Source organism: Brachypodium distachyon, chromosome 2 (assembly GCF_000005505.3).
Source record: "Brachypodium distachyon strain Bd21 chromosome 2, Brachypodium_distachyon_v3.0, whole genome shotgun sequence".
NCBI classification, from domain to species: domain Eukaryota; kingdom Viridiplantae; phylum Streptophyta; class Magnoliopsida; order Poales; family Poaceae; genus Brachypodium; species Brachypodium distachyon.
The window spans coordinates 44,588,229-44,656,286 of record NC_016132.3 but is presented as its reverse complement, the minus strand read 5'-3'; the positions used below and the strand labels follow the sequence as shown (position 1 = coordinate 44,656,286).

The 68,058-nt window shown below is 46.2% G+C and overlaps 7 protein-coding genes and 1 long non-coding RNA gene across 13 annotated transcripts; 1 reads left to right on the top strand and 7 right to left on the bottom strand.

Moving 5' to 3' along the window:
- Positions 1-4,182: 4,182 nt before the first annotated feature.
- LOC100830314 (glycerol-3-phosphate acyltransferase 1) lies at positions 4,183-10,598 on the bottom strand. The gene is made up of 2 exons (XM_010233755.3): positions 9,605-10,598; positions 4,183-5,310 (listed from the first exon to the last, which is right to left on the bottom strand). The coding sequence occupies exons 1-2, from the start codon at positions 10,358-10,360 to the stop codon at positions 4,408-4,410; spliced, it is 1,659 nt and encodes a 552-aa protein (XP_010232057.1). The 5' UTR covers positions 10,361-10,598; the 3' UTR covers positions 4,183-4,407.
- Positions 10,599-16,927: 6,329 nt separating this feature from the next.
- Positions 16,928-20,219, bottom strand: LOC100843265 (uroporphyrinogen-III C-methyltransferase). Of its 2 annotated transcripts, none has more exons than XM_024459435.1 (6): positions 19,461-20,219; positions 19,252-19,329; positions 18,483-18,552; positions 18,203-18,344; positions 17,559-17,766; positions 16,928-17,481 (listed from the first exon to the last, which is right to left on the bottom strand). In XM_024459435.1, exons 1-6 carry the CDS (start codon positions 20,037-20,039, stop codon positions 17,311-17,313), a joined length of 1,248 nt encoding a protein of 415 aa, XP_024315203.1. In that variant the 5' UTR covers positions 20,040-20,219; the 3' UTR covers positions 16,928-17,310. The 2 variants fall into 2 exon arrangements, with proteins under 2 accessions (XP_024315203.1, XP_003569409.1); XM_003569361.4 differs by having other exon boundaries at positions 18,203-18,272; positions 19,461-20,208.
- An 11,437-nt stretch (positions 20,220-31,656) lies between these two features.
- Positions 31,657-38,091, top strand: LOC100842446 (mitogen-activated protein kinase 10). 2 transcript variants are annotated; one of them, XM_010233752.3, is made up of 11 exons: positions 31,657-32,094; positions 33,110-33,518; positions 34,152-34,279; positions 34,383-34,442; positions 35,037-35,186; positions 35,282-35,437; positions 35,558-35,769; positions 36,037-36,135; positions 36,948-37,123; positions 37,205-37,599; positions 37,680-38,077. In XM_010233752.3, the coding sequence occupies exons 1-11, from the start codon at positions 32,071-32,073 to the stop codon at positions 37,686-37,688; spliced, it is 1,818 nt and encodes a 605-aa protein (XP_010232054.1). In that variant the 5' UTR covers positions 31,657-32,070; the 3' UTR covers positions 37,689-38,077. The 2 variants fall into 2 exon arrangements, with proteins under 2 accessions (XP_010232054.1, XP_010232053.1); XM_010233751.3 differs by having other exon boundaries at positions 31,658-32,094; positions 37,205-38,091.
- On the bottom strand, positions 32,530-35,595 carry LOC112270588. The gene is made up of 2 exons (XR_002962853.1): positions 35,530-35,595; positions 32,530-32,834 (listed from the first exon to the last, which is right to left on the bottom strand). It is a non-coding gene; the product is annotated as an uncharacterized LOC112270588 (long non-coding RNA).
- Positions 37,996-44,171, bottom strand: LOC100830008 (CTD small phosphatase-like protein 2). 4 transcript variants are annotated; one of them, XR_002962851.1, is made up of 8 exons: positions 43,976-44,136; positions 42,892-43,110; positions 42,126-42,256; positions 41,250-41,319; positions 40,527-41,033; positions 39,652-39,989; positions 39,153-39,405; positions 37,996-38,191 (listed from the first exon to the last, which is right to left on the bottom strand). XR_002962851.1 is itself a non-coding variant. In XM_010233753.3 (7 exons), exons 2-7 carry the CDS (start codon positions 43,052-43,054, stop codon positions 39,238-39,240), a joined length of 1,377 nt encoding a protein of 458 aa, XP_010232055.1. In that variant the 5' UTR covers positions 43,055-43,110; positions 43,976-44,136; the 3' UTR covers positions 38,977-39,237. The 4 variants fall into 4 exon arrangements, 2 of the variants coding, with proteins under 2 accessions (XP_010232055.1, XP_010232056.1); XR_002962852.1 differs by having other exon boundaries at positions 37,996-38,105; XM_010233753.3 differs by lacking the exon at positions 37,996-38,191 and having other exon boundaries at positions 38,977-39,405.
- A 994-nt stretch (positions 44,172-45,165) lies between these two features.
- LOC100842137 (cytochrome P450 72A14) lies at positions 45,166-47,659 on the bottom strand. The gene is made up of 5 exons (XM_003569358.3): positions 47,084-47,659; positions 46,733-46,956; positions 46,367-46,611; positions 45,893-46,280; positions 45,166-45,776 (listed from the first exon to the last, which is right to left on the bottom strand). Exons 1-5 carry the CDS (start codon positions 47,634-47,636, stop codon positions 45,351-45,353), a joined length of 1,836 nt encoding a protein of 611 aa, XP_003569406.2. The 5' UTR covers positions 47,637-47,659; the 3' UTR covers positions 45,166-45,350.
- LOC100842753 (cytochrome P450 72A13) lies at positions 47,636-51,014 on the bottom strand. Its single transcript, XM_003569360.4, has 5 exons — positions 50,538-51,014; positions 49,336-49,559; positions 49,006-49,250; positions 48,358-48,742; positions 47,636-48,261 (listed from the first exon to the last, which is right to left on the bottom strand). The coding sequence occupies exons 1-5, from the start codon at positions 50,833-50,835 to the stop codon at positions 47,836-47,838; spliced, it is 1,578 nt and encodes a 525-aa protein (XP_003569408.1). The 5' UTR covers positions 50,836-51,014; the 3' UTR covers positions 47,636-47,835.
- Positions 51,015-59,052: 8,038 nt separating this feature from the next.
- On the bottom strand, positions 59,053-62,184 carry LOC100829389 (cytochrome P450 72A15). The gene is made up of 5 exons (XM_003566869.4): positions 61,670-62,184; positions 60,557-60,777; positions 60,226-60,470; positions 59,745-60,132; positions 59,053-59,664 (listed from the first exon to the last, which is right to left on the bottom strand). Exons 1-5 carry the CDS (start codon positions 61,968-61,970, stop codon positions 59,236-59,238), a joined length of 1,584 nt encoding a protein of 527 aa, XP_003566917.1. The 5' UTR covers positions 61,971-62,184; the 3' UTR covers positions 59,053-59,235.
- Positions 62,185-68,058: the final 5,874 nt, after the last annotated feature.

Here is a 68,058-nt window from a genome sequence, read left to right as displayed (position 1 = left end):
AGAAATTTAACAAATAGATCACGGTTGACTTGACATCCTTCTTTAAAGTCTAGTGGAGTTACTGTCACGAGGCATACAAACTCGGTTTTTCTAGGTCGATTTTCTTTTACTCCTAGCTTTGCCTAGTTTTTACTAATATATACTCTCTCTGTTTCATAATTCTTGTTGAAATATTATATGTATCTAGACACTTTTTAGCAATAGATACATTCATTTTTTGGAAAATTTAAGACAAGAATTATGGAACGGAGGGAGTAGTTCTTTGCATCAAGCGATGCAGATATCCTTCTTTAAAAAACGATTACCATCATAATTGATTTTATCTAAACATATCATAACTATACCTAATAACAAGACTCGCTTAAATCAGCCTTTACTGTGATGTACGTGTAGTTTGCAGACTTCACTGTAGTTAGCGTATTTAAGACGGCCGGGGGTCTGTTTTTGGCCAAAAGGAAAAACACGGGGTTTGTTCTTTTAGAAATCATATCATTCCATTCCAGTTTTCCACATTCTACAACCAAACACAAGAATCATCTTTTTTTTTAACTGTTTCATTACATATATTCTACTTCATTACCTCAACCAAACACTACCTTAGTTAAAGCAGACACATTATACCAAAATCTAAGCATGTAGTACTAACTTAGATAGACGTACGTCGTAGATTCAGCAGGGCTCACTTGCATCGTATAGTGTGCTGTTGACCTGTTATGCTTGTATGTAGGCAGTAACGCAGAGGCTGGCCGTAGGCCGTAGAACTGATGGGGACGGTGAAGTGCCGAAACCTTTACCCCCGCTGCATTTGCTAATGCATGGCAGCTTTTTACTGTAACCATGGGGCACCAACTACACAATCCACAAAGTTTTTGTCACCTGGAGCAAGCTCTTCTCACTTCTGAACTAGTATCGGAGGTCAAGATATGTGTTTGCCTTTCTCCTTTTTGATATCCCTTCGCTGGCTGCACAGGACACGGCTAAAGCGCAGGGATTTGCTTCTTCTTTTTGGTCTTTCGAGCCCACGCCCAGGGCTGTGCGCCAATGAACGGCGGAGTTAGTGACTGGATGTAAAAACAGTGGGTATCGTCTGATTATCTATGCGAATCTATAAGCTAGTAGTACTCCGTAGTTAGCTATTCGTCAGTTTGGAATCTCCCTTTTTTTCTTCTCTTTACTCCGTATTAGCTTTCGACACCTTCGGGTGCTAGAATTCGTGTGGGGAATCGGGCGCGGTTTCCTAAATGGTGTCAAGAGATACCTTTGTTTTGAGCTGGCCAGATTTCTTGCCCAAGCGGTTCTCAAATTGGAGGCCCAGATCTTCATCTGAAGGTTGGGCCAAATCTCATAAATTTTATGAGTACCAACAATGTTTTTTCCGAGAAAAGGCTTTTGCACAGTTATTCTGCTGGGCTAACCCTCAATAAAAAAAAAGTTGATCTACATTCTGTTCTAGATCTATTGTACTCATATTGAAAAATGCATGTGGCTTTGCTAGTTGCGCAGCACAAGGTGCCTAAACCTAGCTGCCGCAGCCGGCCGACCCTCTCCCCTTCCCACTCGCCACCGCTGCTGCTGGCCTCGCTGCAGTGGCGGCGTCCCCCATCTGCCTCCAAAGGTGGTGGTTGGGGTTGTTCTGCGGGCGTCATTCTCGGCGGGCTGGGCGACGTCCTATTCGCCGAAGTGCCCTCTATGGCAGGCAGCGTGGCCATGAGGCGTGGCAGCGCTGCCGGAGTGCAATTGCCCGAGCTCTTGCTCGGTAGGTTATCGCAGGTGGTTGGGGTGGCATCTAGTGCGGCGGAGCACCCTCCATGCGTGGCGTCGGGTGTCATCAGGTGGTGGTTGGGGCGGTGTGGTTGTCCTTATCTGGATCTGGCAGTTGACGGCGGGATTCTGCGAGCCGGCTTGGTTGCCGGTACAAGAAGTGCCCGCTGTTGGTCTGCCTAATGGAGTGCAGCTGCAGGTGGAGGTTCTTCCGTTGGTGCAGGTGGCATCGGTGGAGGGTTTGTGGTCATCCGAGGTGGTGCAGAAGGCGCCACTGATCGGTTCTACTGGTGATGACGTGCCGGTGCGGTCTTAACTAGTCGAGACTGGGCTAGTGTGTTGTCCCTCTTCAGACTCAATGCGGTCTTCGGGTGGTGTTAATTTTTGACGGATCTGTAGACGGCTAGGGTGACACGGTGGTGTCGTTGCCTGTCTGGACTGTGGCTGCTCATGCTGATGCAAGTGCTTCCTTGGGTTTGCCGCCAGTGGATTTTCCTCCCGTTGATGTCGAGTCCTGTGGGTGGTGGAGCCCACTCGCCTATCACATACTTTTTCGGCTGTGCAGGAGGCCAAGGTTGGGGGTGTTGAATCGAGTGGGAGTCGCCGATCAAGTGTATCCGGCTTCTTCTTGCTTTAGTGCGCGCCTTGCGGCCAACGCGGACGTGATTGAGGCGAATTTTTGTGCAACCCGTTGAACACGATCGCGTGGGAATTTTTAGGCTAGAAGTTTGTTGTTTTGTTCTAGTTTATTTCTCATTTTGTGCTGCAAACGCTGAATTTTGTACGCTGACTGAATTTTTAATAATATAATCATTGAATTCTACAAAAAAAATCATTGTGTGCATCAATCAATCCAGAGGCTTGGTGTGTTTTCCTTCTTTAAAAAAAATTGTACTCTTGTTTGTCTGTACGCTATGCGGTTCGGGCAGTATCGAGTAAAATCATATTTTTTTCAAAATAAGTAATTTGAATTTGTATAAAAATCTTTTTGGACGGAGAGAGTATAATCTTACTGGACGGGGCCGTGACCACAGGCTGGAACGTTACTGATTTGAAGCCCAGAGGGTCACAACCCAACCACATGCGATTGACCTAATTAATTGAAGAAATGCTTTTTCCGTGAGATTGACCTGACCGTCTTTTTGCTTTCTCTTGTCGGCAATCATACGGTTTGATCCATAGATCCAATCATACACAAGGGTACAGTAGCTAGCGTGCTACTACTATGAGTACTAGCACAAGGTAAAATGTTACAGCAATATCCCAGTATAGGACACATAGGCTGTGCGGCTGTAAGAACGATGGTAAAAGCCTTGACGCATTTCGATAGAAATAGCTCCAAGTCTAACATTAAATTTATCCGGTTATAACTCATATAGGGGCACAGTCGCTACTAGGTTGGTTGGACACTTCTCTGTCGCAACGTTTCTATGGTGATCTTTGATCATGACCGCCCGTAACCCACTAAGGTTGGTAGCAAAATTTAGTTTTCCGTACATAATTCCCATCTTAGTCGATGAAACTGCAGGTGTTCTGCTGTCCATTTCAAGATTAATAAAGCTGATTGCCCACATGAAAAAAAGTTGACTGCTTATTAAGTGTCTCGATCAGGTTTATGGCTTTTTTTAGAGGATCAGGTTTATGGCTGAAAAAGAAGAGATTCCAGAAAAAAAATGTTTTTCTTTAGGATCCGGACAATATGTAACGACTACCTAGATGCAGCAAAGAGAAATCCCAGACTCACGTGCAATAATTAATACTACTAACTGAAATGCCGCGGTCGATCTAGACTCACGGCCCAACAGGCCAGCTGTCAGAAAATCTCATACGGCCACCCGGACCGGTACATTTCAACTTTCACTAGGAAATTCCAAAACTAAGAAGACTCTCATAGAATTGCCGGATAACTTACGTGGTATTTAGATGGTAACTTTTAATCTTGGAAGAAGTAGCCTGAACAAGTCCAGATATATCTAGTATCAAACCAATCTAAGGCCGGTAACTTTGAAGCCCTAAAAATCTCGTCCAAATACCCCTAGTAAGTATAATTTCAAGCCGATAACTAACCGTGAATGGGTCTGGTAACTCATGTGTTCATGGTTGGTAACTTTTTAGGTCTACTAAAAAGTCATCATAACATATCTAACCAGACCTCTCGTCGATACGAAGTCAACGGTGAAAACGGATTGTAGATCGGATATACGATTTCAGCTGCACAACAGTTTCCCTTTCCATTTTAACATTTAATGCGCTCCTGTTGTACGACCTCTCTCTCAATTCATTTGCATGCAGGCATCGATTCTTTTGGTGTGCGCTTGATCTCACAGGGAAAAAACGGTTCGTGCTCGCCTCGCGCGCTCGGTCTCGCGGGGAAAAAGCAGGGGTGGACGTACGGTAGCTATCCGTACGGCAGTTACATAGTTCAGTTCAAAAGTCACATAGTGATAAAGTAATCATTGATTAAAGTTTCATAACAAAGCCTAATGCCTCATAAGAGAGTACTTCCTTACGGATACATAAACTAATTTTGGCACATCTAGTCACCAGGCGGCGCGTATACGTACAGATAGGAGATGCATGATCGATACATAAAAAAAAACGGAAACACCAAATTAACTACTGCGCGCGTCCGTGTGCTGGATCGATCTACTTGGCGACCACACCGTCGTTGCCGGCGAGCATCATGTACTTGTCGCGGCGACTAAACCCGGTGCACTCGAACCCGAGCGCGTCGCCGAGCCTCCTCTGCACCCAATTGGCCACCTCGGCGCTAGTCCTCCCCCCGGCGCGCGTGTGTTCCCTGGGCACGGCGCCCAGGAACTCCACCCGGTACGCGGGCACCGGGTTGGCGAAGAATGCGACGGGGTCGAGCCACTTGTGCCCGCTGGCCGTGGTGCCGTAGATCCACGTCGACTGCGCGTCCAGCGCCACGGGCTCCATGTCGTCCGCCAGCTCCGCGAACAACGGGCTGAACCGCAGCAGGTACGGCTCGCGGCACGTGGTGCCCTCGGGGCACACCGCCAGGTCCCCCTTCGACAGGAGCCGCGCCATTGTCTCGGCGTCGCGGCGCCGGTCCCGGGTCAGCCGCACCGTCTTGATGGGCGCGATGAGCTCCGAGAGCCGGCTCAGGCTGTACGTCACGGCCGGCACCGGTTTCTGCAGCGCCGTCGTCAGCATGATCGGGTCCACCAGCGTCCGGTGCGTGCACACGAACAGGACGCCCCTGTTTTTCGGCTTGCTGCTGCTGCTGTTGTTGTTGTTGGCGGCGCGGGCTCCTGGCATTGGGGCGCCGCCGCGGCCGGAGGTGCGGAAGCGGATCCCGAAGAGCGCGCCGGCCACGAAGTTGATCTCGTAGGGCAGGACGATGCCGATGGAGATGCGGATGACGGAGAGGATGAAGCCCAGCGGCAGGAAGAGGAAGAAGGCGAGCGTCGCGGGGGCCGTGGGGAGGAAGGCCAGCCGTCCGTCGTGGAAGATGAGCGGCTTTGGATACATCTCCCGTGGTAGCCGGGATGTGCTGGCGCTCTCCCTGCTCACCACGTAAAGTTCCTGCGTGAACTCTATTGTCAGTCAAATTAAGCTCCCGGTCTAACGCTAGATATTACTCAAACCTGGTGAAAATATGATCAGACTGATGAAAATACTGCTTTCTACGTCTACCAAAAGATATTTCAAGTTTGTCAAAATTTGGATGTATCTAGACATGACTAAGTGTATTGATGCATTCAAATTTAAGTCAAAGTTAAGACATCCTTTATTTAACGGAGGAAATATGTATTTTTACGGGCTTCAAACGCCATGTATTTCTGAACAGAGGAGCACGTTCTTATCTTTTTCTTCCCAAACACTTGCATATATAAACCCTCGTAAGAAGCATGTAAAATCCTCCCCATAAATAAAAAAATCTCACCAAACAAAATTATAGGTGTCAGACACCACATGACAACCTGAGTTCCATTAAAGAAAATGACAACCTCAGTTACGTACTATGCAGCTCAAATGACATAGAACTGGGTCAGACTCTACGGAGTGATCGGACATGTTAAAAAAGATATATTGGTTTCATAATTTTTGTCGAAATATTGCATATATGTAAACGCATTTTAAAAATAGATACATCCATATTTGAAACGAGGTTAGCAATTCTTTCAAACAAAAATTTGGGATGAGATAAGAATGCACTTCGGATCCTCCTGCACCATCGAGCGTACCACGATCGTCCATAAGACCAGTACACACAGGCCATTCACACCAGTTCATTTTACAAAAAATCCTTTACTTTCCACTTCTTTGTTAACACGCGGTTCTCGTCTTTACTCCTGATTTCAACTTTCAGCCGAACCATGTGGAGTACTATAGATCCCACCATTTACGAACTGTAATAATGCATGTCGGACGAACAACAATGCCAGACGGCCGACACCCTACATAAATGGTGCTCGCAGGAGTAAAAAAAAAAACCATCTGTACTTGATTGAAATTGAAAATTAACAAGCCGGTAGGCCCGGTACTAGTACATGCGATGCTCCTAGGCTCCTAGCCTCTTTACATGAAACCTCTATTGACCGTGCACGGATAGAAAGCGGGTGAGAAATGAAGGTCCCAAATTAAAGACCTGAAAACCCGGCCGGTGCTGCGGTCGATCTCCACTCTCCAGGCTGCGGGCAATCGGGCGTGGCAAGTTACTCCCAAAACAGGTGGAAGCCCCAGTCAGGCCCGAAAGGCAGCCGCGTGCAGAGGAGAACTCACAATTCGCAACACAGTGTCTCCGGGAAAGCGAAGGACACGTCCAATGGTGCTCATGCTTGCCGCTGTGTATGAGCAAATGCGTGAAACGACATCGCGTAAATGCAATTGTAGATCCACCAGCCAAAAGTGGCCATGCATGTACTACTCCTACTCCACTACACAGACACCCAGTCCAGTATCCACGGATTGGACAATCTCAGCCATCTTTCAGCGTCTCTGTTTTATGCCTTCATGTGTATCTTCTACTCCGTATATTTCGACTAGTGCAATTGTTGATCCAGGGTGCCCTGCCAAACAGGATCTGGCCGTGCTATCCCTTGGCTCGTGACTGCACTTCTCTGTTTTTTTGTTTTTGGCTAACCGTGCCTCGCTTCCTGCATGCAGAGGCTATAGCCAGAGGCTAGCTGTGGGTTGATATGGGGACACTCATCTACTCCTTCCGGTTTAAATTAATTGTCGCAAGCTTGTCTAAATACGCATCTATATAGACATGTTTTAATATGCATACATGCATATTTAAAGTGACAATTTATTTAGATTGCAGGAAGTAGTAAAAACAAGACTCTGTTATATAAAAAAAACTTTGGTGCTGCAGCATTGTACCGTTTAGAGTTCAAACGTCTTGGCCATTTTGTTTCTGATCAAACAATAAATTCTTTTTGAAAAACACCTAATACAACATAGAACTACATGCACGTCACGTGCTGCCTACTGATGACCGGAGTAGCAGAGCCATCAATAAAGTTAAAAGTAGCATCTCGCTAACGACGGGTATGTCTTCCATCACTGAAATGATAACCCGCTCGGTGAGACACATATATATCAAATCTACCGTTTATCGTTAATGTGTTGTAGGTAAAACCACCCCTCTACCACCCAAGCTGAGTTTTTCTCCATCAAACACTTACTGATCCATCTCCACCCCTGAACTAGTCCTTTTTGTTTTTATGTGTGTATATGCAAACAGTTTATTGACCCACCTAGAAATACGTCGTGTGGTTGGTACAACACATCTTCCACCCTAGCAATGGAGCATGCATTTTCAAACTAAAACTCCTTGACTTCGATGTGATGCGTTTGAACTCAGGAAATTTCAAAGGTTCTGAGTTTATCCATGAAAGAAAAAAAAAAGTTTGTATCTCCGAATTCTTCCTTTTTTTACATCGAACCATCAAAGATTATTTCTAAATATCGTTCTTCTTGTTTCCTCCAATTTTGTGCATTAAACCACAACTTACCCCATTTAACAAATTTTCCCCGTCACCTCAGCCCTCAGGCCCGTTCGTTAGCAGTTAGCTCGGACATCACGTAGTGTGACCATGTCACAACACATTAAAAAAAAACAATTAGAAAACAATCATATCTTCTCAATAATATTTACTCAAAACTAAATGATACTTGTTCCAAAGTTCTATAAAATTAAAATCTAAATTATAATCATTTTATTTCCAAAGTTGCATTTTAAGTGAATATGAAAATTTAAACAAATTTGATGCTAATCCAAAACGTCCAAATAATATTCTACTTTATACCATCTTTAAATTTCAGGATTTTAAAATTTCGTTGAGCTGAACGAAAATATAAACTTAGAAATAAATAAATATAAATACCGTGCTAATTAAAGTGAGAACGGTGGCGCTTTTAATTTTTCTTGCGTGTGTACGAGACGTGCACCGTGTGCGTGCGTGTGTGTTTACGGTGTGAGTGTGATGTGAATGAGTTGTGTTCCTCTTCTTTGTACTCCTGACTGAGTGATAATGGTTATCACAGGCAGGTCCAAGTTGATGATAAGACCCCTTTCATAAATTTTCTTTACGCTCCGCCACTACCCTGCTGCTCCGTATGCGGCAGGGAGTTGTACCGCGCCTGGTAAGCCACTGTTTTCTCCGCCGAACGTGATAAGCCGAAAGTGATGTAAAAAAAGGTCTCTCGATTCTTAAGTACTCCACGTCATCTTTAATTTCTTTAAAGCGGAGAAATGTCTTTCTCTCATTAATTATATCTTGGATGCGTCAATAAACCAGCAGGAGAGCTTGTTGATAGCGGGCTGCGGGACCAAATTAAAACGATGATGACGAGCCTCGTTGATTGCTTTGGAGAGTCTCAAGTAGATTACCGGACGCATTTCAAAGTGCGTCAATTTGGCTTCAAAGTGCGACAAATTTGTATTTGTGGCATTTTAAAAATATTGAATATACTCGTGTCGTGTTGGCAAAAATATTTGACGTATTTTTATTAGCAAAATCTGCGATCGAAATGCTAAAAATGCGGTTAAAAATCAAAATTAACTACATTTAAACAAAGTACGACTAGCATAATGCGGACAAATGTACCGTGACATAGTGACTCTCAGGTACGTACTAGTCCTACGGAGTTGGGAAAAGTACCGTGACACAGTGACTCCAACGAAGGAAGAGGATCATCGAGTTGTTTCTCTATTTACGTACTTTCACAACTTTTTTCATCTTAGCAGCATTGCATACTGGCACTGATGCATGCCCAATCGCTAAGGTGGGGTAATTACATGCATGCCTTGCTTAGTTGCTGGAGTTGGTAGGGGCTGCATGGAGTAATTGCATGCGGAGATGAAAAGAACTCGGGGTGATTAATTAGTCTAAGGAGTATACGGTGGATTTTTTTTTACTACTATTACTTGTTTCAAATTTGCGCAAATATGATGTATTTATGTTTAAAAAGCGTCTAGATACATCTAATATTTTGACAAGTAATATGGGCCAGAGGAAATACCACACTTGCATCGTTTTTTAATACTCGATCCTTGAATTTTTATATACTTTTCATCGGCAGACAACAATGATCTCTCCTTATACGAAGTGGTATATTAGTGACGGCATGTTATGGATTTGACCTGATCGGAATACCAAATTAACTGAGTTTATTTATTTATTTATTTATTTTGGCCAAAATAAAATGAGGGCTAAAAACAAAAGTGATGCCAATTAGACAGGCTGACGTGGAAATTGATATATCTGAAAACAACAACTGCATCGTTTAAACTTAATTAATTAATTTTTAAGCGGGTGATTATAAACCCAAGGGAATCACGATGAATGTTAAGCACGCACGTACGCACCTTGCAGCAGGGGATGAAGGGGTGGTCGAGTGGGTTGGAGCTCCTGACGACGGCAACGTCGGCCATGGCGCCGTCCGCTCCGAACACCTCCCCGAGGGCCTTCTGCCTCATGCCGGGCCCAGCCGGCCCAGGCCCGCACATCAGCCCGGTGAAGTACCAGGCGCGCCCGACCCTAACCATCTGGAGCTCAGACCCCACGACCACGTCGGCGGCCATGTACTCCTTGAGGAACCACTCCACGACCACCCTGGGCGCGCTCGTGACGGCCACCTTCCTCCTGGCCGGCACCCACAGGCGGCCGTACACCTGGGCGTTGAGCCGCTCCATGTAGAACTTGGGCAGGATGGCGCGGGCCACGAGGTCGGCGTCCCGCGGCCTGAGCCCGGAGAAGGCGACGAACGTCATGACCCTGACGCCGGCGTCGGAGCGCTCGCCCAGGAGGCGCACGAGGGGGTAAGCGCAGAGCAGGAGCAGCGCCCGGAGCAGGCCGCCGCCTTCGCAGGCGACGAGCATGAAGTACGGGAAGAGCGCCGTGGACGCCAGGAGCCCGCCGTGGAAGTCGCACACCACAGTCTTGTCGGCGCCGGACGGGATGAACGGTGTAGTGGTGCCCTTTGGGTTGGTGGTGGACGGCTTGGTGGTGGAGTTGCGATTGTAGTAGTATTGGAAGGCATTGCTGCGGAGCTTCCTGGCCGCGCGGTACAGGTTGAAGAGCCAGTGGACGGCGATCTTGGGGAGGATGGTGTGGAAGACCATCTCCTTCGATCAATTCCTTATACGCGTCAGAACTCTCACAAACGGTACTTGTGCAAGCTTCTCACCAGGGGGCTAGCAACAACCTTGTCTAGCTTGCTCATACGAATGGCGAAGTACTGTTCGTGGTAGAGAGACAATGTGGGTATGAAAAAGCCAGTCGTGGCAGCCGCCGTGCGGGGGAAGGGGCGCGCGGGTTTGTGTTTATATAGAGATATGGATATATGTGGGGATATCGTCAAAAAAAAATGATATATGCGTGGGAGGAGAGGGAGTATTTGAAGGGGAATTCTCTTGGTGGTGGGTAGGAGAAATTAAGGAGGGGAAGGACCTCTAGGAGAACCATCATTGATTTAGAAGGTGCCACGAAACTTTGTTCTCCGGTTAAAAAAAATAAATCAAGTTTCAATCCTGTTTCAAACAGCTGCGTATTTGAATTATCGTGTCCTCTACATGGTTGTAAATTTGTTTTTAATAGAAAACTAGTCATTTCCAACCTATGAAAAAAAAATCAAGGTAGCTAAAAAATTGCAGCTATTAATTGTATCTAAATAACATATAAGACGACATATTCACTGCAAACCTCCGGTCGAATCAAATTTGCAAACTTTCCACGTGGGTCATTGGATTTAGAACGTGCGGTGCGGATGAGGTGTGAATCAAAACAGTCACTTAGATATGTTTTAATTTTGACATAACTTTATAGATCTGATGATCCACGTAGAAAGTTTGTAGAGGAAGGAGCTTTGCACTTGATACGTCGCCAATATATAAAGAAGCCGAACATCGATCTTGCATGCTATGAATTTCTCTCAGTGTCATTGCAAGTGTGAGATGCGCGCACATGTAGAAGAAGTAGGTTTCAAACTTTTGGTGAAGTTTAAGGCATTTTTAGGTTTGTTAGTTTACAAGGATGGCAGCCATCACACCACCACATTTTGACTAATATGTACTCTCTAGTACAACTTTGTACTAAATCAACACACTTAGGAGTATTATGGATCAGAGGGGTAGTATTTGACCCCAACGAATAGCCCATGTGGTCCAGTGTAGCTTTGTTATGGAACCACTGCTTGAAGTTGAACCTTGAATATGAAAACCTATGATTTATTTTCTCAGTTATTCAAAAATAGGTGGAATTTGGGACAAGTTCCAAACTGTACTGACCAATAGACGTTGTTTTCCAAAATACTGTATGAAACCTTGACAGGAAGTTATGGTTTCTGACCGCGGCGCTAGCTAGCCTAGACTAGACTTGTACTCCTCTGGTGCGCACTTCTCTGGAGGAGTAGCATTCATGAGCCACGGCCCATAGGCCACACAACCAGGCCGAGCGTGACATGGAGCAGGCAAAGGGCACACACCTCCTATGAGCCACGTGGGCTTAAACAGGCCGGCTGGATGCCTCCCAGAACCGTCGCCGTCGATGAAGCACGTCTACCAGCAGCAAGCATGCATGGGCAGACGGGTAGTGTCGTCTTAGCTCAACGTACGTAGAAGTAGAACCTTTGAGGTAAGGTTGGCTGACAACTAAACTGCTGAAGCGATCCACATGCACCGAGACCGCCAACGAGAAGCCTCTTCAACAGGCAGTGACGAAAGACAACAAAAACAGCTGCACGGGGAACATACCGTGGCCGACATATATCACAGGCTCACGGCTGGAACAGTGGCATTGCTCCATTCTTACTCCACCGTGTAATTAGTGACCTGCTGGTACAGCCCGCTATATATGCGCGTAGAGTGGCCCAAGAGAGATTAATAAGCATTTTAGGGGCCTGGACGCGTGGTGCAGGCCACCGAGACGGCCCCGGCAGACGGTGCCACAAACAGTTGAGTTCTTCCTGCAAACGTACGTACGTGCCAAATTAAAACCTCTCTAGGAATGGCACTGACGCAGTGTGCTTGTACATGTCTGTGTTTGTCACTGTCTTTGGCAACTCTTTCCGTAGCTAGCGACTTTTACTAGCGAGCTTATAGGCACTGTCGCACTGGGTGACCATCCGGCAGGGAGATTAAGGAACGAACTCTAGTGGCTCCTCGGCATCACCCTAGCTAGCCGCTCGCGTACACCTCACCACTATATAAAAATGCTAGAACGTACAGCTAGGCCAAGTAGGGCGGCCGGCCGAGGTTGCGTGTTCATAGAGCTAAGCCATGCACGTTTCAAAGCTGTACGTACAGAAGTTAATTGATTTAATGGCATGTCACCGCTGTCCAGAACAGAACTGCAGCACGATAAAATCAATCAGTTGATCGATCGAAACTGGCTAGCTAACCCCCACGTAACGTACGTCCGCACCAGGAGCTAGTAGGCCCCATGCATTCACCGAAATCAAGCCTGACAACCCCGTACAGACCGGTCGATCTATCCAAGTCATCTCTGATCGAACTTTAACTGTATGCGCTGTGTATATGATGGATGATCAGTAAACATTCTGACAGGAACTGAAGCACATGAATACCGTACGTACCCGCACGTAACTCCCATCAAGGATCAGTATTTTGAAACGCGGGTGACCGACGCAACACTAGCGTTCGTTTGACGTTTGCTGGGGGGCCGCCGCCCGGCCGGGACGGTGTGGTACGTACAAGGATGACAGCCCCATCGACATTGATTCCGCTCGGGTCCGATATATATGCTTCGTCACTTCGTGACTTCGTCGCGTCGCGCCTGAAACGGGCACCGCACGGATGTGCATTTGCATGAGCTAGTGTGCATCCAGCGGACAGCGATAGCACGGACGTGTTACCAGACAGGAAAGCACGTAACTGCACTTCTCGGAAAAGATCCCAACGGGTGGAAGCATCGATCACATGCTGACCAGCTGCATCATGTGAAAACACAGACATGCATGCACGCACGCAGTCAGTGTAGTCGTTTTGCTACTTAATGCACGCGGGAGTGTGATTATTTTACATCGCAGCATTCAATACACGTCTCTAGTTCTGAAAAATGAAAAAGAAAATAAACAGGCTAGCGGACTCTGTTGTCTCTTTGTGGTCCAACTTCGTTTTCTCCTTGTCCAGCATGTTTCCAAACACATCCTTAGTTGTAAGGGCCTTTTTTATCCACACAATTCTAAAAACACAGGAGTAAATTAAAGAGCATGATACAACGCAGCTGCAAAACAGAGGATTGGAAAACACAATTTGTTTTATATATTTGGTCATTTGATTCGCAGGAATAGGGAAAACATAGGAGTCTCTTTTGATAAAATGGTCAAATTAAGTCAAACTAAATGCAAAAATAAAATTCTAATATTAATTTATTAAACACTCTTTGCTTGTTTATCATGCCAAGGATTCTAAAAAAGAGGTCCAAGTGGATTGTAAAAATCTAACATTTTTCCTTTGCAACTAAGGTTATAGAAAAAATTCCTGTATTTTTTCTTTGCTGCATTCCTTCGAATCAAACAGATGAATAGTGTCACCAAAGGAAAATTTCCTATTCATATGTTTTTCCTACACTCTTCCCACAAATCAGAGAGGGCCGAAGAATTTCAATTCCCACCGCAGAGAAAACTTACTGAATGTCATTGCTCCTGACAGCGGGCTTGCCTGTCTGGTGAATGCTTTATGCCACGCGGGTTTTCAAAGTTATTCATTGGTCGTCTTTATTTTAGTTTCTTCGATCTGTTGTGATGTCTTTACTCAATCAATAAAATCAAATCATCGGTCTAATTAAAAAATCAACAGAATTCAGTAGAAGCCAAACTCTAATTAATGACTTTTGTTAGTCACTTGATCAAAATCCAACCATCCTCTTTCACACCCCACTTATAAAAAAAACCCTTGGATTATGTATTACTTCTGCCTAAAACAATTAACTCCTCAGCCTGGATTGACGGCCTAAGGCTTTGGTTAAGACTTAGAGCGGCAGAACAAGCCATGAGAAGCTAATTAACCCTAGCTCTATATATAAAATGCAAATTCCGACGATAACTAACAGGCTAATGAACAACAAAAACAAAACTAACTATCTTTTTTTCGAGAGGAACAAAACTAACAGTCTAATACAATGGAGATTAGCTCTTACAAGTTTTAAGAGAAGATAGTTAATATCCTCCTTATTGACTCAACCAATAAATGTAGCATGTTTCAGCCCTGCTTGCAAACTACCAATCCAGCTATCTTCTACCCCAGTCTAATTCATGAATTTTAACTTGAAATGATGTTTGTACGTCGTATGCCCCTCAGCCTCGGGAGGCATATGTATGAACCACCTAGCTCACTTAGCACATGTCACTTCAGTAGCAGTTTCTGGTTAGCTCGCTCAGACTTCAGCAGGAGCTGATGGGCTGGATACCAGCAATCACGACAACCCTGGATAAAGCTGTTTTTTGCAACGAAGAAAAGAAAAGAAAAACTTGCCTAACATGAAATTTGACTTTCTTCTGGCAATGCATACAAGAGCATTAATTAGTTCTCAGTTTCTCATCCCGCCCACTACAGTAGGCGTACTACTCATCACAGAAGTCCAAATCTGCGCTTCCTCTGGATGACTAGGAATACACGAGATAACTGAGGCAGAAAATGTACTCCCTCCGTTCCATATCAAGTGACTTTTTATTACATGTATCTAGACGTTTTTTAGACATAGATACATCCATATTTTGACAAATTTGACTCACTTAATATGCGACAGAGGAAGTAGCTAGTTTCATGTAAGTCAACTCTCCACTAATCTTGTTATTTGTTCATTTTCCATTAATACACCAACACAATAGATATCACATATATAATATTAGACACAAAAATGTATCAGCATCTAGAATATCGAATAAGTATACTATGAAAATATATATCATGATAGAATTAATAAAACTAATTTAGAGTTGTAGATGCCGGTAGATTTTTCTATGAACTCAATTGGTCAAAGTTTAAGAAGTTCGACTTAGGACAAAGTCAGGGGCGGAGCCAGAAAAATCTGCCAATAGGTTCGTCCAAGATTTGGGCATAAACTAACTATATTATTGTCCTCGAATTTTTGCTGGAAGAACATGCATCGGTGTACTTGGATACTCTTATTGCTACTGCCTCCTGGTATTTGTGGTGGGAGCGCCGCCAAGGCCTCCGTAGCGAGGCTGTGCAAATCCCACGACACTCGGCATTGTCGATTCGAGTGGCAGCAGAGAACTTTGCCCGTGCTCATGGCAAGAATGCACGCATTAGGAGACATGGTTGGGAGAAAACCACCACATAGCATCATTAAGCTCAATGTGGATGTAGCACTAGATGAGGATAGACTTGATGGGGCAATTGGAGCTGTCCCGCCAGACCACAAGGGCGAATTTGTCGCAGCAGCAAATCAAAAATTTACTAGGTGGCCGACTGTCCCTGTTGCTGAAGTGATGACCTTGCGCCTAAGTTTGGAACTTGCTCATACTGCAGGATGTAGTCGGTTGCTGGTTACCTTAGATAGCATGGATGTCGTTGATGCTATTAATAGGGGGGGAAATCAGCTGCTCTCGGTGCGGCGGTACTTGATGATTGCCTTCAGATTGTTCTAGGATCACTTTTGTTCATTGTGGCTCATGAGTTAGCTCAGCTAGCTAAATTCTCTCATCCGCTAGTTTGGTTGGATAATCCTTCTGATAGTATCGTGCCTCCTCTTTTGAAGGATGTAACAATTATTGAAATGAATAAAGAGGTGTTTTACTTGGTAAAAGAAAGGAGGCGGAATCCTAATCGTTCTTCACCTCTCTTGGACGTCCCCACCTGCCTTCCCCTTCCCTTCTACTCTGTATATAATACCACCAGCCCGTTGCTTGTTCTTTGACTAGCCAAAGGCACACGTGTTGCTACGGAAGTAAAAGTATATATTACATGCATGAGTTGTTTTAAATACTTGCGTGCTCATATTTTTCCAATTTTATGCTAAATAAGAATTCTCTCAAGATATTTATTTGAGAAAAAATATCTCAAAAGTATACATCAAACCAAATCAACTACAATAAAAGATCTTGATACATATTTAAATCACATTGAATGAGTGACAATCGAGGGATTATCTAACAAGCTAGGGTGTAGTCTCCATAGATGAATTGACAACAACCAACTCAAATCTTTATAAATGTAAAGAAAAGATATAACTTTTAGGGATTAGAGTTTCGTGTTTAGATTTACCGTGTTTCCAACGGCAATATTGACATTGGTTTACTGAGACGGCATCATCTTGTATGCAGTGTTGTCGGAGCGTCAAGGTAGTCTCCACCAAATTATTGTGTATTTCTCATCTATAGATTGGGGCACCTGATACACCAGCGACACTTTTCACGTGGAGAGTGATACCTATTTTTGTTTTAGCAAAACCGTGCAGGCCCATAAAGTAGTTCAGCACAAAAGCAATAGGCCGGCCCAATATGCACCGAGCACCGGTGCACGCCCCGGGAGGCCGGGACGCGAGGCGCTAAAAAATGGAGGGTCCCTTTGGGATTAAGCTATTACTCCTATATGACAGGGCCATATAACAGGTTGAACAATACGGTCAACAAAAAGTGGGCGCAGGGCTATTTAAGGAGAAGTGTTTGGAATGACAGTGCAATAGTTGTAGCTAGTTTGGAGATATAGTGGAAAGACGTGAAATCTAGCATGAATCTTATTCAAAAACTTGTGATCAAATCGAACAAATGAGCTTTAAGGAAAATGCTGACATACAGCGGCTAACAGCCTAACAGACAGCGTATCAGACAGTTAGGCTGTAAATATTGGTATTGGCCAAACTCAACTAGGCTGAAGCCTGAAGAATGAAGATTTGTCGCAGCTGTAGATTCGGCCAAATCACGACTCTCAGCACCAGTTCAAGTGTAACCCTGTTCTCTGAGGTTGTTATGTACGTCTTCTGTAATATTCATACTCCCTGTATCCTGCTGTCTTCAGGGAACTGGAAAGGTTCATATCCGAAAGATGATGTTGCTCGGGATCACTCAGTATTTGGTTCAGGAGTACTGCTATCTTGTGGTCTCAGCTGCGTAAGAGTTCTCAATCTTCAGCGCATCCTGTTCAGACGATTCAACCCAAAAGGGTGACAAGGCCACCACCTTTCCTATGATTATCAGAGTTGGAGAAACAAGCTCTGCCGATTTGACTTCATCCACAAGATCTTTTAACATTGAAAATACCTACAGGAAAGGAAATATTCAGTAGAGGAAGCTATGGTTCAAACACATATTAGACGTGAGGCTCCATGGCTCAGTACCATTCTCTGTTGAGGGGTAGTCCCACGCTCTACTGCAACAGCAGGAGTATCTGGTGGAAGGCCATGCTTCATTAGCTTCGGAGCAAGAGATGGCAGTGTTGACAAACCCATATACACAACCAAAGTTGTGTCCGGGTCAGCTGCATTCTCTGCCACAAATAGAGGATCTGTCCCACCATTTCTAGAGTGACCAGTTAAAAACCTGACACTGCAGACACGATTTGTGTAAGAAATATATTAGTCAGCATTCATAAACACTTTCCCATTGCGTAATGCAGCATAACAAATGAACCCGTGGCTGTTGTCTGTTTGTTTTGCATGATAAAGAATAATAGAGTATAGCCAACCATCTTATGTTCCTTTAGGGTTTAGGGGCAACATGTATGACACATATACATGTACGATCAGTGGTGGTGCCAGGACTCTAACCCTGTGATGTCAAATGCGTTATCATGTAAAAGATTTATCTAGTTTTCTATTTTTCCACATGAATTTGCAATTATATTTTATGGTTTTGCCAAAAAGCTGTATGGTCAACTGACCACACAGCCTCAAATGTGACTTTGCCACTGTGTACAACCTGGAACAGAAATCAGTCGGAAACATCGCGAGTATGATAGAAGAGCGAGTGTTGCTAATTTTACCTGGTGGCAACACCTCGATGGGTTAGTGGAATACCAAGGTCAGCTGCAATTCCCGAAGCAGAAGTGATTCCTGCAGATTTTTGGACACAAGTAAATAAGTACTCCCTCCGATCCAAAATTATTGTCGAAATATTACATGTATCTAGACGTTTTTTAAGAAAAGATACATCCATATTTGGGCAAATTTGAGTCAAGAATTTAGGATCAGAGGGAGTAATTAGTAACTGTTTCGCAACTAACGGTAGAAATTATCCAAGCTGCCATCACAGCTTTGTTATACCTGGTATAACTTCAACTCTAATTCCTTGCTGTTGTAGGAAATCCATCTCTTCTCCACCCCTTCCAAAGACCTGAAGAGAAAGGCCATTAATATACTCCCTCCAGTGTAATGGTACATATAACTTATCACGAGTTTTTGCTGGAGTGTATGTTTGACAAAACTTAAACTTGAACAAGCATCCAAATAATGGCATTTTTCTCATTTAAATAAATGTTGGCATCTTGCAGTAACATCCTTGACAAGTCCCCTAAAAAAACATCCTTGAAAAGGGAGGTTGCTCATAGCCAGATAATCTTCTTGTTAGCATTTTATGCTACAATGCATTTGCATATTTTGTTCTCTACCACCGCTGAACTTCTGAAGGATTTAAGAATGCGCATGCAAAATTATAGATCATGCTTTGCTGGCTAACGTTATACAGTTCCAGCAAAGGAGAACATTCATTGTTCCACTCAGTTTATGTGAACAAGGTTTGCCATTTAACATCAATGCGCGTATGTTCCCCTAGAGAGCATAATCGATTAATGGCACTATTTCCAAATCAGTATCTGCTTTATAAATCCATCAGTTGGAAATGTCCACAACTAACCAAATACGTTAACAAGATGAATTATCATTTCCACCAACAAAATTAATCTGGGAGATGAAACGTAACACAACCAATAAGCGAAATTTCAAAACATATTTAATTCAGCTAGTTTAACAACTGGCACTGACAAGAATCATCAGGTACTACAAGTCTACTAGTATATAAGCAGCATAGTATTACCAGAGGATCGCCTCCTTTCAACCGCACCACACTGGCACCAGCCTCCGCAAAACTGAGGAGCAACTCATGAATCTCTTCCTGCATTACAACAGCCAACAAGCTTACAAATTGCAAACATGAAACATATCATTGGCATTCCGAACTACACATAAACCTCAAATCGCCCGAATTGGAATTTGAACACCGAATGAAGGATCCTTGTGACTGACCTGGGTGCGGCTGTGGTATCCGGCCGTCTTGCCGACGTAGAGTAGCCTGGCGCTGTCCCCAACCAAATCGAGCACTTCGTTGGACACGAGCCGATCGTACAGCACCAGGTCCGCCGCCTCGATGGCCTGCACCGCCTTGAGCGTGAGGAGCTCCGAGTCCCCAGGCCCCGTCCCCACCAGCGCCACCCTCCCTGGCCCGCTGGCGCCGCCCTCCTCTTCCAGTCCTTTCCCTCTGGAAGCCCTCAGGACCTCCAGGAGCCTCCGCAGCTCCGGTAGCTGCAGCGCGATCTCGTCGTCCCGGCGCCCCGAAGCCGCCGCCGCCGCCACCGCTGCTGCAGCGGCGGACGAGGAAGTGGAGGAGGGGGAGGAGGAGTCTTCGGCGGTGTAGGACCAGGCGTCGCGGCGGTACCGCGAGGATGAAGTGGCCTCGGTGAACGGCGAGGAGGCGGCGGCGCAGATGGCGGCGGCGGGAGTGGAGGAAGGCCTCGCGGAAGTGGCGAAAGAGGTGGAGGAGGTGGTTGCCACGGAAATGGAAGCGGAGAGCGGCTGGAAGCGGGGAGGTCGGAGGGCGAGAGCCATGGGAACACAGGGGCAGGGGGGAGTGGACCGTGCACGGAAGGGGATGCTCAGGTGGTGTGGCTATTATATACTGGGTCTGGGACTGAGGTGAGGTGAGAAGCAGAGTAGAGGAGAGCTGGAGCCGGGTGGTTCGTTACTCTGGTGTGGTTTTGGGTGGGCGAAGGGGTGGAGGGAGGGAAAGGGGGAGCGGACCATCTCAGACGAGGGAGGAGGGGACGATGGCCTTTTCCCTTGGATGATGATTAAAAAATGTGGCTTTGCAAGCGTCGAAGGGCCAGGTTCAATGAACCGCTTACCTGGGGCCCGGGGCTGGTTCGAGGAGGTAGCCAAGTGGGACTGGGAGTGCGTCTCGCCCCTCGGAGTGTTGATTTTGGCTGCGCCCGGGGGCTGCGGCCTGCGCCGGGATCGTGTAGGTGGCTCGGTGGTGATGGCGTCACGTCTTATGTCACCCGTGCACAATTTCCGTTTCACGTGAAAATTGCAGAAACCTGAGGCTACCTGAGGCTGGCTGCCCAAAACACAAACTATTCGTAATTTTTTTCACAAAACAGATATTATTTGTCTAATCCGTTGGACATAAGTCCTAACTTGAGTTTTAGCGCGTTAACGACGTTTCTGACCGATAGGCCCACAAGTCAGTGCCAACGTAGCATCTCGGTCTTGTCAGCATCGGACGAGGTGCGCGCCTCCACCGGCGTCAAGGAGACCGTGCTCGGGAAGGCGTCGTCGAGTCCCTCGTAACGCATCCCTGGTCCCCGGCGCTGGCGGAGGCGCGCACCTCGTTCGTCTGCGACATGTGCGGGTCTAGCGTGACCGTGCCGCCCGTCCACCCGCCCGCGCCGTCCTAAGGTCTTCTTTGGCCGGCCCGATCCACACTGGCAAGGCCGAGATGCCACGTTGGCACTGACTTGTGGATCCCATCGGTCAGAAACATGCTAAAACTCGGATTAAAACTTATGTGCAACATATTAGATGAATAGAAGGTTTTTTTTAAAAAAAATACGAATAGTGATTGTTTTGCGCAACTCCTCTCCGTTCCCCCTGTGTGCTGCCTCTCGCTGAAATGACCACAGAGGAGTACGCAGAACGAGGAATTAGCGGAAGAGGAGGAGGCGGCGGCGATTGAGGGTGAGGGTGACAAACGTGCAGCCATCGTGGAGGCCTTTTTTAGCACGTGGGCTGCAATGCTAGATGCAGTCCAAAAAACCAAACAGTGCATGGCAGATGCAGGCCCAGTGCGAGGCGGCAAACAAACACGTCCTAAGAAAACGCTTCACCTTATTCTCAAGAAAAAGAAAAGGCTTCAGATTCTCCCAAAAAAAAGGTTCAGCTCGTGTGGAAAACGCAAGAAACCCAGACGCGCGCGGGCCATGACATCTCCAACAGCATATCCATATTTTGGATACCCAAAATCCATTATGGATAGAAGAGAGAGAAAATAGGGGTATCCAAATTGGCTCTAACTTTTTCAGCAAACCCAAAACTGGATACCCAAATCCACCAATTCATAACGGTCCCACCTGTCATTGAGCCAAGCTTCTTCTTCCCCAAGTCAGTCCCAAATCGATCCCACATCAAGCACAAAATCGAACCCCAATCGTGGAGCAACGACGAGGAGGACCTAGGCGGAGGAGGCAGTGGCGGCGCGTCGCAGCGACGCCGCGAGCAGAGCTCGGGCCGGAGCCGCTGCACCTCGTCGGGCTGGCCGAGGGGCGTCCTGGGGGGCGTGCAGGGAGGAAGATGCGGGCGGGGAGGTGCGCGGCGGCGAGGTGAAGTGGCCGGAGGCGCGGCAGGTGAGGGGAAGGGAGCACGGACGGGTGGGGAGGAGCAAGAGGCAATGCGGGAGGCCTCAGGACGGCGGACAGAGGTCGCGGCGGGGCCGGCGACGCCGCGCGAGACGGCCGCGGCGACTGCCGGCGGGGTTAGGGGAGCGCGCGCGAGGGGAGGGAGAGGCCGGATTTGGAGCCGTCGACCGGAATCGCGAGGTCGGGCGGGAGTACGGGCCGAGCTTCCACCTACTGCAGTCGGGGGAGTGGAGGTGGCGCGGAGGAGCTTCGAGGGGCAGGAGGTGGCGCGGGGGAGCGTAGAGGAGCCGGCCGGAGGCTGCGGAGGGGGCGGCGACGCCACCCGCGACGGCAGCCCGCGGCGGTTTGACCTAGGCGCCCGCCGGCGAGGCCGGGGAGTGCGCCCCAGGACAGGGAAAGAGGCCGGGGAGGTGCGCGGGGCTGGGGAGGTCCGGCCGGCGGCGCGGGGGCGGCGGCGACGCGGTCCGGCGGCTGGAATCGGCGCCGGCGCCGGCAGGTCGGGAGGTGGGGCGGCGATGAAATTTCCCCTTTTTCTGGCAGTTGGCTTCGCGCATGACTTTTGGGTGGTTTGGGTATTCTAGCGGGAGTACCCATATTTAGGCATCGGGGTGCAAAATATGGGTAGCTACCCAAAAAATTATGGGTATCTTAGAAATATTGGTATGTCCGGGCTGAGTTTTTTTTTTTAATGTCCTGGCTGAGTTTTTTTGTTTGAGAATATGTCCTGGCTGAGCTGGGCAGTAACGAAATTGCCCTCAATAGATACGAAGGCCTGTCCGACCGTCATCCTTTGCCTTGTTGGGCCCTATCCGGCCTGTCTGATCTGGTAAAAAATACTTCCTGCAAATAACTCAGTTCTTTTGTGACTACATGTGCTCTTCTTTATTTTTAGACTCTTTTTTTTATGGGAACTCCCTGTGCTCGTGATAGCAGCGCCCCACAGGCCATTCCGAGCGTCACCCTTTGCCCAGTTGGGCCATAACCGCCTGTCTGAGCTGGGCCTGACGGAAACAAAGCTCGGTTCTTTTGCTTATAAAAATAGCTCGATTCTTATAGGCAGGGAGTTGTCAGGCCCGACAACAACGTTTTTTTAATAAAACATTCAAAAACAAATCCCACATTCCCAATGCCTATAAATAGCTCGATTCTTTTGCTTATTGTCAAAAAAACAAAAGCTCGGTTCTTTTGCAACTCCCTGTGCTGTGTTTGTTTGCGCGGCAGCTGCATCACTGTCGCTGTCCTCCTACCAAACCACCACGTGCACCACATCTCACGCCATCCCTCCCTCCCTCCCCTGCGCCCTCTCCAAATCTCGCGACGGCACTAGCCGGCACCACCGTATTGGCACGTATAAAAAAATGAAGCTTATAGCATAGGTGCACCAGCTGACCGGTACCATGCTCAGTCGATCCCAGACGCGGTGGCCGGTGGGTCATCAGTGCGGCGGCGACTAGCCAACCGATTTGACCAGACTACCAACCAAGCTGAGTAGTACTACAAGTAGAACCAGAACGAAAGAAAATCCAGTAGCACGGATGACTGCACGTTGGCACTGCCGACGATCAACGTGCCAATGTAAGTGATGACTTCGGCAATCTCAAGATGATCGGTCACCGGCTCAGTCTCTCGAAGGTGTTCATAAGGGTAGGGTGTGCGTGCGTGCGTTCATAGAGATGAGTTTACGTGCGTGTGTGTGAGTGCTTTGCGTCTGTACTGTGTTTTCCCGGGAAAAAAAATGTAGATACCTCTCCCTTGTGCTATTTTCTGTTGAGTACTGCTCGATCCGGCCAGAGCCTATATATGTACTGATCTCCCCCGGCCGCGATCATCACGTAGGCTGTCGGTCACGGGAATATACGGTAGTTAGGAGATCCTTCTGTGCGATCTGCCGTGGCACCGCTCGAACCACTGACCGGCTTTTCTTTATTTCGCCAAGAGCCATTGAACAGATGATAGCTAGGCAGCTAGCTATCGCATTTATTTATAGATGAAAACCGATGCGAGTGGCTGTTTTGTCTGATTTTGCATGTTTCACGTTATTTTTCGAGTATATACATACCTAGCTAGATAGGCAGGATCATGAGATAGATTAGCATACGTGTAATGACGTGTGTATGGACAAGCATATGTGATATGACTTTGCTTCGTACTCTTTCGGATACATAAATGTCTCATATTTATTGGGCATTGGAATTCCATTATTTGGCTGTCCATCATTTGGAATTGGAATTCTAGAGTGCATTTTCGATTTCAGTAACCAACTTGTTTGTTTGGCACTTTAAAATTGGGTATAGGAATTCAATCTGAATTTCTAAAAGACTTGATTTTTCTGGATGTGTCTCTCATTCCACAAATCCATGTGACATACAAACATGATTTTTGAATTCAAAATTCAAATTCCACACATGAAATCCTAACCATTTTTTTTTCATTTTATCTCCATTAAATGAAATAAAATGAGGGCTCCGAACGAGCTGTTAAGGGCTCACGGATAAACGTACCCGTCCTCGGCTTCATGGACCAACGTACATAATTAACAGATGTATTTTATCGTACTTCTAAAAAACAAAACATGCAGACGTGTGGTGGGACCCAGTTGGCGGATCAAGAATTGGACTGTCACATGCCAAATTCCACCATTTTGTCGTATCATCGAAATCATTTCGCGTACGATGCTTTCACGTCCAAATTGGTACGACAAGACGATGGATGGTTGTAGCTAGCCAAGCTGATGTGATGAATGGCTAATACTCTTTGTCGTACGAAAATCGTACGCAAAAAGTGTCGTATGCATAGCAGTGTACTCTTGGACTGATCTACAACTGGATGCATATATAGATCATATGTGTGCTCAAACAACGTTCGGACCTTTTGAACCCACCGACGAAAATGTGGGGAAGCTAAGCTAAGTAGGGATGGCACCCGCAAGGTATGGGTACGGGTTGAGCCTTCCCATATCTTTACCCGTCCTCTTTGAGCTTACCCGTTACCCGTACCCATATCCGGCAACGGGTACAATTTTTTCCCATACCCGTCACCCGTTAGGATAGCTGGGTACCCACGGGTAAAAATACCCATGATAAAATTTGATCAACAAGAACATGTTCCTTAGAAACGGCATCATATTTCTCAAAACCACAACAATTTTGTCATCAACAATACTATATTAACACATTATAAATAACAACAACACATAAAAAGATAATACTATATCGTTTAAAACTGTAAACGGCAACACATCGCACATGTATGAGTTTATTATACGGGTAAAAGGATAAGGGTTATGCATTCCCATACCCATACCCGCTCTACCCGATGGGTATGAAGTATTTTCCATTTGCGTACCCGCAGGTTAAAATTCTGTCCCAAACCCGTACCCTAATGGGGATTTACCCGCCAGGTACGCGGGTAATGTGTACCCATTGTCATCCCTAAAGCTAAGGCAACGAACGTTGCAATTATAAGCCAATGAGTGGCTGTTTAACGTTTCTTTTATAAGATGTAGGACGCGTTTTTTTCCTTTGAACTCACGCATGACAAAAGATGTGAAGGCACGGTTTCATTTAATTAAGTCGACGGGGCAGTTATACAAAGCTGAGAGAGAAATGGGCAGGGACAGCTAGCTTTACTGCTTAGTTTCGAACAAAAAAAAGATACTCCTTTAGATTCCTTAGAGATAATACGGTAGTACTATTATCTGTTTTTGTCACGTGTAAGATGACAGCTAGTAAGCCATGAACTGGCCGACACTTTCAGAAATTTTGGGTTAGTCTGTGTGCATCTTCCTCGTGTGTTTTCTTGCCTTTATCTTTGTAGCTGGTTCATTACAGTTGAACTTGAGCCAGAGTTTGTTTGATGACTGTTCTAGCTAGTAATTACTAACATGTATAACTGGACTTCTGTTGCAAAATGTCTTTACGACGAAAAGTGATTCAAAGTCAGAATCAAATCATATGATTTTTCTTAGAGCTTCTACACTACTTTTTTTTGGGATGTAGAGTAACTAACCTCTTTCTGGGTTGACATGATCAAGTATGGCATGAGAATCAATAGTCATTCTACACCACGTGCATTGGCGAATCCACCGTGAGGGCACCACGGGCACGAGCCTGGGCTTCCCGACGGCGTGCCCGTGGGCTTCCCGACGGCGCATCCAAGTAGAAGCGGCAGGTCACATAAATCGTGAACCAATGCAAAACCGTGGCGATATCTTGTTATAAATATATTAATGTTGATTTTATCACAATTGGTAATGCCATGCGTGCCAGCCTCCACAGTCCACATAACTGTGAGAAAAAAATGTAATATATTGTGATGATTAACATGTCCTCAGTTTACGTGCAAAATACTCGATGTGTAACACTGCCAATTGTTACCTAAAAAAACACTGCCAATTGTTGCCATGTTTTATCTATTATTAAATAAATAACGTTAAAACTGCTACTCCCTCAAATCCATATTAATTGTCGAAATATTACATGTATCTAGATGCTTAGACATAGATACATCCATATTTGGAAAAATTTGAGACAATTAATATGAATTGGGGGGAGTAATTATTTTAACATAAATCAAAGGACAAAAGAACCCTGAGGAAAACGAGTTTATTCCACTTTAAATCATATGTGGAACATCTTGTCATTTTAAGGAAAATAATAAGATCGAGTGAAAACTATCACAAAGACAGAACTAAACATCAAAACAATAAAAAAAATACATATAAAGGAAAGCAGTCTGAAAGTTACAAGATACTAAAAACTGAAATTACTCAGAAATATATAACAAGCCTAGCATGCATCAAAAGGATGTATTCACTCCGATCCATAATAATAGTCTCATATTTTGTATTAACTTAATACAAAGTTGTATCAAGTCTAAGACACTTATTATGGATCGGAGGACACCAAAGGCCTCTGCCTCCCTCTCTATCTATCCAAGAGATGTAAGGACGGTATAACCACATGTATGTTTATGGAAGTGTCTATTTCTTAGTCGACTTATAAATAGTTATTTTTCAATCAACGGTCATAGCCATCCAATAAGTCATCATTTTACTTTTACATGAATCTTACACAAATCTCAATGATTGGATCGTATGGTTGTTAGCATCGGATTAAAAATAGTTATTTCTGGGTCGCCCGATGTTTACTCGAGCAGGCATTTCTTCGTCCAAAAATTCTTCAATTTCTTTTCGTGAATTGCAATATACTAATATACTACTCAAGTAAGTACGACGTATGCTGCCATGCCAGGCGTCCACATGCAAAGTAAAAAGGACATATACTGACCAAAATGCAAGCAAGGCATCTTAGGTCAGGTGTTTGCTGCCGTAGCTGCAAAGAATTAAGCGATGCAGGTAGACGTACGGGCCAGTGGTGACAACGAGACGAGAGGAAGGAAACGTTTGATCGTGGCCGGTGATTTGATTGATCCACGCTACTCCCTCCCCCATGTAACGCAACACCTTCCCGGTCTTCGAGAGAGGAGGAAAAGAACGCAACCTTCACTGAAAAAGAGAACGAAAGGATAGCATGCGTGCCTCGTGCGTACGAAACCTTCCATCTCAGCTCCCTGACGATGTTATCTGAAGGAACAGTCAACTAACGCTAATTCCAGCCATAGGGCTGGCGACACAACCCGCGTTGAATGTGGTGGCGACCGACACATCACGCGCCAGTAGCCCGTGCGCGCCAACTATCCATCCAGCACCGACGCTAGCTCACGGGGCCGCCGGGGGCCAGCGCGCGGGCGGTTCAGGTGTACCGAACGGTCATGAGCGGCTTCAGAAGAACTCCGCCGGATGGTGTAAAAAGGGGCATTTTGCCAAACGGTAGACCAGACGTATGGCGGGCGGCGTAATGACGTGCAGGGAGATGGAGTCCATCTTACCCTTCGCGTTCATCCGAAGCTTAACTTTAACCAGTAATATAGGATTCTCATATTACAAAATTATGTCATCGATTCATATTTGAAAAAAACTTTCCAGTGTTATAAAATTCCTAACACGTGATCCGCAAATCATTTGAAAAAACTTTCCAATTGTTTGGTCAAAACTAAACCTCGAAAGGTGTGGCCGTTATTTTTTGGCTGTGACTATATCTGAGTTGATTGATTTTTAAGGAAAAAAAACTTAAATCTAAGTTGATATATAAATCAGAACCGCTGGATTAGTATCTGGATCTCATTTTATTCTTTTTTTTTCATCATCGTTTCAAATCTTGAAGTACAAATCATATCCGACGGTTGAGAAATCAACCTATCTCTAACTAAAAATTAACCAATTTAGATATAGCAAAACTATTATTTTTTAAAGAAACGGAGAAAAGGTATTAAACAGAAGTTGATGGTAAACAGTAGTGTCGCACCTCTTCTCCCAGCACGTAATGTGTTGTTATGATGAAAAGCAACATAAAAAGATGATGGTATCGATGGAACGTTCGTCGGAAACGAATGATGCGATGCTACCGAATGTCAGGTTGCTTGGAAGTGACGAGAGGCGTGTACCACGACTGCATGATGAGTCATTGCATGCTTCTAACAATTCAGACAACGATGTTTGGTAACCAGGTTCGGCCACAAGTCCACGACTGACGAGCAGAAGGGCGCAATCTCGTTCAGGGGTGTGGCCTCAAGCGTGGTCGATGGCTTGGTATTCGACATGCTCTTAGGTCTTTCCCATTGCATTCATGGGTTGACTGACCTTGGTCCATTTTCGGTTGGAGGCGAGAGCTGTGTGCTCGGCAAGGAGCTAGGAGATCCGGTGCAACCAAACCGCGAAGAGCACATGACATGAACAAATGGTTCAGGCGTTGAACCTCTGATTCTGGTTCTCTCTGACTACTCAATTTTCTTTATTTATTTTAGGCAAAATTTCCATTTCCTTAATTGTATATTGCAACACATCTATCGACTACTTATTTGGTTGTGGGGCGTGCAGGCCATGTTTATTTCATTTTTGGTTTGCCTTTATTTTCAAGGAAGATGAAGACTCATGGCCAACAGAGATACTTCAAGAATATTCAACGTGTCTTTGTAACTTCATAGAGAGATCAAGGCATATTATTGGAGAAAATGTCAGTCTTTTTTTTTTGCAGGCGAGATAATGATTAAAAGTCTGTCAAAAGCTTCTAGGCGAAAATAATTTTGTAGAACTCGAATGAATGTTACTCCTGCTTCTAGAGCCATGCATGTATAGCCTAGAAGTTCCTCAGCGCGCATATGTTAAGTGGATGTGAACTGAAAGCTGATGGATGTTACGTTGTTTATTTTCGATCGAGCTATTAAATTTGACAGAATGACATGTTGTAGCCATCTCTAGGTGACAATATGGGGCGTGACACATTTTCTGAAAAGCCAAACTACCATACTGGTTTTTTTTTCTCATTCAACCATTTATATGGCGGGAGTCCAACATATCTAGACCCGACAGAAATTCAAAGTTAAAATGCTCCAGGTTCTGGAACGCACTCAGGGCATCTTCAACAATTGTTACTACACGGGTATCAAAAAATACTAGACCAATGAGAACAAAACTTGAATAAAATAAATAGGTAGCGATTACTTGAAAAATTAACAGCCTCTACGCGGGTACCAAGAAAAAGAAGAGGATGACATGTGGGTCCATCAAGAAAGAGAAGAGAATAAAAATTAAAAATATATACTTAAGAAGAAAGAGAAGAGAATTAGTAACAATCACCATTGGAGGTGCCCTTACAGGCTGCTACTGCAAGAACATACCACAGTAAGAGCTACTCCACACCATACCGTATATATATTCCTAATTCCAATTCAAGGCTACTGAAGTTTTCGAGACAACAATGTCGTCTCGTGTACCTTCGGGATGCAACTTAAAGGGCACACTAATCAATTAGTTGAAATCTCAATTCCATCACAAATGCCTGCCACCTAATTCCCACGCACCGGCTAAAGCTCCACTAACCTGTAGCCTAGTGCAAGTGTCATGGCCAAGGCACAGATACATACTACGTGCATACATGGAAATTAAAGGCAGAGGACTAGTGGGTGTAGTCATCTAGCGCAGATACGCAATCGGGAAAACAAGGGCGGCACGTTGGTTCTCTACCACGTTGTTTGGCCAGATGGAGGCTAAACGATCGGTCGAATACGATAGCAAAAGCTAAGAACCAAAATCCAAAGGGGAAAGGAAAGATGGGGTTGAAAAGAAAAGATGAGAGACCAATGAAAGCTAAGACGGAGAGAAAGTTGATTTTGTTTGCAACGGTAGGGAGAGGAAGATTCCGACGGGGGCCATGCCGTCACAGGAGAAGCCTGGCAGGCACGCAAAGCGGCAGCCTGATCCTCTGACCCTAGCTCCCAGCGCTGCCGTTTCTCGGCTCCGGGAACGCACCACAAAGGCAGCGGGCAGTACGGAGTAGCAGTAGTAGTAACTTGAAACGGCTCGACGGGCAAATGGTTAATTAAAGGCCTCCTTTTTATTCCTTTCGATAACTTGGAGGATAGTGTGGGGCTACTTGGCTTTATCCAATGTGGATAAGCATCTGGTATAAACAGACGAGGATGACAATTTTAACGACATTTTAAGGCCTGCGATGAGATTGATGGTATTTAGAAAAGGATAGAGAAGAGTATAACGACACGAGGTAAATGATACTACAACTTTATAATAAGTCCAAGAAATTTATTATGACCGAATGGAGTAGCATTTTGGATTGTTATTTTTTCCAATGGTTAAATCCTTTTGTTCATTAATTTGGATGATTAGGAGGATTGTGTGTTGGCTATTCAATGTGGATAAGCATCTGGTATCAACAGATTAGGATGCCAATTATAACGCCCAATCTGGAAGCCTGTCGTGGGGATTAATGACATCTAAAAAAAGAGAGGACTGACACAAGATAAAGGATAACATGTCGGATTGCTATGTTTTCCTATTGTGTATTAGCACTCCATGCTTTGTCCGTTCCAAAATGTAGGGCGAAAAACTTTTGTCGATTGTCTTTGCAAACTTTGACCAACCATATAACAAAAATAACAACATCTACAATACCAAATGAGTAAAGTTTGATACATTGCGAAATATATTTTCATACTATCTTAGTTTGACGTTGTCGTTGTATATGTTGATATATTTTACATAACTTTGGTGATTTTTTTTGACAATCAACAAAAGTTATCCGCCATATATTTTGGAACGGCGGAGTATTTTTTTTATGTTTGTTCGTTTGGAAAAAAAGAAGGAGAGCAGTTGAACTTATTTATAACTTGCTGTAAAAGATAAGGCATGAATAAATTAAAAAAAAGATAGTTCAAGGATATCTCAAATAAAGTTAGACAAACAAAATTATCATAATTCACCGCGGTGCCAAAAACAACCATAATTTATTTACTTTCTAAGTATCAAATTATATATGGCAAAGCAATAAATGCCAAGATACGAAATATGAAATTACTGCAAATTAAGGATAATACTCTCCCCATAATACCCATGCATCACAGTGAAAATACGTTTTACTAAAAATAGACCGAAACCAAAACCGACGGGCAAAAAAAAAGGAAGGGGCTTGACCGGCCGAAAACCAGATTTTTGACGTCACGACCGACTGGCCACCGGTAAAGGAGCGCCTATTACATGATGCATCGGCGGCATTAAGTGATGGTCAGACGAGGAAGAGGAAACCTGAAGCGAAATGGAAAGATGCGGATCGGACGGCGCCCAACCCCACCGCACGCGACACACGACAGGCGGCCTACCGGAGGGGCAATCTCGTCCAAGCACGGAAATCAAAGCACCCCGCTGGATTCATGGCAGCAACAAAAAGAAGCCCACACACTTGCTTCCTCCCTCTCCATCCGTCGTCCCCTCTCTCTCTCTCTCCCCACCGTTCTTCTCTCTCTCTTATTCCCCTCCCTGAGCGCGAGCGCAGACCCGCCAGAGGAGGAGGAAGAGGAGAGAGAGCGCGCGCGGGAGCCCTAGCCCTTCCCCAGCGCCGCGCGCGTCGCTAGGGTTAGGGTCTCCCTCCCCGCCTTCCGCCATCCATCTCCGTCGTCTCACGATCCACCCGCCGGTGTGCGGGGGCGCCCTGCGGCGTGTGCGCTTCCGGCCTCGGCGGCGCGGCGCGAGCAAATGCTGTGTGACTGACCGTTGATTTCACGAGGGCGGGGTTCGTGTTGTTGTTGCCGCCTGTGGAGGGGCAGAGGCGCGGTCTTGTTCCGGATATTTGGTGCTAGATCCGGTGACCGGCGAGATGCAGCAGGATCAGCGCAAGAAGGTGGGCTCGGCTCCAGAGATCCCTGTTTTTATTTTTTGTTCGTGTGAATTCGGCCATTGTCCAGCTTTGTTTCGTGGAGCTGTGCTGCTCCTGTGCTTGCTTTGCCTTGATTTGGGTATCTGTCCGTAGAATGTTCGTTTTCCTTTTCTGTTTGGCACAATTTCTTGTTTCCGTTGAATTTTCTCGTATCGTTCCGATAGATTTGACGTTCTGGTGTGTTGCTCTTCTCATTTAGTGCCGTGTCAATTCGGAAGTTTGAATTTTTGTTGTTATTCCCAGAAAGGTTGGTATTTTCGGCCTGGTTTTTTTTACGTTGCCAATTTATTTCTCCACAACTTTGAATCTTCAACACGATCATGTTTCTCGCCTTCATCTTCTTGTGGAGTTGTGGATTCTTTTTGTTCCATGCATTTTCTGCATTGCCATCGCATCGCATTTGCGTTCTGCTGTCTCCCTTCTATATTTGGGAAAAAAGGGGAAATTTGGTGCTCCTTACCAGTATAAAGCCCGTAATTAACATGCAAAAGTTGACCGAATTCTGTGGCCTCGAGACGCCGCCCGCGCAAAGACTTAGTGGCCGTTGCTCTTCTTTGTCGGTGGGCAAAGCTGTTGCCTTTTCTTGTGGGGTTCTCCCGATCTGTGCACGAGCATTTGACTTCACTAATGTTGCGTGGGAGGATTTCAGTTTTCGCAACGAATGCTTCAAAGATCTTGCTCCTAAAGATATACTCTTGATCTACCTGCAAAACAGTTGAATTTTGCGTCTGTTCGTTAATGCTGGACGTCAGCTCCCAATGATCAGTCATTTTCCATTTCGTCCATTAAAAGTATCTGGAGATCTGCCAACGGATTTGTGACCCACCAACTATTGCCCCATTGACAGCTTGGCACTAATTGTTCGCACATGATTGCAAGAACTGATGGTCCATTGACACTGAAGCTCGTTTGTCGTTTGGGAGCTTCTAACGACAGATATGTGAATGCTTTCTAATACAATATTTGTAAATGTTTCCAGAGTTCGGCGGAGGCAGAGTTTTTCACGGAGTATGGCGACGCAAGTCGGTACAAGATTCAGGAAATCGTTGGCAAGGGCAGCTACGGTGTGGTGTGCTCAGCAATAGATGTCCACACTGGTGAGAAAGTGGCAATAAAAAAGATACATGATATCTTTGAGCACATATCTGATGCTGCACGGATTCTCCGTGAGATTAAGCTTCTGAGGCTCCTAAGGCATCCTGACATTGTTGAAATAAAGCATATCATGTTACCTCCATCAAGAAGAGACTTCAAGGATATTTATGTTGTCTTTGAGCTTATGGAGTCTGATCTCCACCAAGTTATTAAGGCTAATGATGACTTAACGAAGGAACATTACCAGTTCTTTCTTTACCAATTACTCCGGGCTCTGAAGTACATTCACACTGGTAGGTAACATGTTATACTTATTATTTTTTGCTCAAAAGATCTTAGGTTACACTAACAAACAACACATGTGCTCTCTAGTGAACTTGCATCTTGTCACAACCTTCCAGTTAAATAGACTAGTAGTTGTCCATCCCTCTGTCTATAGTTGGTGTAGTATGTAAGATATTGCTAGCATTCAATCATTTCCCTTATAGCATATGTTTGATTAGCTAAATCCTCATATTTATAGTGAATTTCGTTTGTATCAACTAGTGCCATACTGGGTGAGTTGGGGGAGAGGGATGATAAATATATGCCCCTCACTGAATTCAATATGCGCTCAGAAGCCGCTAATTAATTTTTTCAGCTGTGGTTAGGATGTAGGGAATGAACACCAGATCAGGTTTTCTTACATAGATGATGTATTGTTTACTCATTATTTTTCGAGTTTATAGTAGTATGTAATTTTAATAACTTTGCACATTTGATGGTTCAAATGGTATACTGATGTGCAGTGCTGTAGGCTTCTCAACATCTATAAATGACTATCTTCTTGACAGTTCCTTCCATCTACAAAATATGCATAAATATCACGTGTATATCCACTTTCGCCGCCTGCAGTCTTAGCTGATGCTCAGACCATGTAACTGCAGCTAATGTTTATCACCGGGACTTGAAGCCGAAGAATATATTGGCGAATTCCAACTGCAAACTGAAAATTTGTGACTTTGGGTTGGCACGAGTTGCATTCAACGATACCCCAACAACAATCTTTTGGACGGTATATTCAAGGAATACATATATTCAACTTCTTAGTTTTCTGTCGTCCTTTTGTTGCATGTGAGCTGACTATCATGTTGTCTCTTTGCTCAATTCCACTCCAGGATTATGTTGCAACAAGATGGTATAGAGCTCCAGAGCTCTGTGGATCCTTCTTTTCAAAGGTAAGCTTTCTTGCATTGTACCATCTCTTAGTCGGATTTTTGTTCAAGCATTGAGCTGACACAAGGAAAGATCACTGGCGCTATACTGTTATGCATATTTGATTACCATTAAGCAACCTATTAATATGACTCGTTGTTTTTCAGTGATTGGTCCGTTATTTTGGTACAAGCTTATTTGTGTTGTGGCCTTGTGGGCATAATACTTAGCTATGAAAAGCTAACTTAATCTGTAAACTAAATCACCTTTATCCATTGTTATAGTGCTACATTTTTGTATTCTTGTCCTTTTCATTGTTGGTCATGTGACCTATGTTCAAACATAAAGTTGGTCCGATTTTCTGTTGTTCTCTGCTACATAGAAATCTGAATTCGTTTTATTCACGGTAGGAGCTGTTAAAAATCGTATGTGTAGCATTTGTGTTAGGACCTGCGAAAGCACCTCAGGCGTCATTATAGTGATCATTTTTAAAGAACATTATCAGGATATTAATACATATAAACAGTAAATGACTCTGTTACTCATATGCCCTTAACTGTTCCATGTATGGGGTTTCTGTTGATGCAAATGATCTGTTATTCCCAACAAAATTGCAGTATACACCAGCAATTGACGTCTGGAGTATCGGATGCATTTTTGCGGAGGTTTTGACAGGAAAGCCTTTGTTTCCTGGTAAAAATGTTGTACATCAGTTAGATTTGATGACCGATCTTCTGGGCACACCATCCATGGATACAATATCTCGGGTATGGTACTTGTTTTATTGGGGAACCCTTCTCTAGTTTATCTAGTGGTTGTTACCTGACCCACCGAAGGTTGATATTAATATAATTTTTTTCAGGTCCGGAATGAGAAAGCAAGGAGGTACCTGAGCAGCATGAGAAAGAAAGAGCCAATCCCATTTTCGCAGAAGTTCCCTAATGCGGATCCTTTGGCCTTGGACCTTTTGCAAAGGCTTTTAGCATTCGACCCAAAGGATCGCCCAACCGCTGGAGAGGTAACTACGTTGTTATTATTCTACAGTTCTATTTATCTCGACAGCATGGTGTCTTTCATTTCTGAGTTACCGAGGGACGTAAAGTGACATACATATATGGAAACTCATGTTGTATTTCAGGCATTGTCTCATCCATACTTCAAAGGGCTTGCCAAGGTTGAGAGAGAACCATCCTGCCAACCAATCACAAAAATGGAGTTTGAGTTTGAGCGTAGAAGAGCGACAAAGGAAGATATAAGGGAACTTATATTTCGCGAGATCCTGGAATACCATCCTCAATTGCTCAAAGATTACATCAATGGCACTGAGAGGACAACCTTTCTATACCCAAGGTTTTAGCAATAATATCTTTCGAAATACTCCCTCCGTCCCATATTAAGTGACTTTCTATTACATATATCTAGATGCTTTTTAGGCATAGATACATCCCTATCTGGACAAATTTGAGTCACTTAATATGGGACGGAGGGAGTATATGGTGCTTTTGCACATGCACTTGTCTACATCTGTTTTCATTATATCTTTGCACAGACATGTTATTGTTCTTATTAGTGTATCAACCTTCTGACTACAACACTTGTCTACCTCTGTTTATGCAGTGCCGTCGATCAATTTAGGAAGCAGTTTGCTCATCTCGAAGAAAATAGTGAAAGCGGCCCTGTAGTTCCAATGGATAGAAAGCACACCTCTCTTCCTCGGTAATCTTTAACTGTTCCGTGCTGTTTATTTTCTCCATCTTTTACTATATTAGTGGCAGCAGTTCAAAATTGCTTGTAAGCACATAGCAGAGGCTTAGTAGAATGATCAGGGTTCCTTCCCGTGGCCTATGTTACTGCCCTGTTTGTTTAGGCTTAAACGTGGCTTTTGATTTTTGGCTTATAAGCCTCAATAGCACCTATTTAGGTGCTTTCGGCTTTGGCTTTTGGTTTTTGGCTTGATATTGCTAGGTGATGGTATAAGCAAAAAGCCAAAGCCGAAAGCACCATCGTGAGATTTCAATGAAGGGAAGGCCACAGTTTTAAACACCGACATTGGCCATACTTCAGTTCATCCTATGAGTAATGGCAAGGTTGTCTCAAACTTTGCTTTCACAAGACGGTGGAATGGGCTTATGGCATGATAAAATGAAGGACATTTTGGACTTTAGTGTCTCTAGCTAGGATTTCTAGATGATTGTGCGTATTGCTGAGATCCAAATGATCGCTTGGGTTTCATAAAGTGTGCATATGGATACTAGAACTATGATGTTACTGTAGTCTGGTCAGCCAAATTGAGTGTCTGGAGCTGAGACGTACCTCACAATTACCCGCTACCAAATAGCCAGTATATTCTAGAGGAGAGAGCATTATAGGCTACAAGCTCATATTTGGATTCTCACATCCTGATCACAGAATTGTACACATTCAAGCAGGATGATTATACATGAATCCTCCTTTTGTAGTTTCCTGTCTACCTTTGCCATTTAGTTCTTGTGAATGAAATCATGAATCACTGCACAACATTTTTGCAGGTCTACTATTGTTCACTCAGCTCCAATTCATGCCAAGGAACAACCCCGTATTGGCCCATCAAGGGATAGACCTTTGACTGATGAGTCATATAAAAACCCTCGAGACTCGGAAAAATATTCTGGCAATGTCCCGAGGAGCTCACACCATTCACAGGCTCCACAAAGAGTGCCAACAGGTGCTTTTCAGTTCATGCCTGACATTCATGGTTGGCTGATACTAGTTTAATCTAATCACCCAATGCTTCTCAATTTTACAGCAAGACCAGGAAGGGTAGTTGGTCCGGTACTGCCTTATGAAAATGTTGGCACCAGTCATCCGTATGACCCACGAAGAGTGGCAATGAACTCAGGATATCCTCCCCAACAGCAAATCCCACAAACATACGGTTATTATCAGACAACCGGAAAGTCAGCTTGCTCTGAGCCATCCCAGGCTGAAAGGTATACGCTGCACCAGCAGGCCTATGCTTGCGCAAACAGTTCAACTGCGCCTGATGTTGCCCTGGACATGAGAGCACCCCCTTTCCATCAATCAGCAGGGCCAAAAAGTGGTTCTTCTGATAGGTTAACAGCAGAAACGAACCTATACACAAGATCCCTTAATGGCATTGTTGCAACTACATCCGGAGTGGCAGCAAGTGCTCACAGAAAGGTCAGCGTTGTTCCCTACGGCATGTCACAGATGTACTAGTGGCCAATCACAAATTTTACAACACATCTGGCATGTCACAGATGTACTAGAGAAACAGGAGCGCTGCTGCTGGCTGGTGAGAAACATTGAGAAACGAAGGGGCGGATCAAGCTATGGTGGATGCCGCCGAAGTTGACAGCCCTCAGGCAGCCTGAGGTTCATGATATTTGCAGTGGCTCATCTTTCCTGTTTGATCCAGAAACACGGCAAAACACATCAGCCCCTTCGTGCTCTTTGGGCCACCAGTTTGTATCTGCCTGTGTGCCCTTTAGCACTGGAAGGGGGTAGTCCAGTGGCTTGTAATCTGAGCTATTTAGGCGCCAATTACTTTTCTACAGTGAGAAGGCAGAAGGGAAGGAAGGAACACTAACCCTTTTTCTTGTTGTATAGAGATGTTTGTCATCAATGTGCAACCTCAGAAAGATATAAACCTCAGAAACATGTGATTAAACATATCGGTCTGCAAGCTGAGTGACAAAAGAAAAATAAAATGAACCGACGAACAATTGTCCTGTCTGTTAAACGGTCGAAGTGGCGGTTACTGGCAGAAAACCTGCCAAACACAAATGCTCATTTAAGTTTGATCACTTCCAATGCTACTCTCTTAGCACATCATTTTAAGCATTGTGCTGACACGGCATTCTTTAACGATGAAATTGTCTCTTATGCTAGCGACCGTCTATTCATGCAAACCAACACAAAGTCCTTAACTCTCTCACAAAACTATTAAATAACTGCTACTTTAGATACCATCTTAAGAGACAATGCATTGAGGATATGATTTCTTAGCATTTATTGTGGGCTAAGAGACAACACATTTTAATCCATAGGTTCATTACAGTTTCCAGGATGGTGTGGCGTAGATTAAAATGTTCTCTTGGAGTGGTATAATGTCATTGTATAACGATACACATCGGTCTCAAGATTTATTTTATTTATAAATTAGAAAATTAGTATATAAGTTATCCAGCATAAAAGTAGAACATTAAAAACTTCTGAATTCAAATTTGATGATACATTTTACATGACACATGACCCAAATTTTGTTTGTCAAAGTTTAACTCGAAATATGAGGGCACCTATAATATGGAGAGAAGGGAGTATTTAATTAAGTATTTATCAACACATAAAGTAATCTATTCCCTCCGTCCAACAAAAGATGTCTCAAGTTTGTCAAAATTTGGATGTATCTAGACATGACTTGGTGTCTAGATTCAAATTTAGTCAAAGTTGAGAACATCATTCGTTGAACGGAAGAAGTATAACAGCTTTTTAGGTGTCTGGATCATTGTCACATGAATAGGTAAAACCGTCAGGTAGCCTGTGCTGCTTGAGAAGTCCTTTCAGCAAAATTGGATTCAGATCACTTTATTCGATACTATAATTTATATACAAGGATCTGGCACACAAAAAACCAACAAGACATATACAAGCCATGGCGACGTACGGATGCAGTTTATGCTTGCTATTTGTAACAGCCAACATAACATAAATGGTGAATGCTGATTGTATACCTAGTTTCCCAAGAATGACGTGCGCCTTATGTAGCGGGTCTAAGTTCATTCGCAGTCTCAATACAGGATGATGACGCATCTAAATCTAATCCTGCTGAGGTGTGCCGTGGAATGTCTTTGAGATTATTGGTCTTACGTCCTCTACATCAACAAGGGTCTCTAGGAACGGGAGTAACTCAACCAATTCCTGATCTGAGGGGTCATCAAACCAGCTCTTTATTGGTATACCATTATCCACTTGCAACTGGAAAACCTGAAAGAAGAGAGGCTTCAGTTACAATACATCATACATCCATAAGAGAAGTTCAGGAGTTGTAAAGCCCTTATGGAGAGAAACTTCGGTTCTTGTCAGTTTTAATTCAAAAGGACAGCTAGATGCCTGCAGATCATAATAAGTCTAGTTCATGCATCTACTAGACTGGAAACTACAAACAAAAGGAGACATATTTCTACCTGTGGAGATAAAACACAAACCTAATGTTTTGGAAAGGAATGTTACCTGCGGCGTATTGTCAATTATTGCAACTTTTGCCAAGTGGACTCCCAGAATTGTAAGGTCTTTTGTATAGCTCCCATCAGAGAATATACACGACTCACGATAAATACGTTGTGAGATCAATTTCCCATCAGGGTCGAGTCTATCTATTATCTGCTCAGCATAGATTTTCTGACTAGCTGTGAAAATGACAAGCTCAAACATCTGTGCAACCTTCTCAAGGAACATCTTCAGGTGGGGTCTTTGTCTCACATAGACTGTATGATCTTTCATATTGAAGAAAACTTGAATGGTGAAATCAGCAATGTCACAGTGATCCAACGTTGAATGGACAAGAGTCTCTGCATATGCAAAAAATGATTAAGACTATATTATTAGACAAAAATAGTTGTCATAGCAAAAATGATGATACCACCTGAAGATAGTGCCGCTAACAGATGACCTTACATGAAAAATACTCTGGTAAATTATGATAGCACAACAACAACAAAAAAAGACCATACACCATCAACCGGATGAGTAAATATTTCAAAGAAAACAGGAATTTGGATCCTTTACATCCAACATATTGGTAAGGCATATGAGTATTGCTTCAAACAATCCTTAATCGTAGTAGAGCATAGTCCAATTGTTTTCCCTTTATGTGTTGTTCCTATCTAGCTATTTGGTAGACTATTATTTAATAGTTGAACATCAACTTTTTTGTGGTTTGCATCAGATTGTAGCCTGAAAATCTATACAACGAACTATCAACTTCGCCTTCATAAATTAATAAGCATACAGGACGGCACTGGCAGCATATTTAAGTCAAATTCACTGGCAGAAAGGAGACACATTTGGAAGTATGATTGAATGATTCAAAGTTAATGCCTGCTTACCATCCAAATCAAGCACAAGGGTGACATGCTTTGTTCTCACTGGTGATTTTTGTAAACGATTCGGTGAGTCAACATCCATCAAATCAGGCAGATGTCTAGAAAGTAGCTTAGGATCCACATACTCAGTTCCTGTCACATCCTGAGAGGCAGAAGTAATTTCAGTTTCTGAATCTGATGGTTTCATTTGAAGATACAAGGATGTGTCATCAGGTTCCATCGTACTGTGGCCGGCTGGAGCCTTATTGGTAGCATTATTTGGTTCTGCTGTCTCATTCAGAGACAGGAGTGCCACAGGCCGCTCTACCAAGTCAACAATATTCATAAAATCATGAGAGGAAGGAGCGACATCACTTGTAAAACCCATTATGCTATCAAATTGTACATCAGAAAAGCTTTCTGAGAAGTAGAAGTCCAGAACATCCCAAACTTGCACTTCACTTGTAGTATTGTAGCCTTCATCATTGCCACTAAGAATCAGGTGAAGGAACTCAGTGCTTTCATCCATTGCTGCAATAACAGAATAAGGGGGAAAGATAAAAGATCAGCGCATGTAGCTACCCAATTTTAGATAGTAAGATGATAAAGTCTAGCTGATAAACGCACTGGAGCCACATATAGTCCAACTATACAATACTGTAAAAGCCAAAATATATGAAACCGAAGATCATAATACTACAGTAAGTCAGCAACTTAAATTATTTGTTGGATGTCAAGCCATATTACCTGTAACATTGTAGTTCACATCTGATAGGATGGTTTCAAGGCCAGATGATGACGGTACTGATACTGGAACCTAGATATGAAATAACAGTATGAATAATCCGCACTCCAGAATTCATACTTGACAGAAATAGCAGTGCTTTCATGCAGAGGAAATTATTAAATAAAGCAAAAATGAAATCTTTCTATCAGATTTTACATAAAGTAGCTAATAATCATTATGAGTAACATATAGTCATATAGCACATTGTTTGTAAGGAGAATGCTCACAGCTTTTTCTCAAACAAGAATGCACAGAGCTTGAGAGTGCTAAGCTGTATACCTTCAGTATACCAAGAATTTTCTATTAACTATAGGCAAATTCAACTTGCAGGAATTATGAGTTAAGGAGTAGGGGCTTGTCATTTTTCCTGTCCCAATCACTGAAAACAACCATGTTTCGATAATTCAGTCCATGCTGGAATATTATAGTTTCCTGAGTTAATTCCAACACATCATTGGCTTTGATAAACTTTAACCCACTGCATTCATGATTCTCTAATGCAACATACTCATACCAAATGATATCAAAATTTTGGATTTTTTCAGCTCAAGTGTAAAACCATTCACCATGGCATTATCTGTAGGAAGCTAATGCACATGATTAGGTTCTTTTTTTCGATTAGGTGATTAGCTAATAATCCTTATGACTGGCACTTAGTCCTAGAGTGGTTCATCTTTTTCTTTCCTAGTAGACCATAGTGTGAAATATGAACTCAAAGCACATGCTTCTGAGAAATAGGACAAGTGATGATATCCTTTTTTGTATCAGAGACCAGAAACAGAATATGCTATATTTGTTTGGTCAGGATCCAAATTTGATAAAAGGAAAATAATCACCATAGATCTGGGCCCACATGACAGGTATGACACTGGCAGTAAATCGGTGACTGCTGTGTCAGATTCATCTTCCAATAAGCTAACTTCAGCGACTCCAATGTTTCCCCCGGATACTTCGGCAGTAGAACAGACTGCAAACAAATAATTAATTAAATTGCAAGCATAGACTTACTGCTGTTTTTCAGAGAAACATGTATGCATATGCTACTAATAGATGGCAGCAATAACATCAATAGTCGTGTTTGTGCTGATGAAGTTCAGATATCCAGTCGTTTGTAAAAGGACAGTTATATGCATATAGAACGAGGAAATGTCGGGGTGTTCTAAAGCAGAAGGGGGGGGGGGGGGGCGCATATATGAATATTCTACTATTAGTCTCAGCACAAATATAAGCGACATGCTCTTATCTCTTCCATTATTTCATTACTACAGAAGGTTTGTTCTCATACACTTTATAACTTAGACGTACTGTTTAGCAGAACCAGTATAAAATGTTATAGTACATACACAAGATTGCTTCTGTCATGCAATGTAGCTGTTCATACTACGAAGTATTGTTAAGTCAAAATCACCACGCTGTCAGTTTTAGTAACATGGCTAGAACTGATGACTTTGCATTCCAGGATGCGTATGTGCTCAAAGAGTCACCGTTGCTAAAAGTACAGAACAAAAACAATCTCCCAGAAGAAAATCCAGAATTCAGTGAGAGACAAAACGATCATGTTGAGTCTAACTAAACAGATCAGACTGGAAATATGCAGATTACCATCTTGATGACATATTAGCGTTGACCCCACCACTGCTTTGTCGACTGCAATCTCTTGAGATGTTGAGTCTTCCAATATTTCAGTGGTCTTGTAAAATGTATGAAGCTCCTGCGTCCCTAAACAGTTGATGCTTAACATTTTATTCATCCTTAATGCAGCCATAGGCAAAAAGCATGTTGAAAGTACTGCAGGTCCAGTAGGTAGGAAAAGGCCAACTGCTGAAACATTTGATATCACTGAAAACATTAGTGGAGAAAAGTGGAGGCAGTAAATATCTACAGGCTACTACAGTAACATACTAGGAGTAGTAGTTTTCAAGAAATGAAGAGCCACCAACGATTTTTTTCACAAAATTCTTACTATCAAACTTTTATCAACAAAACTGTAAGAATCTATACTTGTTGGCTAAATACTACGAGTAATTAGCAAAAATAGTTCTCATATTTCAAGTGAATTCAGTAATGAACCAGCCCCTGATACTTCGATGTCTGCATAAGTCTGAGCCTTGTACAAGCAAACACCAACTAAACTCCATCCTTTCTCGATATTTCTGATTTACACTTATGTTGGCTAAACATAAGTCTTCCATCCGTGATCTATCTTACAGGGTCATAAAAAATTCAGAGCAGAAGATATGTTGCTTAACAGGAACAAACAACAAACCCTGTAAAATCCCCCACGAGGTCACACAACATAAAAAAAAAAGGGTCACCTCTCCCATTTCCCCCGATAACTCATCGAGCGTGGGTTCATAAGCAACAGAAATCGAGGGACCACGCTGCCAACAGAAACCTCTGCTCAACCAAAAGCTTGAACTCACAAAATCTTCCCACGGACAGAATTAACAAATCACTCCATATATAGTTACATACCCAACAGCTCGCTGAATCAAATACCGAGATATTCTAACAGTAAGTTAGGCAGGCGAAGCGTCCCCCAGATCAATTAAACAAAACCCGCACAAATCACACGCAAAAGGGAGTCAGAAACGAACGAATACTACTCCAAAGAGGAGCGACAAATTAAGCTTAGGAAGGAAATCCCCCGCCAAAACAGAGCTCGACAAGCAGGAGAGGCACATACCCAGTCACCAAGCTCTCGCTTCCGTGGCCTTCTTCTACAGACTACAGTACAGCCGCCTCTCCTCCCTTCGTGCTCAGCTTGGCCTCGCACAACAGAGGAAGGGAAGCAAGCTACGCGCAACAAGCGAGCGAGAAAGGCAGAGAGAGAGGGAGGAAGAGAAGAGAAGAGAGAGAGAGAGGGGTAGTAACAGGTAGGGGACAGCTCGATCGCTCGCTAATCCCGCACCACATAATCTATACGACCGCTCCGCGTTCGGCAAGCCAAGCCCCCGCACTCTTCCGCCCGTCTCACTGACTCGTGGGACGCACGCCGCCGGCCCCACTTTGAAGCGACTTAGAGAAGAAAGTTTTAGGTTACTTTTCCGCCCTTTCGGGGGATGAATTGCGGCTCTCAACGATCCTTCCGCTGTTGGCACGTTCAAGTGTACTCCGCGACCCCCCTAAACAGTCACTGACAGCCGATCCCCAATACGCTCGGGGCCCACGTGTCACTTGGATGAGGAACTGTACAAAATTGGCGGGTAGGCGAATGGTTTCAAGAGCCGATGGGTACACGTGGACGGTGCGGATGGGGTAGCTCATCATGGCAGGCGGAGTCCACCCGTTTAATTTACTCCTGCTAACGATTAGTCCCACAGTCCCACTTTATCTGACCCGCAGCCTATTTCCTCTCGCGGACAGCTGGAGAGCGGCAGGGCCCAGAGGTAAGTGAGTCCGATTGGGCGAACGTGTGTACATAGGTCTTTGGTAATTGCAGAGTTGGTGGGGTACACGTGGCCGGCGCTTGATCTGTTGTGCACTGCTAAACGTACCCTGTGACCTCCCCCCCACGCGCGTGCGGATCAGGGGTGAGAAATGGCCGCGGAGCACGTGAGGGAGCCAGGGAGGCGGAGCAAAACCGCAGGTGACCCGGCAAAATGTTTAGCATCTGACTTGTCGTACGTTTGTGTGTCTAATACAGTAGCACAATCGATTAGTCATAAAGAAAGGGCTTGATAAAGCGTGTGATATTTTTCGAACTGAGATTGATTATGTGATTATTACTTAATTAGTAGCACTCCCTAATCAAAGTGAGGCGGAGTAGTTTTTTTGGCGAACCGTGCTAGCCTACGATGGCAGCGAAATTTCCCTAGGCCTGTGATTATTACTTCACCCAAGTCAGAACCAGCAGTTTTGTTCCCCGCAAAAAACAAAAAAAAAAAGAACCAGCAGTTTTGGTTGGGGTTGCAAGGAACGACGAGCATGCCGCTTTGGACGTGCACATTTTTCTGACTCAACTTTAGGCTCACTAGTGGGCAGTTTTAGGCAGTCGAGACTTACAAATTCGACCAACCGAGAATTAGAGAAACCGGAAATAAAAATGGAAATATACTTGGCTAGAGTTTTTTCAGCATGATCTGTGCGCCATGATCAGGCTGCAGAGTGGAGACCGGGAACGGCGCGTGCATGTAGGACGGCGACAACCCGAACGAGAAGCGCTGCAGTATCTTGCTCAGCGCCATCTTGGCCTCGATCAGCGCGAAGTTCTGGCCGACGCATATCCTCGGGCCCCAGCCGAAGGGGAAGAAGGCCGGCGAGTTCCTGGACGCCTTGGAGATGCCCTCCGCGAACCTCTCCGGCCTGAACTCGTCGGCGTCTTCTCCCCATACATCCTTGTCATGGTGAAGGAACACGATCGGCAGCGACAGGATCACCCCAGGCGGGTACTTGATACCACCCAGCTCGATCTCCTTGTACGTCTGCCGATCGAACTGTATCACCGGCGGGTACAGCCTCAGAACCTCGTACAGTATCATGCCCACCTGCACGGCCGCCCAAAAATGTCAGAACCACAATTTGAACTACTTCTTCAGAGATGCAATGAAATACGGAGTATACGCACAAGTTTGTGTAGTTTTTGGAGATTCAGAGCACTCACAACTTTCAATTGGTTTATCCCGTCGAAGTCCGGCTGGTTCTTCTCCCCGAAGACGTACAGGACCTCCTCCCTGGCGCGGTCCTGCCACTCGGGGTGCATGCTCAGCGCGACCATTGTCCAGGTGAGCAGCACCGCGGTGGTGTCCATCCCGGCGAAGTAGAAGAGCTTGAGCTCCCCGATGATGTCGTCCATGGTCATGACAGGCTTGGAGTTCCCGGCCTCTTTGCTCTCCGCGATGTTGCACTCCATCAGCACGCCTAGCAGATCTTCGTTGCTGGCACTGCCTGCTTCCATGGCCTTCTCCCTCTTGCGGATTATGCCTTTCAGCAGCGTTTCCACCTCGCACGCGTTTGCTTTCACCCTTCTGTTGAGCTTTGTCGGCAGGAATCTATATGACCGAGAGGGGTAATTACGTACAGAGGAATTGTTCAACCGTCAGAGACTGTAGAGATTTTTGCGGGAGACGAGACTCACCTGAAACCTGGGAGGTAGAGAGTGTTGACCATCCTGACTACATTTTGGGCCTGCTCTGACTGAATCTGGAAAATCCTTCTCCCCTCGCTGAAGCTACTGCCGAAGGCCGCACGCGAGATCACGTCGCCTGTGAGGTTCTGAAACTCCGGCCAGACATCTATCTCCCTCACCTCGTCAGTTCCCACGCGTTCCTCCCACCTGGTTACCAGCTCGTTGCAACAGGCAACGAAAGCTGGCCACATTTTCTGCAGAGCAACCAGACACATCATTCAAACACGCAAAGCCTAGGACGGAGTTTCAAGTTAATTTGAACCGAACAGCAAAAGGGAAAAAAAGTGGAGATCAGTTTTGTGCGTATATACTAGCCTTGAGTTTCTCGACATGGAATGCGGGGTTAATTATCCTCCGGTGAGTGGCCCATTTCTCGCCGTCGTGGCTGACGAGCCCGTTGGCCAGCCGCCTCACGATGCCGTTAGTGAACTTGCGTTTCCGGAAATGCCCAAACTTGTTGGACAGTATCTCTCGCACCAGTTTAGGGTCGTTCACGATCACCCGCGGCATCGGCCCGAACCAGGTCACTGAAATCTTCCCTGCAATTTCAGCTTAATTTCTCTGAGTTGGACGAAGCTAGCCTCTCAACAATTGCAGCTGTACTCGCTAATTATCGTTTGGGTAAAAGCATTGTGTAGTGTAACACGATGGTCGGGAATTACTTACCGTGTTCCTTGATCACGTTGTGGTACAGAGGAGCCACGCGTGGCGTGATACTGTGGGACGGCGGCATGATGGGCTTGGAGCGGGCAACTGCAACCAGCCGCGCGAACTCCTTCAGATCGCCGAACGGGAAGCGGTACGCGGTGCCGCGTAGGCCCTGGGCCTGCAGGGCTAGGCCCAGCCTCCGCGGGTTGATCCAGGCCAACTCAAGCACCCGCCAGGCCCACCACAGGGCCACGATTGCCCCCAGTGAGAAAACCAAGCTCCACGGTTGCGATAGCACTGCTGCGATCGCCATGGCTGAGCTGAACTCTGAAGCGTAGCTCACTGTTTGATGGTGAGCAAGAACCGTAGGAGGAAACAAACTTATAGGACGCGGTGAAGTCGTGAAGACGAGCTGTTTCTCCATGAACGTTAGGATAATGTTTTGATGGAGCAACCGAGGCTTCATGCTGCAGCTGAATCGGGATGCTTTTGCTGACATGTTTCTGCCATCATCGCGTACGTATCCAATTGTCAGTGTCGGGAAACAGAATGGCGAATTTGTTGTTACCATGATTCACAAGACATGTGTCAAGATGTGCATTATTCTCTGTTTCTTTTATATGGGATGTCCGGCATGAGCCTGACATCTTTAATCACACTAGCTAATTAATCCCCATGTCCAGGATCACCATCCTAATCACGGAGTAATCCCCATGTCCACGGTTCTCAGGGGTCCAGATACATGCTAATTGGAGTAATTAACAAAGTGTTTAGAGTTTCATGAGCTTAATCTGCGCTCCATGCTGGGGTTGAAGAGTTGAGACGGGGCATGGCGCATGCTTGTAAGACGGCGAGAGCTCAAACCAGAAGTTCTGCAGGATCATGCTCAATCCCATCTTGGCCTCCAGCAGCGCAAAGTTCTGGCCGACGCAGATCCGCGGCCCCCAGCCGAACGGAAAGAACGCCGGCGAGTCCTTGGACGCGCCGGCGATGCCCTCTGCGAACCTCTCCGGCTTAAACTCGTCGACGTCTTCTCCCCACACATCCGGATCATGGTGGATGCACACAATCGGCAGCGCAAATGTAACGCCGGGCGGATACGTCACACCGCCCAGCTCAGTCTCTTTGTACGCCTCCCGGCCAAGTTGTAGGATTGGCGGGTACAGCCTAAGAACCTCATGTAGTATCATAGTCACCTGCAGCAGGGAAGATGGAACTAATCAGAGTTGCAAAGTAAAATCTGAAATTGTATGTCAGTCTATCGGCTCTGCTCTGTTCTACAGTCTACTCACAACTTTGAGCCGATTGATGCCCTCGGAATCTGGCTGGTTCTTTCCAAAGACGAGAAGAACCTCCTCCCGTGCACGGTCCTGCCACTCAGAATGCATGCTTAGCACGACCATTGCCCATGTGAGCAGCACCGCGGTGGTCTCCATTCCTGCGAAGTAGAAGAGCTTCAGCTCCCCAATTATGTCCTCGGTGGTCATCGTTGGTCTGGAGCTTCCGGCTTCTTGGCTTTCTTTAATGTTGGAGTCCATCATCACGCCGAGCAGATCATCATTGTTGGCAAGGCCGTCCTTCATCGCCTTCTCCCTCTTTGTGATTACGCCTTTCAGGAGTACTTCGACCTCACGGACATTTGCTTTCATCCTTGCATTGAGCTTTGTTGGTAGGAACCTGGACAAGAAAAAATTAACAGATTGCACGACATCATATTTAGAGATTCAAGCAGCTTCTGTCATTCCGTCGTAGTCTGAGAAACATGCATATCAAGCTCGCTCTGGACAGTTTGCTTTTTCTCAGATTTGTTACAGTACTACATGGGACACGGTATATTCAGACAGTTGTTATCTTCTTCATATTCTGACGAAATATTGCCCTCCCTTTCAATCAGTACACATATCTACATACTAATTGGGTTTCTAAAAGTGTGAGCTTACCTGTAACCTGGGATATACATTTTGCTTGCCATCTTGACAGCGTTCTGTGCTTGCTCAGACTGCAGCTGAAAGATCCTTCTCCCTTCACCGAAGCTGCTCCCGAACGCCGCTCGGGAGATGACGTCACCCGTGAGATTCTCGAACTCTGGCCAGACATCTATCTCCTGCACATCACCCGATCCCACAGAGTCCACCCATCTGCGTACAAGCTCACTGGAACACGCAGCAAAAGCCGGCAACATTCTCTGCAAGAAACAATCCCCCGTTAGCCACCACAATCTACAGAAGGAGAAGGTTTAATTTGGGAGCCCGGGAGTGACATCATGACACCTTGAGCTTCTCGAGATGGAACGCGTGGTTGATGATCCTACGGTGGTTGACCCACTTGTCACCTTGGTGGGTCGTCAGCCCGTTGGCCAACAGCCTCTCGATCCAAAGAATGGACTTCTGCTTCCCAAACTGCCCGTGTTTGTTCGCTAGGATCTCCCGGAACAGTTTAGGATCGTTCACCACCACCCTGGGCTCTGGACCGAACCATGTCACAGCAATTTTACCTGCAATGATTTCTCATGTCATTCAGCAGCATAGCTACAAATTATCAGAGCAAACCTGTATGTATGGAGCTATGGCCTATGGGCTAATTAACGCAGCGAGGGGGTTAATTCAGTGGCAGAGCTTACATGGCCTAAGAATGCACAAGATTTTCCATCATAACCTTCTTCCATTTGCTAAATCCATGTACTGAGAATACGTCAGAACCACCTTTTGCTAAAATATTTTTGTTGGAAACAAAGCAAAATAGACAAATAGGCACGATGACTGTGCTGTGAATACTCTAGCCATGAAGAGAAAACCCTTTTACCCATTTCAGTCCAATTCCCAAGTCCTAGCCGGCTAGCACCACTAATCTCTCTCTTATCCCCTACTTACCTACTCCCTCCGATCCTAAATTTGAACTAAAACCACGACAAGAATTTAGGATCGGAGGTAGTAGAACACTGGACAAACCTGCAGTTCAAACAACAAGAAAATCCCTAATTAGAAATTTGGGACTGAGAATTTGGGGAGAATATGCTCGTCGGGGAGCCGGAAGGGTCAAACTGTGCTGGTGTGCTTTGCTTGCCTTGCCGAGTCGCCGTCGAGGTCGCAGCTGCAGCCTGCTAGTCGCGGGCCGTCGCGCCGGCGCCGATGCTGTGCTCTGCTGCTGGTCGCCGGCCGCCGGGTCGTAGGTCGCGCCGCTGCTGTGTGCTGGTCGCCGGGTCGGAAGTGGCCAGCTCCATGTATGGGGGAGGGGAGGCGGGGCGAAGGGGCTCGGGGTTGGCTGCCGCTCGCCGGAACCGGCGCTCCCGTATCGTGTATGGTCCGCTGCGCAGGTGGGAAGCCTGGGTGGGCGGACTGGGCCACTGGGCCGTATGTCTCTTAAAGAAATTCTTGTTGCTCTGGAAAATCATTTGGGCTTGGGGGCACTCGGGCGGTGATGTCATGCTCTGGAAAAAAATATTTTTTGAAGGATGCGTTGGGTTAATTATTACCGTGTTGCTTGATGATGCCATGGTCGAACGGGAGCACTCGGGCGGTGATGTCGTGCGACGACAGAGGCATGGGATCGGAGCGCGCCGCCGCGAGGAGCCGCACGTACTCCTTCACGTCGCCGGAGGGGAAGCGGTACGTCGTGCCGCGGAGGCCCTGGGCGCGCAGGGCCAGGGCCACCCTTTGTGGGCCGAGCCAGGCCCGAGCTAGTAGCCGCCATGCGCACGAGAGAACAGCCCCGACCCCGAGCGCGCAGAGGAAGCTCCATGGTGCTATCTGTGATAAGCCGAGAGTCACCATGCTCTGTGATGATCTGGGTCTCTAAAATCTCTATCTCTGCTTCCTAGGATATGTAATGGCCGGTAGACCGTGACATGCCAAAGGCGACTCGGAGGTGAAGACTTGTCTAATGGCGGCTTTGATTTTTCTTGCTTGCTACATCCGCAGCCCACAGGTGCCATCCACTATGTCACATCGTCGAGGTCTAGAGCAGGCAAACAAGACTCTTGTGTTGTGTTGGGACTCGGGAGATCTGAAAAACACAAAAAGTGTTTTTGTTTTCGGAAATAAAAAACAGTCCAGGGATTCCCTTCTTCCTTCTATCACGTGCATTTCTTTCTTTCCTTTGCAAGGTGATCATTAATAATTATCAATGGCAATAAAAGAGTCCTAAAAATAACAAAAACTACAAATAGGTCATAGGACCACCTAGCAACGCCAACAAGCATTAGAACGAGCCGAAGGTGGACCACCATTATTGCACCTCCATCACGGAGCCAAGCAGAAATTGTGGTACTAGACGGTGGAATAGTCGTCATGCTAAGGCCCTACAGACACTAGAGCGGCAACCATTGTCAAAGATATGAATCATAGATAGAAAGAACCGGGCCTGAAACCACATGAACAAACGCGAAAGTCGAACAAAAAGCCGACCAGATCCCAAGGGATTTTTCAGACACACCATTCCACGCGTCCTCTTCTGGCGCTAGGCGCACCGCAGGAGCGAGAACATGGTGGGAAAGACCCTATTCTGGCTGCTAAATGCGCCACCTCATCGCTATCTCGAAGAAGACAAAGAAGAAACCTAAAACAAGAAACGAAATATCCTTCCGCCAGCGAGCGGCTGGGATCTGCCGCGTCTCCAAGGACAGGAAGGCCACCGGAGGTGGGGCTGCCGGTGGAGGGCGTGGAAGCCCTAGCCGCCGCTTGCAGGAGCCTGGTGATCACCATGTCCGCGTAACACTTCATGAGATTTTACCATTTTCTTTCTTTCTTATGGGAAAAATAAAAATAAATTATTGCAATCCTTTTATTTCTATACCAACAGTGCTAAGTACTTTTAAAAGTTATGTAATCTTAGATGAAATTCTTGTTTTCCACCCACATTCTCACGTACACGACTTGTATGCCATTTGTGTTATTGGGATCGATTTTATGCGCAAAGGTTTGAATACTAAAATCTAGATAAGTTGGGACACTTGTCTTATGCTGTTTATCTTTGTCTAGAATCTATGAATGCAAAGAGTTAAGATAACTGTGTACTTGAAAAGATTCACAAAAACGTATGTATGAAGCAATATTAAACTTCAGAAGTTGTTCTCTTATGTCATCCTACATACTTGAGACAAGCATGGGTTGAGCTTGGGGATGCCAACACGTTGTAAATGTATTTTCTCCCTTTTCAATTTAATGTCATCGATTTCGATGTATGTAAATGTATCTTCTCCCTTTTCAATTTAATGTCATCGATTTCGATGTATGCAGTGGAAAGCTCTATTCAGTGTAAACTTTTGTCGTCGCTCGGTGCTCCGACACCGGGGGCGTGCAGCCACGTCCCCCTTTTAGGTTCGGTAGAGGCGTCTGGGGCGGAGACCCGGTTATCGTCGGCACGGCCGATGAGGCCCTATGGGGCCGGTGAGACCAAGTGCCAAGAGGGCGCGCTAGTACCAGAACAAATGCACACCCGTTTTTTACCTAGGTTCGAGCCACCCGGAGGTGTAAAACCCTACGTCCTGCCTATCTGAACTGATATTGATTGCGGATCAAGCATTTACAATTTTTTTGCCAGGCCAGTTCCCGGGCTTCCTCTCAATGTCTAAGTACTCCTTACTATTCTCTGCTTGCTGGCCACCGAAACCAACTGATCAACTCACTATCCTCCCAACCGTCTGACCCGTCAACCGTCTAACCCCCTTGACCGTTGGCATGGGTCCTCCTTTTATACATAAGGGGATGCCACATGTGCCACGGTGCATGGGCTACAAGTGTCCAACGGGGAGGCACGCAACTCTCCCCGGTGAGCTGGTGGCATGCATGGGTGCCACCTCCGCTGCTAGGGGCCTAAGACCCTAGGATAGGATTAGGCAAGCACTGTTCCTTGGATCGGACGGGTAACTACCCGTCGATCGGCTCGTTTACTGAGCCGCGCGCCTTATTCCTTGCCTTGGTGGGGCCGCGCGTTCCGCGCCCGCCACGCGCCCGCGCGGCGCTGTCCAGTGGGCCCCACGACCCGAGACGGGGGCACGCGTCCGGGAACCCCCAGTCCCCGCAAGTCGACCCGGGAAGCACCCGGGCCCAGCGCATCCGGAAACCTCCTCCCGGGAAGTTGCTTCCCGGGAGGTGCCTAAGCGGGAATATTCCCCGAAGCCCTGCTAGCCCCTTTCGGGCTGCTAGCTTCCCGGGAAGCTCGTCGGCGCTCCCCGGGATGAGACCTTCCCGGGAACCTGGGGAGGGGCCCACGCGTCGCGCAGAGGTGGTACCCCGGGTGTCACTGGTGCGACAACTTTCTCCGTAGGCCATTGGATAAAAAAGTGTAGGATTCGAATGCAAGGTCGGAATCAACCCAACACTTAAAAACAAATTTGCACAACACCCCATGATCTTTCGCCAACTCATCTTCACGACAAGGATCAAAGCATTGACCTTATCAGGCTTGCCATCGACGTAACCACGACGCTAGACAACGCCACCGCCCCTCACGCGTCCATTATCACGCGTCCGCCACCGAGACCCCGCTGCACCACGCCACTTAGACCTGCCGTTGTCAATGCAGAAAATGCCACGCCGCTCCACCTCGAGACCCTCCAAGATGATGCGCTCAGGAGGAAGAAATGGCGCCGAGCATTGCCATCGCCCTATCTAAGGAGACCCAAATCCGGGGTTTCTCCCGAAGCAGCCTGAGCGAAGGGGAGAGAACTACAAGAACGATGCATTCGGTAAGGTAACGATGCATAGACGCCCCCATTGTCCGCCATGACTGAGGTTGGCTTGGTTTTCACCGGCAGTCGCACCTCCCTAAATGCGTAGATCAGGGCTGGAGCCGAGGGAGTGGCGGGACGGCCGAGCAGCGCTCTTGGGTGCCGCAGCCAGGATACGCGATGCGCGCAAGGGCCCTGCCAAGGCCACACAGAGATGGCGCAACTGACCTCAACACTGGCATGCCGCCATGCCAGGGTCGTCCACGAGCGCCGCACCCCGCGCTCCACACCATGGATGGTCACGACAGGCGTCGATGCACTGTTGCTACCATCTACACGCTGAGACGGGTGCGCTCTCCACTGCCCCTCTCACCCGGTTGCGCTAGCTTTGCCCAGCCACGGCCTAAGGGGACGGCGAGGTGGTGGGAGGACGGAGTGTGAGGCTGTCGGCGCTAGGAGGGGTCACCCTCGAGCTGCCCGGGAGGGACGACGCTACCTGACACGAGGGAGACCAACCGCTAGCTGCTGTCAACAACATGAAAGTGCAGGAGGAAGGTGCGGAACAGAGTAAGATGAAACAGGTTCTAACTGACAAACAAATTTCAGCTACTGTCCACAGGCTGAAGACAAAGGCCGGCTGGCTGAGAAGGTACCGTACGAGTGTGGCCGCTCGGACGGTCGTCCAAGGTGCTGACCGCTCCTACACCAAGGTGCCTGCTCTGAAGAACTGCTTCCAGCCTGATGGGAGCATCATGAAGGAACTGCGTGAGGAAGAAGCAAAGCAGATGGCACAGTCCTTCGTCAAGCTGCAGGGACAGTTGCTGGGAAAAAGGGACAAGACTGAAGCTGCTGAAGAAGAAATACAAACTGAAGATCAGGCCAAGAGGTACAAGTGTATTGATGGTGATGTGCAGGAGGAGCAGCAGGGAGGAGGAACTGCAGAGGAGGCAACCAGTCCAGGGGCCGCTGGTGAACTGACGGGGCCAAATGTGGCGCCCCGTCAAGAGTGATGGATTGCCTGGTGTGGAACTGCCGGGGGATTGGGAACACCCCGACAGTTCGTGATCTGGTTCACCTTTCCCATAGTTTGCATGCAAAACTTGTTTTTATTTCTGAAACTAGGCAAGATGCTAATAAAGTTCGCCACCTTAGAGGTCGGCTTGGTCTTAAGGGTTTTGCTGGTGTTAGCAGCCAAGGTAAAAGTGGGGGATTAGCCCTCTTTTGGCATGAGAGTTTATGTGTGGAAATAAAAGATTTGAATAAACGTTACAATGATGCTTATATTCGTGAGTCTGTGAATGATGTGTGGTGGTGTACAACCGGTATCTATGGGGAACCTCGCACTGAGAACAGGCACCGCCTGTGGTCAACACTACAGGAACTGAAGCTCAGATCCAACCTTCCCTGGATGGTCTGTGGTGATTTCAATGAAGCAATGTGGCAACACGAACACATGTCTTGTAGCAAGCGCCCCGAAGGACAGATGCGCATGTTCCGGGATACTCTTGATTACTGTAATCTTCATGATCTTGGTTTTAAAGGGCATCCCTTCACCTTTGATAACAGGCAACAGGGGCGCCAGAATGTTCGGGTTCGCCTTGATAGAGCAGTTGCAGACGAGAATTGGCATGATCTGTTCACGGAGGCCTCTGTCCAACACCTGACCTCCCCTTGTTCCGATCACAGCCTTGTGCACATCAAGTTAAATAGGGAACAAGCTTTCTCCACTGGTAGTTGTGCTAGAATGTATGAGGTTTGCTGGGAACGCGCTGCAGAGCTTTCGGAAATTATTGATGAGGCTTGGAGCATGGCTGGACCGAAAAATGATCTTGCCTCTGTCATTGAATGCCTGCGGGCTGTTATGAAACACCTGCAGTCATGGGGACGTAGAAGATTTGGAAATGTGATTAAACAACTCAATATAGCTAGAAAAGAACTTGACCGTTTGCATGCTGTTCAAGCTGAGCCATGTGAGATCAGGAGACTAAATGATAAGATTAATGAGCTCCTGTTTAGAGAAGAGATGATTTGGATGCAGCGTTCACGTGTGGAATGGCTTAAGGATGGGGACCAAAATACAAGTTTCTTTCATAAGAAGGCAGTCTGTAGAGCGAGGAAAAATAAAATAAAAAAACTCAAAGATGCTGCAGGAAATTGGCACACAAACCCAGATGACCTTGCGGAAATGGCAACGGACTTCTTCCAGAACCTGTTCACCCATGACGCCTGCTTGCAGCCGCAGGATATCCTGAACATTACTGAGAGTAAAGTAACTGAGGAAATGAATAATATCCTTTGCAGCGAGTTTACAGATAAAGAAATTTTAGATGCACTGTTTCAAATTGGCCCACGGAAGGCGACGGGGCCTGACGGCTTTCCCGCCCGGGTTTTCAGAGGAATTGGGGAGTTTTGAAAACCGAGATCACGTAGGCTGTTAAAACTTTTTTTGCCACTAGAGTGATGCCACCTGGAGCTAATGACACTGCAATAGTGCTTATTCCCAAGGGGAATGAACCGGAGGAGTAAAAAGATTTTAGACCTATTAGTCTCTGCACAGTCCTGTACAAGATTGTCACTAAATGTTTGGTGAACAGATTACAAGATTGTCACTAAATGTTTGGTGAACAGATTACGCCCAATACTCGGCGAAATCATCTCTCCATACCAAAACCCTTTGTTCCAGGTCGCCTAGTTACTAACAATGCCTTGGTCGCCTTTGAATGCTTTCACTATATTGAGCACAACACAAGCCAACGAAGCAATTTTTGTGCGTACAAATTGGATCTATCAAAGGCCTATGATACAGTTGACCGGACCTTCTTGCGTGAAGTTATGCTGAAGCTTGGGTTTGCTAAGCAGTGGGTGCAATGGATCATGGCGTGTGTCACCTCTGTACGATACTCTGTTAAGCTCAATGGTAATATCCTTAGGCCCTTTACACCTTCGAGAGGCCTACGGAAGGGAGATCCTCTCTTTCTGTTCCTTTTCCTCTTTGTCGCCGATGGACTGTCTACTCTTCTGAATCGTGCTGAGCGTAGAGGCCAAATCACACCGTTAAAAATATGCAGACATGCTCCTGGAGTTTCCCATCTCCTATTTGCAGACGATAGCCTCCTTTTCTTCCAAGCTTGCCAAGAGGAGGCACAACGTGTTAAGTAATTGCTGCAGATCTATGCGAAGTGTACGGGACAATTAATTAGTCATAGCAAGTGCTCTGTCCTGTTTGGTGATACCTGTCCGGCCACTGTTTGTGATGATATTCGTTGAACCCTGGCTATTGAGCAACTAACATTTGAATCTAAATACCTTGGGCTCCCAACTCCAGAGGGAAGAACGAATAAAGGGAAATTTCAAACACTTCAAGAAAAACTTGCTAAACGGTTGTTAACTTGGGGAGAAGCTAACCTCTCAAGTGATGGAAAGGAGGTTACGATTAAATCTGTTGGCTAAGCTCTCCCAACGTATGTCATGGGGGTGTTCAAATTGCTTGCTGGCCTCTGTGAGGACCTCACCAATCTCATGCGTGACTTTTGGTGGGGTAAGGAAAATGGTAAGAAGAAGATGCACTGGGTTGCTTGCGACACTATGATACGGCTCAAATCGCATGGTGGACTTGGATTTAGAGATATGTTGTTGTTCAACCAAGCTCTTTTGGCCCGTCAGGCTTGGTGTTTGGTGCAGCAACCAAACAGCTTATGCGCTCGTGTCCTTAGAGCTAAATACTACCCGAATGGTAATCTGATTGACACTGTGTTCACAGGCAATGCTTCCTCTTCCTGGAAAGCCATTGAGTTCGGACTAGAGCTTTTCAAAAAAGGTGCTATTTGGAGAGTGGGAAATGGTACTAGTATAAGAATCTGGAGAGACCCTTGGATTCCTTGGGGCTCGTCAAGAAGACCCGTCACCCCACAAGGTCGCTGCCGTATCCGCTGAGTCTCTGATCTCCTCACTAATGATGGGCAATGGAACAGACAGATTATCCAAGACACCTTCCTACCTATGGACAGGGAACACATTTATAAAATTAAACCGTCGAGCAAAAATGAAGCTGACTTCCTTGCCTGGCACCCTGATAAAAAAGGAACCTTCAGTGTGAAGAGCACCTACCATTTGGCCTTTAAAGAAGTCATGAACCAGCAGGATGTAGGGGCAGCAAGTGCTAGACCAGATGGGGTTCGCCCTGCATGGAAAATTCTTTGGCAGGTTGAGGTACCGCATAAAGTGAAGATTTTTGGTTGGAAAGTGGCAAACGACGCGCTGTCAACACAGTTGAGTTTGAGAAGGAGACAAATCGACACCCCACCCATCTGTCCTATTTGTGATCGCGAAGAAGAAGATACGTTTCATGCCCTGTTTAGATGCCCGCATGCTGTGGAACTTTGGGAACTCATGTTGGAAGCCTGGAACTTGCCCAAAGTTATAGAGATTATTGAACCTGGTAGAAAATGGCTGCTCCGGCTTCTCGAACAACTGAACGATTTCCAACGCACCTGTGTTTTGATGACTCTTTGGCGCATCTGCCATGTTTATAATGAGATTACACACAACAAGCCGGGGGAGCCGGCTGTGGGATCTAAAAGGTTCTTAATGAGCTATGTTGATTCACTACTGCTGATTAGTCAAGCCCCTATTGTTGATGTCGTCAAAGGGAAACAAGTCATAGACCACAATCACAGAGCTAACAGAGCTAGAGAAAAGAGGATGAACCTGAACCTCCCAGCTAAGTGGAGTCCTCCGCCTGTAGGTACAATTAAATTGAATGTGGATGGTTCTTTCGACCATGATTCTGGAAGTGCGGCCACCGGGGTTTGTATTCGTGATCATGATGGAAAGCTCCTTGCAGCTGCGTGTAGATACCTGGACCATTGCTGTGACCCTCTTGATGCTGAAGTTGCTGCCTGTGAGGACGGTCTCCGGCTCATGTTCTAGTGCACTGAACTCCCTGCCATGCTGGAAACTGACTCTGCAGAAGCTTTGACTCTAATCACGAACAGCGGCACAAATCTCTCGGTCTACCACCATCGTGTTACAAACATCAAGGAGCTTCTGTCCTTGGGGAGGATAATTTCTGTCCGGAAAATCTCTCGTGACCAGAATAGTGTTAGTGATAGTCTAGCAAACCATTCAAAATGTAACCGTAGTACTACTTGGTGGCTGGGAGATTTTCCTGACTTTATTTAGCCAGCCCTCCTCTACGATTGTACCCTAGACTCTCGTTAATTAATGAAATCTTTTGTTCCTTAAAAAAAAAAGATCCGATTTGTGAGGGAATTAGTTCAGTGCAGCATTTTTCAATTTGGATATGCATCACGGGTGGATAACACAAAAATGACTCGCCACAACACTCGAGCCGTAGGATGATCAATAAAGTGATGTTAAATACCAGTCCTCGTTACAAAAGTAGTTTTGCTTTCCTCCCATTTTCCGTAATTCGAGTGCTCGAGTGATTCTCAGCACCCACACCGGTTATGCTGTACATGCGGATCGACACAACACATTAGCTTTACCGAAGCCTCTTGAGGTTGATCTGCGCGCCGTGCTCTGGCTGCAGCAGGCCGACGGGGAACGGCGCGTGCGCGTAGGACGGCGAGAGCTCGAAGGAGAAGCGCTGCAGGATCATGGCGATCCCCATCTTGGCCTCGAGCAGCGCGAAGTTCTGTCCGACGCAGATCCGCGGGCCCCAGCCGAACGGGAAGAACGCCGGCGCGTCCGCGGACGCCCTGGAGACCCCCTCCGCGAACCTCTCCGGCCTGAACTCGTCCGCGTCCGCGCCCCACACCTCCTTGTCGTGGTGCACGCACAGCAGCGGCAGCATCAGCACCACGCCCGCCGGGTACCTGACCCCGCCCAGCTCCATCGGCTTGTACGTCTTCCGGTGGAGCGTCGTCAGCGGCGTGTACAGCCGCAGCACCTCGTACAACACCATCGTCACCTGCAAACACAATTCAAGTTCAAAGATTCAACAATCTTGATCTCTAAAATCAGAACACGGCAAGACGGTATAGTGCTTACGGTTCTGAGGCGGCTTAATCCGTCGTAATCCGGCTGGTTCTCCCCGAAGACATTTAGGACCTCCTCCCTGGCGCGGTCCTGCCACTCCGGGTGCATGCAGAGCACGATCATCGTCCACGTCAGCAGCACCGACGTGGTCTCCATGCCGGCGAAGTAGAACAGCTTGCACTCCCCGATCACGTCGTCGGTCGTGATGCCGGCCTTCGAGTTGCCGTCCCCGCTGCTGCAGTGTGCCATGTTTGACTCCAGCAGCAGCCCGAGAAGATCGTCGCTTGCGGCTTCGCCGGCTCTCAAGGCGTTCTCCCTTTTCGCGATGATGCCTTTCAGGATCCTCTCGATCTCTGCAGCGATCTGCTTCATCCTTCGGTTGGCTCTCGTAGGCAAGAACCTGCAGCACAAAAAAGAAATTCATCAGTCCCACTGTAGGAGCAATCATGTGTAGTTGAGCCCAGGAGGCCAGGACTGGTAACAGAGCACTCACATGTAACCCGGGATATGGATCTTGTTCATGGCCATCACGGCGAGTTCAACCTGCTCGCCCTGAAGCTGGAAGATCCTCCTGCCTTCGAGGTAGCTGCTGCCGAATGCGGCGCGGGATATGACATCCCCTGTCAGGTTCTGCATGTCAGGCCAGACATCGACCTCGTAAGGCTTGTCGCCTGCGGATAAACCTTCCCATCTCTGCACCAGGTCCGTGCAACATGCCGCAAAGGCCGGCAACATGCGCTGAAATTTGGAGACAAAATTATTTGTTATACAGCCTGAAGGTTGCAATTAACCGGTTGCCATGCCAATGTCAGAAATGTTAGTACCTTGAGCTTCTCCAGATGGAAGGCAGGGTTGATGATCCTCCTGTGCTTGGCCCACTTTTCGCCTTCGTGGCTGCCCACACCGTTGTGCAGCATCCTCTGAAGACGACCGAGCTTGAGCTTCTCGAAGTGGCCGAACTTGTTGGACAGAACTTCTCGCACCAGCTCGGGCTTGGTGATCGTCACTCTAGGCACCGGCCCAAACCAGGTGATCGATATTTTACCTGTCAGTTCATTTTTCACGGTCAACGCGTAGCTTGTTACAAGTTTATTTAGAGAATACAGGTTTCAGTTTCAGCTAAGCTGTGAGTATCACACACAGAAATGGGGAATCTGTATTGTATTAGCGAAAGGGCCTACATAGTCCATTTCTTGATTGTGTGATGTGCCCACCAAAGATGTTTTTTTTTCTTCGGACAGGCCCACAAAAGATGCTGTTGTTAGAACACCGGACCTCCTAGATCACTAATTAAACCCAAACGTATCCATTAAAATATGATCGGTGGGATCTAAAGTCTATCCATTAAATAAGTATGAACGGTGGGATCTAAAGTCTAGTGATCATGATGACTTTCTACTTTGCACTGTTCATTACTGGACGCAATTTCTGATTCAACGCAGAATTTTCTTCCCGCACTCTTTGAAACGTCCCACTTATTACTAAATTTTCTTCCGAATACTCTTCTTTGCAATGAATACTCTACTCTTCTACCCTTTGATTGTTTTGCAACATTGCAATGTACTAGTAGTTAAAATTAAGCTATTTGAACACATATGAAAAATTGTACTCCGTACGTGGTATAGATTACAAAACAACATACATCCATGCATGTTTAGGATAACGAATGGATCTTACCTAAAGCTACGGAGTACTATTTTTCATTGCAAGTGAATTCCAAGTGTACATAATGAAAACGGTTCTAGTCAACCAAGAGAAGCAATAAATCCTTTGGTGGAAACATGTGTTTTTGAGACGACCATACGTACGTACGATACGACCAGATGAGCTGATGATTAATTCCAGTGCAACAGTACAACAGTATGGTCAAGGCTGAAGAGAGATGCATGATTCGGGTTAGGACTAAGAGAGAAACAAGCATGTACAGTAATACGTACCGTGCTCCTTCATGGCCTGGTGGAACATGGGCATCGCCCGGGGCACGACGTCGTGGCAGCGCAGCGGCAAGGTCCGGGACCTGGCCTCCCCGTTGAGCCGCACGCCCAGCGCCGCGTCGCCGGCCAGCGACCGGTACGCCGTGCCGCGGAGGCCCTGCGAGCGCAGCGCCCGCTCCAGCCTCCGCGGCCTCCACCAAGCCCACTCCGCCACCCGCACGGCGCACCACGCCAGAACAGCGCCCATCGCCGCGTACAGCAGCAGCGGCAGCGGCGGGGGTGATTCTAGCTCGCTCGTCGCCATGATCGATCAGTTGAACGCCGTTGTTTTGGGGGAACACAGGAAAGGAGCAGCAGCTAGCTAGCTACTCTATTGCCCAAGGGGAATGGAGATGCTTCCCTGTGTTGTTGATCGATCAAGTGGGTAGCTGCTCACCATTCCACCCGCCTATATATAAAGGTCGTACGGCCCGTGCTCCTCTTGCTACCGTTCTAATTAAGTTTCGTTCTTGCACATTTGCCCTCCCTTTCCGCGTTGGTTCTACAGTCAACGGCAGGAGGTCTTTTCCTGTGAAAGAAAGCAGTGTAAATTGGGCGAAGCTGATTGTTGGATGAGAAAGAAGACATAGAGACGGACTGACCGAGCGGCCCGACCTGGTTTAGGTGGCTGCACCGTGCCGGGGGTCGCTCTTCGATCGACGCATGAACCGGAGAAGTCCGGGTCCGTGACCAGCCGGCTCAGGCCCCGGGAGCAACATTTGTGAGTGTTCCGTTCGAAAAAACTACTGCCTGCTGACGGAAGAGTTTCTCCGTCTCAACGTTTTCTTTTCAGAGATCCACATCATACTCACGTCTTTTTGATTGTGCACATGGAAAATATGTTTTTATCAGCCTTTTCGTACGCGTCCTGGGTCCTGGGACAGATCGGACGATAGAAAGGACCACGACAGGGTAGGTTGTGATCATAGAATGGACCGAAAGCACGTACGCACGGAAGCTTTCCTTATTATCTGAAACGAGAACGTCCCACTCCTTTCTGACACGAAATCGTCTCGAAGCTCCCGTCGGAAACCGAAAAAGGATGGGACATATGTGTACCGCCAGTGGTGCTCAAGGCCACGGCCGGCCACACATATGGCAAAATAATCCTATATCCTGCACCTTTGTGGAATCGTGGTGCTTTCTTTTGGTTGCAGCTTTGCCATTAGATGCATCACGACCCCGGGCCTGTTGTGTTTGTTGTGTTGGGAGTACGCGCTTGCACCGAGATGGGGCCATGTGATGGCCGCAGTTTTTCCTTTTATATTCTGATGGTGCATTATTGGGTTTCTTAAGGTCAGGTGCATGCAGATCCGTGCATAGACGACGAGTCGACGACCAAACATCGGCGGATTAATGGAGTACGATTAGCCTTGGGAAAGCATGTGCCGGTACACGTGCCATGGCGCTCTGGTTCCTCGCTGCATGGTTCGGTTCAACCGTTGAATTACAGCTAGTGAGCTGAGAATTTTGTTTTACTCTTGTCCATGCGACATAGTCAGTTTATTTTTTAACGACTCCTCGTGCATCTTCTATCAGTATGTATTTTAGCTGTACGTGAAGACGAGTCTTTTAGACGAGAGTTACATATTCCCTCCGTTTAACAAAAGATGTCTCAAGTTTGTCAAAATTTGAATGTATTTAGACATGACTTAGTGTATACATGCATTTAAATTTAGTCAAGTTGAGACATCCTTTGTTGGACGGAAAAAGTATTAAGCTTTTTGATAAAGGATAAGCAATTAATTAAAGTTGTGAAGACAAGTAATGATGTAGTACATGGAATATTTTTCGCTACTATTTTGTAATCCTCTGCTGAAACAATTATCATCCTTTGAAACAAAAGTAGGCAAAAAGTCAAAGCTTATCATGTAGGAGTGCAAACATTAAGGCATGTGCTCTTTGTGAATTAGCCAATACTCTCTCCATTTCACAAAAGTTGGCGTATTTTGTTTCGTTAAGACAAAACTTTGACCAATGATACCTTTGTTAATATGTGTTTTTACATACATGAAATCTATATCAATAGATTCGTCTTTAAAAGTTCTTTCTAATAATCATGATTTTGTATCATATATTTTACATATTAATAGTGTAATTCTTGATCAAAATCTTGTCTCGACGAAACAAAATACGCCAACCTTTGTGAAATGGAGTGAGTAAACAAATTGATGCTGCTGGTGATCTAAGCAATTAAGGCCTTGCATTTCTTGGATGCGCTGTTGCAATCAACGTCCATCTCAGGTCCCTTGTCACGTTAAAGAATGTCACGAGTGCGCAAAATTATGGAGCTGAAAGTTGTGGACACACTGTCGACTGTCGACAGGTCAACTCATATGGTCAGACTTGTGTGGTTACTTCTACGTCATTAGATTCGCAATGAAAATATACTACGTAGAACCAAATTAACCCGGTGAGACGTTGATCTGAACGTTGTTACTCCTTTCTCGCGCTTTTTTTTACCAGGAAGAGCTCCCTACGTAATCTCCATCCTCGAATTATTGCGCACATGCATGTGCTTGCATGTGCTTAATTATGTCGAGACAAGATTTGCCTACATTGCGGGTCATTTTCTCAAGTATTCCGCACATGCTATCGGCGCCTAGCAGAATTGACAATCAGTGCATGCCCAGAGAAGACTAGGTGCGCACTCATAGAGGCAGAGAAGACTAGGTGCGCACTCGTAGAGGCAGTTTGTCGTTAAAAAATCATACAACTGGCTTCCTAGTAATCCCTTCGTTTTTAAATACTTGTCGTTGTTTTAGTGCAAACTTGTATTAAAACAGCGACAAGTAGGAAATAGTAATTATATTGGCTTCTTATGGCCACTAGCCCACTGGACGATCGTGAACAAACATCTCCGCTTACTAGTGGTCCATGTTACCCTTAATTACTTTTTCTGGAGAAGTTTTCATAACAGAAAACTTGTTACTTGGTGCTACATGTATCGCTCTGCAAGAAGCAGGGCCTATTCGGTTCTCAGGAATTTTAAGGGATTTCCATGGGATTCTAAACCGCAGGAAAATTTCCTATCCGCAGCGTTCGGTTTGCAGGATGTGAGATGGCAAGATCCTGAGGATATGGTCTTCCTGAGGCTGTTTCCGGAGGAATTCTAACATGAAGCGCTTATTCGGTTCATAGGAATTTGAAACCATAGGGATAGGAAAAGTAGAGGATTGGAGTGTGCATGACATTCCATTCCTTAGGAATTTAAAATGAGGTCCTACATAATGCTTAAAAATGTTAGGAATTAGGCTAATTTGGACTCAATCCTTAGGAATTTAACACTTCCATTCCTATAAAACGAATGCTACACGTAGGAAAAATTCCTAAAGGTTGAAATCCTGTAAAATTCCTATAAGATTCCTGCAAACCGAATAGGTCCGAAGTCTGACAATCGCGGGATTGAAGATCTGAACACAGCTGGTATGATTGAGCAATAAGAAATACTACATGGCTTCACTCTTGGTTTAAAACTACAATTTTATCACGAGCCCTAGAAATTTAAGGTTGGTTTGCCATTTGATTTGAATACTTTCAGAGGGTGGAGGCATCGTATGCATCGAGTTCCAACGGGCTTATGCCGCATGCAGTCCTTTTCGAGTGTTTCAGACAATTATTTCTCATTTACATTTTACCGCTATTCTTGTTTTTAGGCGCCCGTATTTAGTTCTTGATGTGTTCTATCAATATTTTAGAGTGAATTTTAGTTTTTACCCCTATTTTGAAATTCTTGACAACAATTATCCCATTTAGTGAAAGTTGTATCTTTTTTCAATTCAAAGAACAATGTAAGGGAGCCTACTAAATTCGCACCAGTGAAAACTTGAACCCAGACTACTACAAAACGGTCCATATGCAACGGAACATCAGTGACGGGTCCAGCGCGACCGTTACTGATGAACAACATCAGTGTCGGTCGCGGCCGCTACCGTTACTGATGAACAGAGCGGAGTCTACCAGTCCCCGCCTAGCCATACATCAGTGGCGGTCGCGCGAGGGGACCGTCACTGATGAACCATCATAACTCGCGAGATACATCAGTGGCGGTCGGTTAAGAGGCGACCGCCACCGATGAACCACGCGCGCGACCGTTACTGATGTACCCACTATTATCAATAACGGTCGCCCAATTCCCGACCGCCAATGATGATCGTCGCGGTTTAAATACGAAGAGCAGAGCCGCAGCTGGTCGCGCTGCGCGTCGTAACGGACCAGCTGAGGCCCCTTTTTTCTCCGGCGATGGCGAAGCGCTGCCCGAGGGAGCCATGGCTGCCGACGAGCCCCCCAGGTAGCCCCTCCTCCCTCCCCCCCCCCTTGCCGGCGGCCGCCATTTCCATGGCTGGCGGGCGGCCATGGCCGCCGAGCTCCATTTTTGGAGCTCTGACGGCCGGAGAGCTCCGATTCTCGACCCCAAAGCTTCCCTCTCCCTCCCGATCTATCTCGCCGGCCTCCAATTTCTCTCCGAAGTTCCTCAATTTCAAATTTTTGAGCTCCGTCCGCCGGCCAAAATGCGGCCTCCTCCTCGTCGCCCGGAGCTTCCCTCTCCCTTGCGAGCTCTCTCTCCCTCCCGATCTTTCTCGCCGGCCTCCAATTTCTCTCCGAATGTCTCTAATTTCAATTTTTAGTTAGCTCCAGTTAATTAACACCTTAATCCCCTTGTCAATGATTAAGCTAATTATTTTGCTTTCTTTTTTTCTTGTGTATTGTGTTGTAGATCGAATGACCGTTCTTTGATGTACGCCAAGGAAAGAATCAATGCTCGATGGATAACCGAATGGACGGTCTTTTTTGGAGTCGCGAAAGGTGATATGGAACGGAAAGGACTTGTGATCATGCATTGTCCATGTCGCAAATGTGGAAACACATGCATGATGAAGCCTGAAGATGTTCAGATGCACGTGCTGGCATCGGGTTTTGTGGAAGGTTATTCTTGGTGGACTTGTCACGGGGAGAATGCGGTTGACATTGGTAATGGTAGCGAAGATGATGATGTCCCGCGGTATGATCCGGCGAATGATTCCGAGGAAGAAACAAGGGTCGATGAGGAGGCTAATGTGGAAGGTGAAGGAGGTCCACGTGGCAGGATTGCCGAAATGCTAGATAACCCGTACCTACGGGACCAGCTGGAGGACCCCGAACAGTCTGCTCAGTTCAAAAAGTTGTTGGAGGATGCAAACACACCCTTGTATGATGGAGCTGGCGAAAAAAACAACGTGCTCGAAGTGACGCTCGAACTTTTGAGGCTAAATGCAGCATCATGCTGGTCAGACAAGGGCTTCACGAACTTGTTGAGTTACCTTGCTTCGGTTTTTCCACAGCCAAACAAGTTGCCCAAGAGCACATACGAGGCGAAGAAGATTACATGCCCGCTTGATTAGATTGCGTGAAACATCATTCATGTGCAAACGACTGCATGGTATACATGGAGAGTACGAGAACCATGAGAGCTGCCACATATGCGGTGCATCGAGATACAAGAAGAAAAACGCATCCATGAGAGCTGCCACATAAGCAGGACCGAATTCTCGAGGCGGCAGGCAGGGTGCGTCCAGTGCATGACATGCTGGAGGACCAACGTGCTAGAGAATATGCACGTCAGCACATGACACCCGAGGAGTGGGCGGGCATTGAGCCAATGCAGCCGCCTGTTAAATTTTTTACGGTAAGGGTTCACATGCATTTATTTGTTTTCGGCGTTAATTATGACACTCCTGATCCATATAGACTCATGTCCTGTCTGATATGATAACAGGAAAATGCCCACAAATGGGAGGAGAGCAAGAGGTCAGAAAGCTCCGACAACTCCGTGCAGAGCAAGAGGTGGGAGTCGCCTGTGACCGCTGGCTTGCAAAAGGCGGAGCACACGGGCCGTGTTCTAGGAGAAGGTGAAGGGGCCTGCTGGGATGATTATTTCCCACCTGCTCCGAAGTGAAGCAGGGTCCAGAAAAAGCTCCCCGCTTCTGTTGAGATAATAGAACAAGCTAAGGCAGAGGCGCGAGAGCAGACATCTATCGTGTCTCAAGAGGTGTCGCGGGAATATGCAGTGCAAGCCGTCCATCATTTGGTGTCGGCGTTGGCCAAAGACCACCCCGCCCTTGACGTCATCTTCGGGGGAGGAGTGGAAAATTTGAGGAACCTCCTTCTTCCTCTTCCTCCTCTTCCCCCGCGAAAGTGCACCCCGCTGAAGAGCAACGCCGCCTCCGACACACGTATGGAGGACGAAGACACCTACACCCCAGGTTACATTCCGGCTCCTAGCATGGACAACCCCCCCGCTAGCCAACCGGACCCATGCGAGGGCATCCGGAATAACGATCCGGGTCCAAGCGACAACATCCTTGTAAGCAATC

Bases quoted from the DNA above. Each gene is read 5' to 3' on its own strand.
- LOC100830314 (XM_010233755.3), bottom strand. From the start codon at position 10,360: ATGGTCTTCCACACCATCCTCCCCAAGATCGCCGTCCACTGGCTCTTC. The intron at 5,311-9,604 runs GTGCGTACGTGC...GAGTTCACGCAG, and splicing joins CCTTCATCCCCTGCTGCAAG to GAACTTTACGTGGTGAGCAG.
- LOC100843265 (XM_024459435.1), bottom strand. From the start codon at position 20,039: ATGGCTCTCGCCCTCCGACCTCCCCGCTTCCAGCCGCTCTCCGCTTCC. The intron at 19,330-19,460 runs GTCAGTCACAAG...GTTGTAATGCAG, and splicing joins GATACCACAGCCGCACCCAG to GAAGAGATTCATGAGTTGCT. The intron at 18,345-18,482 runs GTATAACAAAGC...AAAAACGTCTAG, and splicing joins TAGAGTTGAAGTTATACCAG to ATACATGTAATATTTCGACA.
- LOC100842446 (XM_010233751.3), top strand. From the start codon at position 32,071: ATGCAGCAGGATCAGCGCAAGAAG. The intron at 36,136-36,947 runs GTAATCTTTAAC...ACATTTTTGCAG, and splicing joins AAGCACACCTCTCTTCCTCG to GTCTACTATTGTTCACTCAG. The intron at 37,124-37,204 runs GTGCTTTTCAGT...TCAATTTTACAG, and splicing joins TCCACAAAGAGTGCCAACAG to CAAGACCAGGAAGGGTAGTT.
- LOC100830008 (XM_010233754.3), bottom strand. From the start codon at position 43,054: ATGGCTGCATTAAGGATGAATAAAATGTTAAGCATCAACTGTTTAGGG. The intron at 42,257-42,891 runs GTAATCTGCATA...ATTTGTTTGCAG, and splicing joins GCTAATATGTCATCAAGATG to TCTGTTCTACTGCCGAAGTA. The intron at 41,320-42,125 runs GTGATTATTTTC...TTTCATATCTAG, and splicing joins CATGTGGGCCCAGATCTATG to GTTCCAGTATCAGTACCGTC.
- LOC100842137 (XM_003569358.3), bottom strand. From the start codon at position 47,636: ATGGTAACAACAAATTCGCCATTCTGTTTCCCGACACTGACAATTGGA. The intron at 46,957-47,083 runs GTAAGTAATTCC...CTGAAATTGCAG, and splicing joins CAACGTGATCAAGGAACACG to GGAAGATTTCAGTGACCTGG. The intron at 45,777-45,892 runs GTGAGTGCTCTG...GCGGCCGTGCAG, and splicing joins GGATAAACCAATTGAAAGTT to GTGGGCATGATACTGTACGA.
- LOC100842753 (XM_003569360.4), bottom strand. From the start codon at position 50,835: ATGGTGACTCTCGGCTTATCACAGATAGCACCATGGAGCTTCCTCTGC. The intron at 49,251-49,335 runs GTGTCATGATGT...TGTTTCTTGCAG, and splicing joins TCCATCTCGAGAAGCTCAAG to AGAATGTTGCCGGCTTTTGC. The intron at 48,743-49,005 runs GTAAGCTCACAC...TTTCTTGTCCAG, and splicing joins ATGTATATCCCAGGTTACAG to GTTCCTACCAACAAAGCTCA.
- LOC100829389 (XM_003566869.4), bottom strand. From the start codon at position 61,970: ATGGCGACGAGCGAGCTAGAATCACCCCCGCCGCTGCCGCTGCTGCTG. The intron at 60,133-60,225 runs GTGAGTGCTCTG...TTTGTGCTGCAG, and splicing joins ATCCATATCCCGGGTTACAT to GTTCTTGCCTACGAGAGCCA. The intron at 59,665-59,744 runs GTAAGCACTATA...TTGTGTTTGCAG, and splicing joins GATTAAGCCGCCTCAGAACC to GTGACGATGGTGTTGTACGA.